Source organism: Protopterus annectens, chromosome 10.part0, assembly GCF_019279795.1.
Source record: "Protopterus annectens isolate FY-2018-M chromosome 10.part0, PAN1.0, whole genome shotgun sequence".
NCBI lineage: Eukaryota > Metazoa > Chordata > Ceratodontiformes > Protopteridae > Protopterus > Protopterus annectens.
In genome coordinates, this window is record NC_056744.1 from 681,912,803 (window position 1) to 681,984,891 (window position 72,089).

Genomic DNA, 72,089 nt, shown 5'->3' on the forward strand with positions numbered 1-72,089 from the left:
AAACCTAACTTTTATGAAGCAATAGTTTGTCAAAATTCAGTGCCCCTCCAAGTCCATAGAACACAGCAGGCTACACAGAATTGTTAACAGAAACTCTATACAAGCATGTCAATGGCTACATAAAGGATGTTGTACCTACCAAAAGTAATCCCAAAACTAACTACAAAAACAAACCACCCTAGTGGCATTCCAGATTAAACAGGTTATACAACAAAAGAAAAGAAAAATCTTGGTTAAAATTAGGATATGTAACTCCCATAATGATAAGAACTCTCATCAAAGTAAACAGGCAGCTGACAGGACTAGTCAAATCCAACAACGTCAGTTTTAAGGTCAAGATAGCCTCCCAGGCAAAAGGCAACAAAAGACAACCTAAGGCCTTCTTCAGCTATGTCAGAAACCTCAAAGGCAGCACACAGCAGTGTGCTGATCTGGCAATTATTGGTGCCACATTCACTGAGCCTGGCATTACAGCGAATCTGCTGCTGACAAATTTAGTTCCAACTTTACCCCTCACTCGTCCCCAGCCACCTACCAAGAAATAATATACCCCCTCTAACTATAAATAGAGAGTAGTTCATGGCTGCACTTGTTAAAGCCAAGAAGACAGCCTCAGTGGGCCCCATTAATATCCAGGAATGCCTCCTGAAAAGTTTAAAATATGACCTATCAAGGCCACTGGAGTAACTATTTAACTATAGTCTTAAAACAGGCGTCACCACAAGAATGAAGAACTGCAAAAGACATCCATCTTCACAATGGCAGACCATCAACAGATCCCAGAAATTACAGACCCATTAGTCTAACTAGTCTTAGATGCAAAGCCATGGAAAGAACCATCAGGGAAATGATCAACAAAGACATAAGAGAACTTCAGACACGGGATCCATCCAGTTTGGCTTTGTCAAAGGAAGGTCATGCCTACTGAACCTGTTGGACTTCCTTGAGAAGGTCACAAAGGCAATGGCTGAGGATAAAACAGTACATAATATCGACCTTGACCTGGTAAGGTATTTGATACAATACTGAACTCTGGCATTGTTAACAAACTTATGGAATTAGGCATAAACCCCTATATAACACACTGGATAGCCAGCTGGTTTACAGATAGGACTCAGAAAGTCAGGATTGGTGAGACCATCTCCTCAAAGTGGCCAGTCACCATGGAGTCCAAGGCTCTGTGCTTGGCTCACACCTCCATGGAATCTACCTCTCAGAAGTGAAGGCCAATGTTATAGGCCTCTGGCTGACTACGTTTGTAGATAATTGCAGTCAGCCACCCTTGGAAACTATATCATCAATAAAACACCCCTAAGAGTTGACCCACTAGTCAGGGATCTGGGAATACACGTAGATAGTAACTAGGACTCTGACCAATAAGTATCCAAGGTAGTAAGGAAATCCTTCTCTGTTGCTCAACTTATAAGTAAGTGCATGGCGTTTAGGTCCATGGAAGTCGCTGTACCACTAAACTCGATCCTCATCAGACCCATCATTAGTGTCCGCTATGATAAGTACCTGACCAGACACATGCAGTAACTAGGTCATCCACAGAGGATCTTCTCAAAAAGAATACAGGGCATAAACAAAATGTCCTATGTGGATCACCTCAAAGCCCTAGACTACTGAAAGGTGATCTATGCCTGGTATACAAGGTATCCCTGCACTCCACTCTGATGAACCTTCCGCACATCTGCAAAACAAACAGCATCAGAACTACTAGATCTAAATACCTACATTTTGCTTGCAATGTTAATAGGACATGCTAAATAGACAGATATGTATGTCAGAGAATTCCCATTCTCTGGAACAGGCTCTCCATTCATGTGAAACAAGGCCCCTATCTCTAACTATTTAAGCATAACTTGGACCATTGGATGGGAAATCAAAAATTTATCCCTGATATGGCAACCACATCTCTAATGGACTGAGGCAGTCAATAAATCATGTTGTAACCAACAATCACCCCTATATAAATGTCTAAAACATTTAACTTCTGGGACACATTTTGGTTGCATAGTTAGGCTCACTGTTCTGTGAATGAGAGGGCAAGGATTCCAAATTCTTAGTGTAAATGTATCTCTCACAAATTGAGCTTGAGTGGTTTAGGAATAGTGGGTTGTCAGTCTACATGAAGCAGTTGTCTCAGGATACCCATGTCAATCAGGCTGGCAGGAGAAATGGAGGAGAACTTACCATCCATTATACTTGGTGCAGATATGCTTAATTTAATGAGGAAGGATGTGGTTTAATTGGGGACTTAATGCTAGATCTATACTATTGGGGCTCTCAAGGGGTACTAGACTATTAGGGATTAGGAGAGTTCAGTTAAAGTGGCAAATGCTGCAGAAAGCCCAGCTGAGGTGCTCTCCAAGCAGCTAAACACAATTTAAAGGGCTCCTCAGCTGGAGCATGGGCAGCTTCTAAGGAAAAATAAATCTACTTTAGCTTTTTCATCTATAACCGTCAATGGTTACCTCCACTGTGCAGTGCTGTGTGAAGGTGCGCTTGGCACAGATGCCTCGGATTGCTAGGTGAAGAGAGTAGAGCAGTGGCGGGTCACCAAACACTGTGTAGCTGTGTTAAAACAGGCAAAAACCCATGCAAATGTTGGGCTTATGCAGCAACCGTGAGAACCCTTTTTTAAAACAAGTTAAGCAATTTTCAAACAAGCTGGCCAATAGAAATGCTCAATTCTGAGCCTTATTCCAACAATCTCCAACTCAGATGGGTCCTTTGCTGCAATCTTCTGCCACAATGGTGCAGGGGGCCCTCTTAATGTAAGATGGCTGGTTTTAGTGCTCAGATAATGCCAAACAGTCTAGATTCAGCTAATCTGAATCTTGCCTATGCTATAAAATATACAAGTACTAGAAAATACAGAGTGCAGGAAAACAGTCTCAAACAGCAAACAGTTGAAACAGTGAAAGAGCAAAACAGTTTAAATGGCTAAAACAGTTAAAAGTATATGGCAATTCAGTAATACACAGTTTAAAAGTGCAGTACAGGGAATAAAAATACTTATTTTGCTGCAGATTTCAAAGGATGCCTTGGATTTCATTTGGATTCAATCCAGAGATCAGAGAGAGCACACCAGTCCCTGTGCAGCTACTGTAAATATGTATGATTCTAATAATTAACATGGAGACAGGGAGGGCTATAGCCTCTGATGATATTTTTAGGAACTCAGCTGGTAACCTCTCATCAGACAAGGTGGCTGGTTTGAGTTTTAGTAGGTATTTTTATTGTTAAGGTGGGAACACTATCAAATTTAAAGAGCATCTTGGTGGTGGTATGGAGTTGTAAAATAGTAAGGGGTAATGAGGAGTTTTGCTTGGTTAGTGCCAAGACAGAGTTTACAAAGTGGGGGTTGAACTGCGTTGTTGTTTTACCTGGGTAGCTAGCTGTTGTTGTTGGGGGGAGAGGGATTGTGGTCTGTCCATGTTGAGCAATGACTTTAATCACTGCCAGAAAAGTCTAGGGTTATTTTGATGAAAATTGTCTATGTCAGTAAAACTTGCTTTCTTGTCACTAAGTATCTGCTTTTTTATGAGTTTCTTGAGATGCATATCAATTTGAATGGTTGTTTGGGTTTTATTTTTTGTGTATGTCTTCCAGGCACAGTCTCTTTTTGTCAATATTTGCCTAGTAGTCTTTGTTTGCCAGGGTGTTGGGATGGATATAACTCTTTTATTTCAGAGTGAGGATTTTTTTGATGGTATAGTAAGCAAGATATGGTTAAAGTGAGTAACTGCTTCATCTAGCTGTAAAGCTTTTAGGCATTTCTAATTATATTGCTTTAGGATTGTTGGAAAGAGATTGGGGTTGAAATTATACAAGGTTTAGACTTGTTTATTTACTTGTCTCTGAATGTTTAGTCACTATCTAATAGCATAGGTGGGTAGATGGTCAGTATTGCTATCTGGTAAAGTTCCTGTCACTGATGTTGTAAGGCTAGTTTATAAGAATCCAGCCAGTGTGTTTCTTTTTACTTGTTTTTGTGTGTGTGTGTGTGTGTGTGTGTGTGTGTGTGTGTGTGTGTGTGTGTGTGTGTGTGTGTGTGTGTGTGTGTGTGTGTGTGTGTGTGTGTCCTGGTAGTAACATTTATTAGTTGTGAGCACCTATATAAGTTTAGGTCAGATACAGTATTGGTTATTTGTTTCCAATCAATGTTTACATCACCTAAGATTATAGTCCCTTTATTGGTATTGTTGTATATCCACTGTAGAAATTTGTTAATTGTAGCTGGATTATTTCCTGGAGGGACATATGTCCTATTAGGCAGATGGAGTTTCTATTATTGACTTTGAGGTGGGTAATAAGAATTTCAACATTTTGAAATTTTAGGGTATTTTGAGTCTCTTGGATTAGTTCTTGGCTGCTCTTTTTTATTTAAATCATAACTTAAACAGTGACACTGGAAACACACATTAATATAAAAGAAAACAGCACATATTTAGCTTTTTCATGCTGTACATATATCTCCTTTTTAACAATTGTGATTCATTTTGACATTACATACATTGTTCAGTTCATTCCTCCCATTCAGCCTTACTTCTCCTGTACATTCTACTGCCTGCATTATTCCCACAGATTCCATTTACTTCTATGTAATTTGCTCTTTCCTTTTTCTAAGGATCTGACCTCAGTTTCCTTAATTTCATTTATAGTCTTCGGTATTTCAGTTACAGCTGGTTTAAGTTTTGATTTCTATGTTTGAGCAATTGTTTTTTGGCCACCAGTAGCATTAAACTAAGTAAGGCCTTATTGTGGGTTTAAATGTTCACATCACATATAGAAGATTAAGACTGGGTCTCTGATCCTAACCATGATAATATATGTTTGAGACAAGGATCCTAAGAAATTCATCTCGTGAGTGAAGCTCAAGAGGTGAATTTTGACATCCATGTCAAGAACACATAAGAACACCAAAAAAATCACTTTAGGAGCCTGTGAACATAAACCAACTGAAAACAAAAATAGCTCATTTTGCAACAAAGGACCCCAAGCTGCATTAGCGTAAAAAAATTTTTAATCTTCGCTTTCATACAAACAGTCAGAAAAATCTGATCAAACAATACAACTGGTTTATATATATTAATCAAGTAACTATAGTTAAAAACAATCAGCAATTTTAACCCTTTAGTTTCCTTCTTGCTAAAAAACATTTTATGTTAACATGTTCATTCAAACCAGGGGGAACTTCAGCACACAAACGTATTTGCCAACACACTTCTCGAGTTTCAATTTCATTTCTGAAGTTACCCCCTCTTCTGTCTATTGTTACTTTTTCAAGAACTTAATAAAATTCTTACATACTTTTGAGTGCTTGAAAAGTGCATTGTTTACATCCTTATTCTTAACAGCCCTTACATGTTCTTGAATCCTGTCTCTCAGCTTTCTTGTAGTCATACCTACATAGAATGAATCACAGGCTGAGCACAGGGCAAGATAAACCACTCTAAAATTAATACAACTATGCCTTTCCTTAAAATCTATGTTGTAATTTAAATGGGACAAAATCACAAAAGCACCTTCGTGTATGAATCTACAGCTGGAACAACCATTACACTTGTATGTCCCTTTGTTTTTACTACTAAAAGCAATGGGAATTCTAGTATCTGATTTTTTAAGCATTTGTTTAATACTACATGTTTTAATGCTAACAAATTGTGGTTTATTTCCCAAAGCCTGACTTAACTCTCTATGACTGTTAATAATCCATCAGTTTTGTGTTATAATATTCATGATGTTACGTGTCTACTGACATTTCCAAACAGCACTGAGGAAAATCACTGAAAATACCAACTTCATTTAATTTGCTAGGTACTCCATTCTTTAAAATAGGTGGAAACAGAGTCTTCCTTTTGCTGGAGACTTCAATGGCAGCCTGATGTAATGGTTCTATAGGGTATCCCTTTTCCACAAATAATTAAGTAATAAACTTCAATTCTGTTTGGAAGAGAGACCTGCGGATTCTGCAAGCCCTGCACAGCATTCAGGACTAGTGCAGGAGCTCCAGCAGGAACTATGTCTGCTGTGCAATCCAGGAATACCCTGTAGGGGCGTGCGCGATCGCTCCTGCACTAGTCCTGCACGGATTCAGCCCCTGTATGCAAATTACCCCATTTGCAGGAGAAATCCATGCAAATGAAGTGAATTTGCGATCCAGGAAACTGGAAACCAGCTGTGCAGGACTAGTGTATTCTGCAGAAATGTACTCCGCCACTAACGGAGTACATTTCTGCAAATTACAAAATGGAACCATGACAGCTCCAAATAAAGGGTGGATATCATGTATAAAGCATGCCAATAGCCAACTATAAGGCCATTGGCATGGAAAACGCTTGGAAAAGAAAAATCAACTTTTATCTTTTTTTAGCAGATCTCGGCAGTTTAATCGTAAGGCAGCAGCGCTCAAATAGGATCGGGGGGGGGTAAGAAAAAAATACCTTAAATAAGCATTCTAACCAAAATCACTATTCTGCCACTATACTCACTGGCAGACAGAAGACAACATGGCCAGGGAATAGCAGTTGCTAAGGGTGGAGGCTCAGTGTGGGACATGTAACTATGCATTAGCAGGCAATCCTATGCAAATGAGGGGAATGATAGTGAATCCCAGATTTCCCCTGCATGCTAGGCAGCTCCCAATAGTGTAAGAGCAGGAATAGCTTGGTGCAGGCCTAGGAGTTAGCTGACATCATGGGGGGGTGTCAGGCATACTGTAAGAGGACTGGATCCCTGTGTAGGCTTAAGAATACAAGTTACAGGTACCTTCCAAAGGCCAACTGGGATTATGATGGGGATCTCACAGGCATCAGCATCCAGGGTACTCCACCAGTTCCTGGATGCCATGTCAGCACATGCCAGTGATCACGTATATTTCCCCAACACCCATGAGGTGTTGGCCAGCAATATGCAACTGTTCCACCAAATAGCGAAATACCCTGAGGTAGTGGGTGCTATAGACTGCACGGCACGCACATATGCATCAAAGCACCACCCGGTGAGCGGGGTAGGGTCTACATCAAATGCAAGGGCTGCCCCTCCATTAACTGCCAAGTTGTGTGCGATACTCAGGGCATAATAATGAATGTGTGTGCTGTCTGCCCTGGAAGCTATCACGATTCCCACATCTGACATCTGGCACAGCTGTACCAGAGATTTGTTGGTGGGGACATCCCTTAAGGTCACCTAGTGGGGGATACCGGTTACGCACTGGAGCCGTGGCTGATGACACCCATCAGAAATGCACACACCCAAACAAGAACTCCATAATGAGGCACATGCACAGACCAGACTTATAATAGAGTGTGTGTTTGAGATGCTCAAGTCACGGCTCCGGTGTCTGGACACATCTGGTGGAGCCTTGCAGTACTCATCAGCTACATGTACCCAAATTGTCATCATATGTGTCACGCTACACAATATGATCCTGTGGAAACAGCTGCAACAGGAACAGCATGGGGCAGGGCCACACAGCCCACCCACCATTGGCAAGGCCTGCAGAAGCACAGAGTGACTCAGAGGAGGAACAACCTGAGCCTGCCCCAGTAGGCAGAAGGAGGCATGCTCAGTATGCCCTGGCCTTGTCAAAGAGGCAACACATAGCATATACACTGACACAGGAGGGACCCAGGGAATGACACCTCTCTATGCCTCTCACATACAGCAAAAGGGATGCGAAACATGACACTACCTGTGCTCAACCATGTGTAGGGAGTGTACTATGTGCATCTGACATAGGCAGCCCAGCAGCACCACCCTCAGTACTGGGACACCCACAAGGTAAGTCACTCAACCTACCAATTACCGAATAGAGTAGAATGCATTGTTAATTTTATCTATGGTATGGATGTGAGCATGCAAGGGAATCAGTTGGCTGAATGGTATGCCAGCAGATAGTAGACACCTATAGTGGCACCATGAGATCTGTAACATATACTGGTGTCACCATAGTAGCCAATACTACACAGGGTGACAAAACCCACTGCAGGAAATGTGCTGGGCCACATGTGTGTCCATATGACTCACACATGCAAGTCAGGGTGGTTCATATATCCAACAACAGTCTCAGCCAGCAGGACAGGTGTAAACAAACACAAACAAAGGCTGTGCTATGGCCTCTGAATGATGCCTATGCGTAACCTCCCCCCCAGGCTTACACAGACAGACTACTGCAGGTCAGGCAGTGGGATGTTAGTTCTGAAGGGTAGGAAGTCAGAAACTAATATGTAGGCCAATCAAAGCTAAGACCTGTAGTACACTGATATGCTTCTAGTCAGCATTATAGGTTAGAATACAGAATGAAATGGAGTACCTGATATACCAGTACAGGCATAGCAAATGTGTACAAGTGTCAGGTGTGCCTCTCCCATCCTATGTAGAAATGTAGGAACAGTCAGGTGTGCCCCCAATCCTGTGTAGAAATGTAGTAACAGTCAGGTGTGCCCCCCAATCCTGTGAAGAAATGTAGAAACAGTTAGGTGTGCCCCCCAGTCCTGTGTAGAATTGTAGAAACAGCCAGGTGTGCCCCCCCAATCCTGTGAACAAATGTAGAAATAGTCAGGGTTCCCCCCAATCCTGCGAAGAAATGTAGAAATAGGCAAGCATGCCCCCCCCCCCCAATACTGTGTAGAAATGTAGTAACAGTCAGGTGTGCCCTTTCCCAACCACTGTGTAGAAATCTAGAAACAGACAGGTGTGCCCCCTCCCCCAGTCCTGTGTAGGAATGTGGAAACAGTCAGGTGTGCTCCCGCCAACCCAACATAGAAATGTAGTAACAGCCAAGTGTGCCCCCCCAAACCTATTTAGAAATGTAGTAAAAGTCTGGTGTGCCCCCCAATCCGATGCACACACACATCATAACAGTCAGGTGTGCCCCCACAACCCTATGTAGAAATGTAGTAACATATATGTGTAGGTATAATAACAGTGGAGCACAGATCACCAGAGGTGGCCAAGGTAGCAGGATAGGTTGTAGCACTTGCACAATATGCAGGTATGTGTGTGTTGGGTTGATGTGTGTTTCATATTGTGTGAGAGTGGTCAGTATGTATGCATGTTGAGGAAAGACCTGGTGGCCATTGCCCACTACTGCTGATGACAGGGATAAGTCCTCAAAACTGCAGTGCCAAAGACAATTCCCAACAGTATAACACATGCTAGCAGTAAGCCATTGTAAATGTATGGTGGTAATATGTGTCACCATCTGAAAGATTGACATGGCATGGCTGTTGGGCTAGATATACAAGCAGTACACAGGGGAAAGTACCCCATTCATACAATATATATTGTGTCTCTGTGAAATGGAGACACCCTTGGAATTGTACATACAGGTATGCATCACATTATCTGGTCCTGTAGTAGGGGATACCAGTGTTGTCTGCCCGAACAAGTGCAAAAAACAAAGGAGGTAGGACTGATGTATTGGGAAACAGGTGATGTACCTGCACATGCCAGCATAATTGGAATGCTCCATGCATATCTGTGTGTCAGATATAAGTAGTGTCCATAGCACACATGCACCCAGCTCACGCAAACACCACCCACAGGTACCTCTCTGGTAATATCCCTGCTGTGGAGAATGGATACAATATGACCCCACCTGTATATGGCAATAGTGAAGGAATGCAGCATGCAGTGCAAGTGTCCCATGCAGGTGTGTACCTAGTTGTAGCTAACAAACTGCCAGCATCCATACCACCTGATCAAGACTGATAGAAGGTATTGGCATGAACACCTAGCACACCTACCCTGTCACCCCAGGGGAATATACTATATGGTGGTCTGAGACTGTAGGACTGACAGAATGCAATGGCCTTCCACATCTGGTCTGCAGCAACACCTAGTGGTCCACAGGCCTCTGCCAAAGGCCTGTGTCTCACACTACTGGAAATGCATGTTATGTCATGGATAGCCAAATAACAACATAACACACTCCACATAAGCCATATGCAAGGCCATGGGGACAAACCACAGTAACAAGTGCACCATGTCCCACTGCATGAACTGTGGACCAACACCAACACACAGCTGTGATGGGGTGATAACCTTAGGGAAAGTATCAGAGAATGTATGCAAAATGTATGGAAGAGGATAGAATAACAGAGGGGGGGGGGTGGGAGCATGTGCAGCAGGGAATGTGCAAGGTCCGACATAAAGCTGTGTGCACACACTATCCCTGGCTGCAAATACATAAATGGGTGGATACATACCTGAACATACACCACAATAGGTTTAATGTCCTGACTCATGGCCCCTGCCTCTGGGTAACCTGTGCGAATCTGTACAGCTGTGAGGTATTGCCACAGCAAGATAAGACCATATTGTCATGTTGATGGATGTACACGTATGAGATCCTCTGCCAGCACTGTAGTAAGGTGCTGAACCGAATACATAGACCCAGCAGCAAGTGTCTGCAACTCCCCCTCCAAAATGGCATAACTTACTATGAATATGTAGGCATCTGCCCACAATACTGGAGATAGCTGCAGTCACCCTTGTCCCTCAAGACATCACTGTGAACAAGAATGTCCATATGACAGAACATGAGGACAGAAAACATCACAGTGTATAACAGTACATATGCCTGAATATCTCTGCTAACAGCAGTACCATGCAACCGAAGCAGCACAGACACAATCACCTACAGTACACATTATCCCCTGCACAGTTTGCCCCCATATTGAAAAATGATCGATGGATATCCTGCAGAAACAGTTTGCTACCTGTAGGACTGTTTCTACATTCCTACACAATTCCAAGGGTGTCTCCATTTCACAGTGATGCAATATATATTGTATGTCTGGGGTACTTTCCCCTGAGTACAACACAAAGGTCTGCACTGGAGTACAAACTACCTGGAATCGATCCACACATTCTTGTATGTATTTGTGTGTGTTTCTATGTCTGTGTAGGGAGCAATGCTTTTTATGCTAGTCACACTCACTACAATTCAAATGCCCTACTTTGGCAATCCGGCTGATGTCATTCACTGTGAAATACAACTTTGGGGAAGGTGTACTCCAGTAATCTCTGTGACATGACCTATAACTGCATAGTGCTGTAGTGTAATAAACTAGTCAGGTAGGAGTTCTAATCCCAGACATGGCAGGTGTGTGTGTGTGTGTGTGTGTGTGTGTGTGTGTGTGTGTGTGTGTGTGTGTGTGTGTGGGTGTGTACATGTGTTTGCCATTCATATCCTGTGTGGAGGTGACTGTGAGTGTATAACAACTGGACTCATTTGGGAGCGGGTTTTGCAAATTTCTTATATGGTGGCCCTAGTATATGTCACAATGTCCACCATACAAGGATAACAGATGTGAAATAGCTGAGAGGCTGGGGTGCAAATCCATGCCCCTACATGTGACATCAAGGCCAGGTAAACAAAGTTAGCAACCATGTATTACCCAGAGAACACTCTCAACCCATGTCTCATACACGCACACTTGCCTAGGCAACAAACGCTATGTTGGTAGTACCCTGCATATTGTCCACTAATGGTAACCACAGTGTGATTGCAGTGGGCTACAGAGGGCATGGCACCCTGTCCATCAGTCCAATAGGCACGTACATGCAGACAGTGCACCTTCCCTATGTTCTCCACTGGACACCTGTAACACCTGTGGTGCCATCAAATGTGACCCACAAAGGGCATACCATGCCTGAAACACATGCCCTGTATGGACAGATGCCACAGACACCAGGGTATACCTGTATCATGCTATCAATGTAGGAGGAGGGTCAACCTGCTGTCCATTAAAAGTTCCCGCCACATGAGGCCTGGACTGGCACATCTGATGATAATCTGTGTACACAACATGAGCCAGATACCCCAGGTACAGTTCCACATGTCACTGTACATGCATGTGGGAGGTGTGCACATCCCTGACACCATCCATGTCATGGACTAAGGAACACATACATGACAAGCAATGCACAGCAATGGCCACACGCAATAGTTACCCAGGTGACTGGATGGTGAATACAATACCTACCTTTCTGGGCAAATCCAGACACTACAGCCCTGAGCCACACTGCAGACCATTGTTATGTGGCCTGATGCCATGGTATACCCATCAACTAGTATTGTATAGCCATCTAGCACAGTCGACCACTACACAACCATGAAGCAATGCACCCATGCATGTCAGTACTGGCACCCTGTGTCTGTGTGTGTGGTGTATGATGCCTATGACCACATTCCCACTCACTACAACCCCCACTGGCATACCGAAGCATGCTGTCTGATGTCAGACACCTCCACATACCCTTTGCCCATACAACCTCCGTATAACCCCTGTGGTGCATGTGATACATGCACAGTACTGTGTTGTGGCAATCTAACTAGTGATGAGTATTCCTGACCTTGACAAGTGTGTCAATGTGTGTGGGTCTCTGTGAGAGTGTGGCTGTGTTGCCACTGACACCTGTTCATGCGGACAGGCACGTGTACTACACCTACCGTATATCACTTTTGCAGATGTCACTCATCATCACTTATATGTTTGCAGGGCTCCTCAAAATGTAACCTATGTGCTGCATCAATAACTGCATAGATATGTGATACCAATACATAGTCAGTCAGGGGTTTGATACCTTGTACTGGTAGGTGTGTGACACAAACATGCTTAAGTTTTACTCTCCCACCCCTCACTGACTTATCTTTGCTTCTGTCTGCCTCTCTCACAACCTCTCTGGTGGATGTGGAGACTTACACCTGCTTTGCTTAGGCAGCAGCATTTGTATTGTAAGTGATGCTCATGATCAGCTGATGGCCTCTGCATGAATTGCAGCCCTTCTCTAGCTGATTGCATGTGAAACAGCTGTGGTAACATTCCCATAGCCAATTGCATGGAAACACACTCCAATATCTAGGAAAATCATGTTGGTGTTGGGCCTTTTCATTCCCTGTGAGCAGGATATGTTGTTTGGCAAACAGCATCACAAATGGATTGGGGATTTACCTCTAACAACATACACTGTGGAAACAGGCCAACACACAGGAGGGGGATGTGCCTGACTTGACTACAAATTGTAAGTGCTGCTGTACTGCATTTGGAGTAATGTTGGTTTAACAGGGTGTGTGTCAATATGGCTATCCTACATATTTTAATACCTGTCACGTCAGTGCTATGTATATGAGGAAACCCCCATCTATAGAGTCATCTGCAGACTGGGCAGTGTGTGGTGCCTTTTGTTTCTTGTGTTACCCGCAGAGCACCTATCTGTGAACTGCAGAAAATAGTGCGAGGATTGTAGTCAGTAGATGGTGTTAGCCATGAGAGTTACTGACTTCATATCCCTCATAGGAAATATGTTGCAACAAACCCTGTTACAACAGTAAATGTATGCGGTTATCACAGAAACATGTCAATATTGGCCCTGTGTTTGTGCCTACAGCCACAACTCTGTCAACCTTTGCACATATGTCATGCAGTGCATATGTGCTGTACATCATACTTATTGACATATCTGATAACAAGCCAGTGAGATATCAGACTGCTACACATGTTATTTAAAGTAGGGGTGACATTTGATTACATAACCTGGACATTCTGTGGTTCTGTGTACAGTACTGAGGTCTGTGTACTTATGGTGACTGTCAACAGTGTGTGTATTGTTAATATGTACCTTGCCTGTGTACAGACTGCGGTAGATGTCATTGTTCTTGGTCCTGATCTATCTGATGTTACATGCTGCTCCACTGTATGTTACCCTATCGGCTTACATATTTGTAGGGACAAACACACACATATCCCACACCACAGACAGGCAAGGGACCACACTGTGTAGTGGCTCAGTAAATGTAGGGTTAGTGTGTGAGTGGCACATATGAGGATGGTGTTGAAAAGATAGTCCATATACTGTAATATTACATTAGCTTACCATATGTGGCCATGGCTGTGTTCACATTGGTTGTGGTTATGCACTTTCACACAGGTGTCTGTTACTCTGTGCTGTGACATGCCTGTAGAGCCTGCTATATATGCAGGTACATGTGTATTCCCCCATAAGAAATCTAGGGCAGTATTGACCCAGTCTGCCTGTAGCCTGCACAGTGCTTTGTTGCATGCCTAGCAGCTTAGTGTACTTACCAGTGAGATGTCATGTCCAGATACTTGCCAGATGTACTGCTGCCATGCCACCATAATAGTCATGTATGTCAGAAAAGCAGTGGTATGCTGTACATATGTATGTCAATAACTAGTGATAGTATGTGGCTAAGGCACCTCTGTACCAGCGGTTATTATGTGTCAAGAGAGACAGGGGTGTGTGAATGCATAACCTATGGGGGCAAACGTATACCAGTAGTTACATGATATACCCATCTACATGGCTGTTAACATCCACATTGTCAGGCTTGGGCCACATGTCTTGCATTAAGGCATTCTGTGTATACCTCTGGAATGTCCAGAGTGTGTCAGACTGTCCACATATATTGGCCATATCTCTACTGTAGTCCACAGGAGCATTACTGTGCTAGCAGTGGTATTGTACTATGATGTCCTTAGGATGTCTGTCAGTAGTCAATGGCGCACATGTTAAAAGCAGATGTGACCTCCCACACACACCATGTCTGTGAAGACAATCCCTATTACAGTAGCAATAGTCTACAAATATACCTGCAATACATACCTGACATCCCCTTGCACTAAGAGGTTGGGACAAGTGGGGCTGAGGTCGGACTCCACTCAATGTTCAGGACATATGGTGGACATATATGTATATATAATTATTCATATATCTATATGGATATACACACATATACATATTGGCATACATAGATGGGTATGTATATGTATATTATATATATATATATATATATATATATATATATATATATATATATATTTACACACACACACACACACACACACACACACACACACATAGAAACACTCAAATATATACATATACAGAGCAATATATGTCTACACATATACAGATAGAGCTACATCTGCACATATATGTATGGATATCTACATATATATATATTGACAGTAGTAGGTATATCAGAATAGATATGTATACACATATAGTTATATATATCTACATATATACCAATATAACTAGGCATATCTGTACACATAGGATCTGCATACATATACAGCTATATAGCTATATATACATATATGTATATATACATATATGTATGTGTGTATATATATGTATATATATATATATATATATATATATATATATATATATATATATATATATATATATATATAGGTCTACTTCAGAAGATTGACAGACCATTTGATCGACATTCATTTGGTTGACAGCTCATTTGGTTGACAACCAGTATTCAAGGCACTTAACAGGGATTTGCCCCCGTCCACAATGTTGTGTGACCCTGGAGTTGATATATATAGTTAGGAGGGGTGTGACTGAGGGGTGTGGTAGCAAAGCCCCCCACCTATTTTCGTTTAAAAGCATGAAAATACAAGAAAAACTACACATTTTAAAGGAAAATAGGTGGGGGGCTTCACTGTGCCCCCCACAATCCCATAACTATATATATCAACTCCAGGGTCGCACAACATTGGGGGGGGGGGCAATTCCCTGTTAAGTGCCTTGAATATTGTTGTTGACCAAATATGCTGTCGACCAAATGAATGTCGATCAAATGGTCTGTTGATCTTCTGAAGTAGACCCATATATATATATATATATATATATATATATATATATATATATATATATATATATATATATATATGTGTGTATATATATATATATATATATATATATATATATATGAATACATACATACATATATACATGCATATATCTATATATATATACATATATATATATATATATATATATATATATATATATATATATATATATATATATATATATATATATATATGTATATATAGGTTCATAGGTTGATACTAGGCTATCTGCCCTAGGGCATTTATAAGCCTAGCCAGAGTGTGTTTGGCTTTCGCCACCCTTTTAGATTAGTTGACTGTGCCTCTGTACAGTAGGTCACAGAAGGTAGCCCTTTTAAGGTTAGTTTACTGTACCTCTGTCAAGCAGGAACACAGAAGAGATCCCAGGAGTAAACTTACAATCTCCCATCCGCTCGTCAAGATTTCTCTTGAAGAGGGTCAGTGAGGGGATCTGCCTAACATGGATTGGGATTTTGTTCCAGAGTGAGGGGAGCCTCTAGGATATGAATCTGTCCCTCCAGCATGTCCTATTTATTTCTGTGCTGAGGTTCAAGTCCTTGGAGTGCGTAGCTCTAAGGGATTTGTATTTCCTGAGGTGAAGCATGTCCATTAATTCTGGGTTGGACATGGCTTTACATGTCAGACACAGATAGCCCCTGAGTAGGTGGTACGCAGCTGAGTAGGGCTGGAGTTTCTTTAGCCAAACTACATAGGGCATCTGTTTGAGTCCCTTAATCCTCTTGGTGAGGTACTTTTGGGGTCTTTCCAGTTGCTGCAGGTGTCAGGTAAGGTACATCCCAAATGGGGCATTATATTCAATTATGGGGTTGATAAGTGATGAGTAGAGGGGCACAATGACCTCTCTTGATCTAGATGTGAACCCTTTCCTGATAAGGTGGGCTATATAGAAGGTCTTTCTAACCACATTTGGCAACGTGATTATCAAAGGAAAGATTGCTATCTACTTGGGTCCCCAAGTCCCTAATTACTTCTTCTGTACTTAATGGATTACCACCTATGTGGTCATTTGTGGGCACTTTGTTTTTCCCAAAGGGGATGACTATGCACTTTTTGGCATTTAGCTTTAGGCCATGGCTCTGGCACCAGTTATCCGTCTCTGTGAGACTCTTTTGGAGGATGCTTGTGTCAGCCGGAGAGACGATTATGGCACCCAGTTTGCAGTCATCTGCAAACTTGGTCAGCCATAGTCCACCCGTGTTAGCCTGTACTTCAGAGAAATATATACCGAACAAGAGCGGTCCCAGGACTGAGCCTTGTGGGACGCCACTTGTAACTGGTTTAGAGTCTGACATGGCACCTGCTATTCTGACCATGTGGGTTCTTTCCCTGAGCCAGTTTGCAACCCATCTTGTGACATATGGGTTGATATTTAAGCTGGTGAGCTTATTTATAATGCCCAAGTGGGGTATTGTTAACCAAAAGCAGCACAACATTGCGGGTCCACAGAAAGATTTTATTATCACCAAGACAAAAGGTTGAGTGCTTTCATCAAATAAATTTACTTCATCAGAACAAGCATCAATACAAACATTAAAGTTTAAATAACAAACAGTTTCAATTCATTGGTCCAAAAATAGCCAATAAAATACTTGAAATATTGCTCCTCATGAATAAATAAATAAACACCATGGTATGCATATGAATAATTAATCGGATAAAAAACTATTACGTTTCCACAGAAGGACTTCTCTACTGAAAATGCAAAACAGTGTGTTGTATGTATTTACAAGACAATGTATGTTAATATATATACACACACACGAAAATTGTATGAATTAAAGTTTAAAAATAAAAAAGAGAGAATTTTAAAATTCGAATTGAAATTAAAATACTATGTAAATACCAGGGGACCAATCTATTGAATCAAATCAATTCCACCCTTTCTTTCAATATAGGCATTATAGAGATATATTCATTAATGCCTGGTGGGTAGTCAGCAGCTAGTCTTAACTGCCACATCAACTCTTTTTTATATAGTGTATTTTGCCAATCACCCCCTCTTACATCTACTGCAACAAAATCAAGAATGCCAAACTTAAAACATTTAAAGTTCTTACACATAGTAATATGTTTATATAGTGCATTAGTATTCTTTTCATTCTTGATGTCATACAGATGTTCGTATATCCTATTTTTCAACTTCCTCTCAGTCTTCCCAACATAGAAAGACGGACAGGCATTACATTTGGCAATATACACAAGTTTGCTGGAACTACAATTTCCATTTTTTAATAAAATAACACTCTTCGTCTGATTCTCAATAATTATTTTGATGTCCAACAATATATACGGACAATAATGGCATCTCCCACAAGGCTTACTACCAGCTGGATTTCCCTTCCTATTATTTAAAAATGTATTAGTTTCTACCAAAGATTTAATATTGGACTCTACTTTAGTAGAAAAGGTAGGTTCAGCACCCAAAATACGCATTATTTAGGGATTAGTTCTAAAAACATTCCAATTTCTTACCAAAATTGCTTTTACCTGAGAATACAAGGGGCTGAATTGAACTACACAAGCTTGTTGAAAATTTGTACTACTTGAAGCAATCTCTCCCTTAAGTGAGGTACCAGATACATCCCCAATTACACCCAATAAAGGTATGTAAATGGTACCCCATTTTCCCAACACTTCATCAAGTATGGGATCAATGAGGTGACCTGGGTACCCTCTCTCAAGGAACATAACCCTTAAGTTCTTAAACTCAGATACCACATCATCCTTCATAGTGGTCATTCTGGCTATTCGAACCGCCTGACCCTTTATAATACTCCTTTTTTGATGTATCAGATGATGGCTAGTGTAGTGTAAGTATGCATTGCAAAAAGTGTTTTTTCTGTAGATTTTGGAATGAAACCTGTTTTCTTTTTTAAAAAGCTTTACATCAAGAAAATTGATTTCCAGCTGGTGAAACTGGAAAGTAAACTTCAAATAATTTGTAGTTTTGTTTCTATATTCCACAAATTGTGGAATTTCCTCCACATTTCCCTTCCACACAATAAATATGTCATCCAAAAATCTACCATAATATGCAATGCATGAAGAAAATTTTGTATTACTTTGAAGAATATATTTTTGTTCCCATCCCAAAAGGACCATATTGGCATATAGGGGGGAACAAGCAGCACCAATAGCAACTCCTTTTAATTGCTTGAAATATTCATCCCTCCAAAAAATGTAATTGTTCTCCAAAATCAAACTCATTAATTCACTTAAGAGTGCTACTTCTTCAGATTTTAGGGATGAATAAGCAAAAAGAACTTCTTCAAAAAGACCTACACCTTCTAATTTAGGAATACACGAAAAAAGATCTTGTACATCAATAGTAAGAAACCAAGAATCAGCTGACCATAAATTCTGCTTCAATTGACCTAAAAAATCCCACAAATCTTTTAATAAATGTGGAAATTTATTGATAATGTATTTTAATTTTTTGTCCACATACACCACCAGGTTATGGGTCTTGGAACCTGTGGCTGCAACTATAGGTCTAAATGGTGGTTTCTTTATATCTTTATGTACTTTAGGAATCCCGAAAAACGCAGGAATTTTTGGATGTTTATTAAGTAAAAAATTATATTCCTCATTAGAAATTCTTTGATCCAATAAATATTCATACAAATAACTATCCAGCCTACGATAGGAAATGTTGATCTCGTTTTTCAAACATGAACAATAATTATCTTCTTGAAATAAAATATGTTGCATATCATTGTTGTAATCTTCGGTGCTGTAGATGACCACACCACACCCTTTGTCGGGTGTCATAATTCTTACACCTTTATTCTGCCTAATAGTCTCCAACAGATTTTTTTCTTCGGATGATAAGTTGTTAAACACTTTATTCCCCCCCCCCCCAAGTCCTATATAAATCTTCTTTTACTAATTTTTCATATGTCTGGATCAAAGGATGTAGAGGTGGCTTGAACGTGCTACTTCTCTTCAAACTATCATTAAATCCACTTTGTTTAGGTTTATCCGAAAAAATAAGATTCAAGTTTAACTTTCTCAAATATAATTGGAAATCTACCATAACTGAAGCTATATCAGGAACATGGGTGGGAACAAATTTAAACCCCTTCGAAAATAGGGAAAATAGTTCCCTAGTAATAGGAAAATTGGAATAATTATATATATTAAAACCATTTAAACTATATTTAATGTTGTCAAAACACTGTATCTGTCTTATTTTGTTCACCATTTCTTGTAATTGTAGTCCTAATTCACTACTCTGCTGTAAGTCTTGTTCATCCCTTGTCTGAATCTGGCTATTATTTCTGAGCGTCGGGGCATTTGAAAATCCTGATTATCGATAAAACATTCAGATTCAATACCAGGAATCTCATTGTACATTTCAACATTCATACTAGTGGTAGATGGCATTCTATCCTCTATGCCAACAGTCCTATATTCCTGCTCCTGTTCTATATAAAATACCAGCTTCTCAGTAGGATATACTTTGTGCTGTTTATACTACTTAGTATCCCTCTCCATTTTCTTAAGTTTTTCTTGAAAATATTGTTACATTTTTGATCTACCCTATTAATTACTTTATAATACAAATTATCATATTGTGGAAATAATAAATCAGTATTAATTTTCTCATTTAACAACTGGTGCCAGAGCCATGGCCTCAAGCTAAACGCCAAAAAGTGTATAGTCATCCCCTTTGGCAAAAACAAAGTGCCCACAAATTACCACATAGGTGGTAATCCATTAAGTGCAGAAGAAGTCATTAGGGACCTGGGGACCCAAGTTGATAGCAATCTCTCATTTGACAACCACGTGGCCAAAGTGGTTAGAAAAACATTTTATATAGCCCACCTAATCATGAAGGGATTCACATCTAGATTAGGGGAGGTCATCGTGCCTCTTTACTCATTCCCTCATCAGGCCCATAATCGAGTATAATGCCCCTTTTGGGATGTACCTTACCAAATACCTGCAGCAACTGGAAAGACCCCAAAAGTACCTCACCAAGAGGATCAAAGGGCTCAAACAGATGCCATATGCTGCCCGGTTAAAGAAACTTCAGCTCTACTCAGTGGCATACCGCCTGCTCAGAGGTGACCTGTGCCTGATGTATAAGGCCATGTCCAAACCGGAATTAAGGGACATGCTGCACCTCAAAAAATCCAAATCCCATCGAGCTACATGCTCGAGAGACTTGAACCTCAGCACTGAAATAAATAGGACATGCTGGAGGGACAGATTCATAACCCAGAGGCTCCCTTCACTATGGAATAAAATCCCAGTCCAGGTTAGGCAGAGTCCCTCATTGACTCTCTTCAAGAGGAATCTTGATGAGTGGATGGGAGATCATAGGTTTACCCCAGGTATCACTTCTGTGTCACTGTTAGACAGAGGCACAGTATACTAACCTCGAAAAAGGGCATAGCAAAATTAATTTAAAATGGGTGGCGAAAGCCAAACATACTCTGGCTAGGCTTATAAATGCCCTAGGGCAGATAGCCTAGTATGAACCTATGAACCTATGAACCTATGAATATATATAATTATTCCAATTTTCCTATTACTAGGGAACTATTTTCCCTATTTTCAAAGGGGTTTAAATTTGTTCCCACCCATGTTCCTGATATAGCTTCAGTTATGGTAGATTTCCAATTATATTTGAGAAAGTTAAACTTGAATCTTATTTTTTCGGATAAACCTAAACAAAGTGGATTTAATGATAGTTTGAAGAGAAGTAGCACGTTCAATCCACCTCTACATCCTTTGATCCAGACATATGAAAAATTAGTAAAAGAAGATTTATATAGGACTTGGGGGGAAAAAAAAGAAAGTGTTTAACAACTTAACCCCTGAAGAAAAAAATCTGTTGGAGACTATTAGGCAGAATAAAGGTGTAAGAATTATGACACCCGACAAAGGGGGTGGTGTGGTCATCTACAGCACCGAAGATTACAACAATGATATACAACATATTTTATTTCAAGAAGATAGTTATTGTTCATGTTCGAAAAATGAGATCAACATTTCCTATCGTAGGCTGGAGAGTTATTTGTATGAATATTTATTGGATCAAAGAATTTCCAAGGAGGAATATAATTTTTTACTTAATAAACATCCAAAAATTCCTGCTTTTTCCGGGATTCCTAAAGTACATAAAGATATAAAGAAACCACCATTTAGACCTATAGTTGCAGCCACAGGTTCTAAGACCCATAAACTGGCGGTGTATGTGGACAAAAAATTAAAATACATTATCAATAAATTTCCACATTTATTAAAAGATTCGTGGGATTTTTTAGGTCATTTGAAGCAGAATTTATGGTCAGCTGATTCTTGGTTTCTTATAATTGATGTACAAGATCTTTTTTTCGTGTATTCCTAAATTGGAAGGTGTAGGTCTTTTTGAAGAAGTTCTTTTTGCGTATTCATCCCTAAAATCTGAAGAAGTAGCACACTTAAGTGAATTAATGAGTTTGATTTTGGAGAACAATTACATTTTTTGGGGGGGGTGAATATTTCAAGCAATTAAAAGGAGTTGCTATGGGTGCTGCTTGTGCCCCCCTATATGCCAATTTGGTCCTTTTGGGATGGGAACAAAAATATATTCTTCAAAGTAATACAAAATTTTCTTCATGCATTGCATATTATGGTAGATTTTTGGACAATATTTTTATTGTGTGGAAGGGAAATGTGGAGGAAATTCTACAATTTGTGGAATATATAAACAAAACTACAAATTATTTGAAGTTTAATTTCCAGTTTCACCAGCTGGAAATCAATTTTCTTGATGTAAAGATTTTTAAAAAAGAAAACAGGTTTCATTCCAAAATCTACAGAAAAAACACTTTTTGCAATGCATACTTACACTACACTAGCCATCATCCAATACATCAAAAAAGGAGTATTATAAAGGGTCAGGCAGTTCGAATAGCCAGAATGACCACTATGAAGGATGATGTGGTATCTTAGTTTAAGAACTAAGGGTTATGTTCCTTGAGAGAGGGTACCCGGGTCACCTCATTGATCCCATACTTGATGAAGTGTTGGGAAAATGGGGTACCATTTACATACCTTTATTGGGTGTAATTGGGGATGTATCCGGCACCTCACTTAAGGGAGAGATTGCTTCAAGTAGTACAAATTTTGTGTAGTTCAATTCAGCCCCTTGTATTCTCAGGTAAAAGCAATTTTGGTAAGAAAGTGGAATGTTTTTAGAACTAATCCTGAAATAATGCATATTTTGGGTGCTGAACCTACCTTTTCTACTAAAGTAGGGTCCAATATTAAATCTTTGGTAAAAACTAATACATTTTTAAATAATAGGAAGGGAAATCCAGCTGGTAGTAAGCCTTGTGAGAGATGCCATTATTGTCCGTATATATTGTTGGACAACAAAATAATTATTGAGAATCAGACAAAGAGTGTTAATTTATTAATACATATACAAATATAGTTCCAGCAAACTTGTGTATATTGCCAAATGTAACGCCTGTCCGTCTTTCTATGTTGGGAAGACTGAGAGGAAGTTGAAAAATAGGATATACGAACATCTGTATGACATCAAGAATGAAAAGAATACTAATGCACTATATAAACATATTACTATGTGTAAGAACTTTAAATGTTTTAAGTTTGGCATTCTTGATTTTGTTGCAGTAGATGTAAGAGGGGGTGATTGGCAAAATACACTATATAAAAAATAGTTGATGTGGCAGTTAAGACTAGCTGCTGACTACCCACCAGGCATTAACAAATTTATCTCTATAATGCCTATATTGAAAGAAAGGGTGGAATTGATTTGATTCAATAGATTGGTCCCCCGGTATTTACATAGTATTTTAATTTCAATTCGAATTTTAAAATTTTCTCTTTTTTTATTTTTAAACTTTAATTCATACAATTTTCGTGTGTGTGTATATATATTAATATTCATTGTCTTGTAAATACATACAACACACTGTTTTGCATTTTCAGTAGAGAAGTCCTTCTGTGAAAACTTAAATAATTTTTTATCTGATTAATTATTCATATGCATACCATGGTGTTTATTTATTTATTCATGAAGAACAATATTTCAAGTATTTTATTGGCTATTTTTGGACCAATGAATTTAAACTGTTTGTTATTTAAACTTTAATGTTTGTATTGATGATTGTTCTGATTAAGTCAATTTATTTGATGAAAGCGCTCAATCTTTTGTCTTGGTGATAATAAAATCTTTCTGTGGACCCACAACGTTGTGCTGCTTTTGGTTAACTGATCTGCTTTGAGCACATTGTGCACGATTTGTGCGGACAAGAGGGGTATTGTGTCGAAGGCTTTTGCGAGGTCCAGGTAGGCTGTGTGGACTACCTTCCCTTCATCTATGGCTTTGGTAACTGTTTCAAAGAAGTCAACCAGGTTCAAGAGTCAAGATTTGCCCTTAACAAAGCCAAATTGGGTAGGATCCAGTGTCTGGAGGTCCCCAATGTCTTTGTTTATGATTTCCATGATGATACACTGCATAGCTTTCCAGACCAGGCTAGTCAGGCTTATAGGGTGATAGTTTCCAGGGTCCGCTGTGGCACCACCTTTGCGAAGTGGGACCACTGTTGCTGTACACCATTCCTTGGGTACATATCCTGTAGTAAAGCTGAGATTGAACAGTGACTTTATATGAAGGTTTAGTTCTTCTTGGAGCTCGTGTAAGATGCAGCCCGGGGCACCATTGGTCCCATTAATGCTGTGTTTTTTGCTTTGGAGAGGGCAGCTCTCACCTGTGCATCTGTGATCTCAGGAAGGCTACACTCTGTTGGGATAGACATTTGCTCTTTTGGGGGGAAGGGGGGGGAGTTTGCACTGAACCTTTCTGCCAGGATGTTGGCAATGTCTGTGGGTTCAGTGTATTTTTTGTCATTTTGCACTAACTTAGAGCATATCTGGGAGTTGCCTCCCAGGTTCCTGACATAACTAAAGAAGGCCTTGTGATTATCTTTAGAGTCTTGTGCAATTTTTCTTTCGAAGCTGGCCTTAGATGATTTTATAAGGGATTGTAGTTTCTTGCTAGTACTGATCAGAGACGCCTTCCCTTTTTGGGATTTTGCTCTATCATGTAGTAGCTTTCTCCTTCTGTTGTATCGCTTATTTATGGCGGGGTCCACCAGACAGGTTTCCTGCCTTTGGAGGAGTGAGTCTTTGTTTTATTTGGGATAGCATGCTCCATGCATTCCTGTAGGTGTCCATAGAATGCTTTTGTAAAGGATTCTGCATTTTGGGCCATATTTTCCACTGGCCTGGGGGCTTTGAAGGATTCCAGCTCGGTTTTGAGAAGTGTGAAGTTTGATTTTAAGAAGTTCTTCACCGTGATTTCCTTGGCTGGGGGTGGGGATGGAATATGGATGTCCAGTGAGATTAGTTTATGGTCTGATCTTACCAATGAGAGGTATACCTCTGGTGATGACCAGATCCAATATGTTTTCCCCTCTTGTGGGAGTGGTGACCAGTTGTTCCATAGCATTTGAGTTTATAAATTCTAGCAACTGTTGGGCGAGGGTGTTTGGGCTTGAGTAGTTTTCCCAATCAATGTTTGGGTAGTTGAAGTCACCCAATATAATGGTGTTTGGAGAGACCTTCATATTCTCCAGTGTTCTCAGTAAAGCCGAGTGGGGTTCTTGTGTTTGGGAGGGTGGTCTGTAGCAGGCTACAAACTGAAAGGCAGTTTTGACCACTGTTAGTTGCACATGGATGGTCTCCGATGCTTCGTGCAGTGTCACTAACCTGGAAGTGTGGCTATCTTTGATAAATATGGATACTCCCCCTCCTTTTGTGGTTCGGTCTGAGTTTTGGGACCGAAAAGCATGGTATGAAATATAACCTGTTAGTGCTGGGGTGCTCTCGGGAGCCTTGAACCAGGTTTCTGTTACTGCACAGATATCGATATTCTCCATACTGAGGAGAGTCTCGAGTGCGTGCATTTTGAGGTTTAGACTTCTGGCATTGAGCAGTATTACCCTTAGTTTTTTTTTCTTTGTGTTGTCTATGGGTGGGTTTGTCTTTTGAGCCTTGCCTAAAAAAGGCATTATGGGGGATGCAAGAGCCTTTGCCAGTATTCAAAAACCCAGGGGTGACAGGTGCAAGCCATCCTTAGCGAAGCAACGTGGCTTGTCGAGCATGTCATTCATATATATATATATATATATATATATATATATATATATATATATATATATATATTTATCTATATCTATATATATATATATATATATATATATATATATATATATATATATATACATATATATATATATATATATATATATATATATATATTTATACACACACACATATATATATATATATATATATATATATATATATATACGTATATATACATATATATATATATATATATATATATATATATATATATATATGTGTGTGTGTGTGTGTGTGTGTGTATGTGTGTGTGTGTGTGTGTGTGTGTGTGTATACGTACATGCATAGATATGTACACATGGCCATATAAATATAAATATATATATATATATATATATATATATATATATATATATATATATATATATATATATATATGTGTGTGTGTGTTGCACTATACAGATGTGTATACATACATATGTATGAGTATACATGTGTATGTACATGTAGACATATATCAACCTTTTATATGTATATAACCATATTCCTGCCATGTGTAAACCTCACGGTTGTGTATATCCTCCCGGATGTATCTCACTGTATATATCTGCTATGTGCACATTATGATAAAACAACATATGTGATGCAACAGTCATATTAATAACAAGAACTACACAATTTTGGAAGTAAAGGTAATTGTTCAATACTACTTAATATGTGTATTGACAGCTATATTTGTAAAACAACAGCTATTTTCACATTGGTCATGGCATAGTGGTTAAGTGTTGTAACTGCAGTGTACAGGGTCCTGGGTTCAAGACCTGCAAGGGCTGTTCATTTTGTTGCTGGGCAGAACAAGGGCTGTCGGATACAGCATGGCTAAGTCAGTTTTGAACAGCTTTAACTGGGTTTGCGTGAAGCTAAGTGGTGCTAAGCTATGGGTAAATGTACGCGCGCTTACACAGTGTAGGCTTCGCTTACCAGTGTGCAAAGGAGCTTAGCTGTTATATTGGACCAATGTTGATGCCTGCTAAGCATGGCTTAGCCCTGATAACCAGGTCACACCTCCCAGTCTGATAACATGGCAAGGTAATGACAACTATAATATGTAATGCCATGTACAATACATGCACCTATGTCCTGTCATTACAGTAGCAAGGGGTGCGAGTGTCATGTGTGGGACACAGATGTATATGAGGCCTGTACAGTACTGTTATCCATGTGAATGTGTTACATACAGGGGTAGTAGCCCAGGGTACTTGCTGTCACACTGACATGTAGTGTGTCATGGCAGTATTACTGTTGACAGTGCTTACCCATTGTAGTACTGACAACAGGCACAACTGCTTTTTGGTGGATTATTTGTGTTTCTGTGCCTGCTCCATGGCTGAGGCAGCGGAGGATTCCTTACTAAACATGACTTTGCATCCTACACCCAGTTCTGACGGATGCAACATCAACAGTTTGTTGGTTACAACTCTTATCGACATACAGAACTCATTGAAGTTCTTAGTAGCAAGAGCATCTGACAAGGAACGTTTGGTTAACGTTTCCAGTCCTGTTGAACCTTTCCGAGAAATGGAGACTGTTATAGAACTAAACAACGTTCCTATTTGTGGTAAAGTTTCAAGTACCAACAAATCAGCTTTTTATTGTCGGGGTGACTTACCGAGCTACAAGAACACTGAACATTTTTTTAAACCTGTCGACAACCCTTTTTGCAACTTTGACAAACCTTGTCAAGGTTTAAACAGCGAGGAATTTAATCGTAAGCGTGACAGCCTACTGAAATTGCTGAAAAGGTACAGGTCTCTAGAACTGGAGAATTGTTATTTTTTAACGTGTATTGAACTAAAAATTGTGCCTAAAGGACTCAGGTTCTTTAAGTGCCCGAACAGCGTTTCTATTGGGCAGCCTGTGTTTGATAATTTGGTTTGTTTTTTTAATGAGGCTGGTTTAAGGTTTTTGAAGCTACTTGTTGACAATAATGTAGACAAAATGAGTTTTCTAAGGAATGACATTATTACGAACCAATCCTTTTTTAAAAGGAAGTTGTCCGATAACTCTTTTGAAAATTTTTTTCAACAATTAACCAACGAGGTTGAGCAGCATTCTACTGATATCATTAATCGAAAACAATCCAAATTACTGAGGGACATTTCTTCTTATGAAAGTAAAACTGCCTACAATGAGTTTGTTGGTTTTAATAGAAGGAACTATAACCCGGTGCAACACTCTGACAATTCAGGCAAGCGTGCACATGGTATCGGTGTTTCTGCTACTACAGCTGACAACAGGTTACACTTTCATTCTGAGGAGATTATTTCAAATCCGACACAACTGATCAGTACTAACAATTCACCTAATGGTGAGGCTTGTGTTACTGAGGGTGAACCTGCTGATACTGACTTTGGTGACAAGAAAACTGAAAGTTCTGTTCGTTGTGACAGTGATAATTCAGTCGGAACAAAAACCAGTACCAGTTCTAATGTTAATTCTTCTTTTTTTCCCAAGAAGAACTACCCTTCCAAAACGAACATTTTAACCAGGAGTCGCACGTTTCTAGGGTCCAACTCTTCAGGAGAGGAGACTTGATTAACGACTTTGAACATTTTAGTATTATTAACTTGAGTGGTCATGTTTTCTCTGATTCTGAATTAAGGGTATTGCGTTATGGTTTAAACTTTGTTCCAACAAGTAGAGCTAATTCCAGCAAAACCATAGTAGATATTAAGAAGTATACCAGAAAGTTAAATTTGGTATATTTAATGCATGGTATTCCTGCAACTAATAAAGTTCTAACCAAACCCTCCTACTACACTCCTAAATTACAACATACCATTAGAGTGTTTGAAGAGTTATGTATTCAAGATGTCACTCACTTGTTAGAACACAATCGAAACATCACCTATAACTTAGAGATTGAAGAGAAGAGAGCATTACATCATTTACAGGCCCTAAACAGTGAATTTAGGTACATGAAAAGTGACAAGGGTGGCAACATTGTAATAATGAAACAAGATACTTACACTACTAAAATGTTAGAGATTTTAAATAATCGTGATGAATATGAAGTCATTTCCTTTTTTGATATCCAATGGAGCCAGCGGTCAATTCATTCTCTTCTTTATGATGCCCTGATGTCAGGTGACATTACTCCAGAGGTTTATGAATTTTGTGTGGTAGAAAACCCCAGGATTGGTGTTATTTTTGGTATACCCAAAACCCACAAAAGTTTAGAGGACCCTCCCTTTAGGCCAATAGTTTCATCGCCCCACTCTATTACTGAGGGGGTTTCTTTAATTATTGACGCTGTACTTGGACCTATTTTACATCATCATGATTCTTTTATTAACGATTCTTGGGATTTCTTAATGAAATTCAGTGGTTACATTCAGAAAGGTTCTTTTGACCCTAATAGGCACATTGTTTTCACAATGGACGTTGTATCATTATATACATGTATCCCTCACCATGAGGGAGTTGAAGCTGTTAGAAGTTTTTTGAGCAACAACAACACCGGTTTTACTAACAATGCTATTGCCACCATTTGTAGTTTTTTGGAATTTATTTTGCACAACCATTTCTTTTTATTTGGTAAGACTTATTACAGACAAAAGCGGGGTGTAGCTATGGGTTCTCCAGCTGCTCCGGCTTACGCCAACATTGTTATGGCTTGGTGGGAGCATGAATTCATTCCATTGCTTACCCAGAAATTTAATGTTTTATTTTACTGTAGGTTTATTGATGACTTGTTTTTCGTCATTGAAGGCAATTCTGAAACAGTGGATGCCTTCACCTCTGAAGTCAATACCCTTTCTAGTTACTTAAAGTTTGTTAAGGGGGTTGTTGGTTTAAAAGTTTACTTTTTGGACATCTGTTTGAAATGGGATTACACCGACAACAGGTTTCACAGTAGTATTTTTCGAAAGGAGACTTTCACTAATGGATACCTGCATTTTTCCAGCAACCACCCAAGACATGTTATTAAAAACATTCCCAGAGGTCAGTTCATCAGAGCTTGTCGAATGACCTCAAAAGAATCTGATTTGACAGTGGAGTTTAAGTTCATCACCTCCTTATTTTTGGACAGGGGGAACGACCAATCATTATTGGTTGAGACCAGTGTTGATGTTTTAAACAGACGGAGCAAGCAGTATCCAGCACTGCTTGATCATCCGAACAGTTTGAAACACCACGGTAACACCAACATTACCAAGGGGGGTGATTTGAACACCAATTTGATTTGCTCTATTGATATGAGTGCTGATTGCCATCAGATACAAAATTTAGTTAGGAAGAACTGGATGGTCATTAAGGGAAATCTTGACTTATCTAAAGTTATAGGTGATCAACCTTTTTTTGTGTCAAGAAACAATTCCAGTTTAAAAAGAATTTTGGAATTTAATCCTGGTCACAGTAGTAACATTACTACTACTAAGAAAGGAATGCAATGTTGCAACCATTGCAACATGTGTAGGTTCATTTCTGTGGGACCCTATATCACCATAGAATCTCATCACAGAACTTTAACAGTACCTAATTGTGTAAGTTGTGACACCAAAGGTGTTGTTTACATTGGTTTATGCAGTACTTGTCCAGCATTTTATGTTGGGATGACTAGTAGGTGTCTGAGGACCCGTATCAGAGAATATATTTTGGTTTTTGGATTATTCCAAGTTTGCCTCGCATTGCTGCATTTGTCGTGGTGCCTTTTGTTTACCTAATGACAACTATAATATGTAATGCCCATGTACAATACATGCACCTATGTCCTGTCATTACAGTAGCAAGGGGTGCGAGTGTCATGTGTGGGACACAGATGTATATGAGGCCTGTACAGTACTGTTATCCATGTGAATGTGTTACATACAGGGGTAGTAGCCCAGGGTACTTGCTGTCACACTGACATGTAGTGTGTCATGGCAGTATTACTGTTGACAGTGCTTACCCATTGTAGTACTGACAACAGGCACAACTGCAGGTATAACTGGACACTGAGGCCTCCTTCTTGTATCCCTGGTGTGTGAGTTGTGTCACAGTATATACCCCTTACTGGATAATGATCCGACATGTGGAATGTAACTGTAGACTACCGTCTGTACAGCACATGTTAGTGAGGGCTTCTGACATGTAGTTATGGCATACATATTGTTGTCAAAGTCTATCTGTCAACACACTCATCCGACTGCATAGCTACTTGCCAAGCTGATGACTGTCAGTTTCTGTACAGATGTGCAGATGGCAGGTATCCAGCTGGGATATGTACAGGCAACCTAAGCTTGATTGACACTGACATGTCTGCCCAACCATGTAAGAACTGGCACATATAGGTGATGTCACCCTGTATGCACCACATACCAGGGGTACCTCCACTACACTACCTCAGTCAACAGAACATGCTTGGATGCAGGTCTCCATCACAGACCCTAACCATGTGTTGTAATGCATATTGCATAAATGTCAACTTGATCACCTCAGTGTCCATGTGCAGGAGGCACCTGATGGATTGGCTGATGCATGTGATTCTCACTCTGAGGGTCACCACAGTAGTGTCTGTCAATAGATTGCCTGCTGCCACTTGGCAGGTGGCAGGATACCTCTGTACACACACCCCCTACACAACCCATCTCTCCTTGGACAATAGCTAGGTACACAGCTATGACCACCTGCAGCAATGCACCCCTGTACTGACACATGTGTATGTGTGCATGACAGAGTATAGCAGTGTCTGTGTGTTAGCACACCTGTGCTTGGGAATTCCATGATGGTCTTTACAACCAAGGCAACACCCATTGCCATAGTCGGTTGTGGCTGTTGCTGTATGGGACATTACATGTACCCTGTTAAGCTCCTCCCCATACCAGCTACATGAGCCTTGCAGTACCAGCACAACAGTGCTGTGCAAATGGGCTGATAGGCATGGGATACCCATTGTGTTCTGGCATGTGTGTGTAGTTGTGCATGAACGTATATCTGTAGGGTACAGCATTCTGAGGCCACATACTCCTATTACAACACCCATTGCCACACAGTAGTACAGATAGTGTTGTTGCTGCCCATAGGTGAGGCATGACAATGTATATTATGGGTTATAACGCAGTCACGGCAAATGTGTGATGGTGGGTATGGCAGAGTGTCATCATGGGTTTCAGGGAGTACAATATCCACTGGAGGATGTGGGTGCCGTGTACACTGTCATTACACCAAGAAACACCCGGTATATGTCCCATGTATCACGTTATAGTTACCACTGTCACCATCAAACATACAGGTAACTGATACCACAATCCAGGCCAGTTATCCATGTGCTGTGTGCAACCTACCTGTAACACATTGGACACATGGGCAAGTTAGTTAGCAGCGATAGGCCCTGGTATATTGGATGTGTATCTGCCTGTTATGTGTCTGTTAATGCGTATATGAAGGTATGTCACACTACATATTGTCCATATACACCCATTACATTACCCATTAGCATACTGTACATGTCTGGGGATGTTTTGCATGTAACATATAACCTGAGGCACACCTCACCCTAAACACTGTGTGGTGTGTGCAATGTAAGCTACACACTTCAGTATCATTACATAGCTAGGCAGGGGTCTAGTCCCAGTGTTGCCAAGTAACAGTGTGCATGTATGTGGATGGGTCTACATCAGGTTGCAGGGTATACATGCCTCAACAGGTCACCAGTCCATGTGGCACAGGCAATAACCATTTTAGTAATATGTGACATGTGTTCAACTGTACCCCAGATATAGCACAGCCATCGTGTCAACACAGTGCCATACCCCATTGTGGAATATGACTGTAGACCATCCTCATGCTGACACATGTACACCTACAACACAAATGGATAACATTGTAGGGTCTGCAATCAACCAGTGTTACTAACAGCTATAATGCATAATTGGTGGAAGGCTACAATACCTGACATATATGCATTACACTTCACTCCTTACAACCTGTTACACTGCAGTACTGTGGTACATTGTAATACAGTCACCATGTGCATCAGCGACATATTAGCCTGTCCCTGCATTGATGGTATGGATGACAGGGATGTGGCACAGGTATCATCATATGCACAGGGCATCCTTTTGCTGACACATGTACACCTACAACACAAATGGATAGCATTATAGAGACCACACTCAACCAGTGTTACTAACAGCTATAATGCATCATTTCTGGATGGCTACACTACTTGTCATATATGCATTACACTTTACTGTTTGCAACATGTTACACTGCAGTACTGTGGTACACTGTAGTACAGTCACCATGTGCATCAGAACCATATTAGACTGTCCCTGCATTGATAGTATCGATGACAGGGATGTGGCACAGGTATCATCATATGCACAGGGTGTAATGTTGGTTTGCCAGAGCCTGAGGGTGGGCCATACATTTGACACCATGTGTGTGGGTGAGGGGTGTACTTTGGTGAGCTGGGCATGGTGCTGTGGTGTGTGTAGGTATGGGGTTGCCCTAGGAGTGTTTGTATAGTGAGTGTATGCATGCATACAGTTCTGTCATGTGGCTGCCCTACACAGGTATTTGTGCACAGCTGCAGACCATAACTGGCAGGGTGTGCAGTTCACTGCCTATGGCCATGGACATGTGGACTGTGCCTGCCAGGGGTTCCATGGGCACATCCAGGTACAGGCCTCGATGTGCTACTCTCCCTGCTGATGACAAATGTCTGCTGGTACCAGGCCCCTCCTGGGACTGGCCAGGATCATGTGCACATGGCCTGCTGTGGTGTGGTGTGGACAGCACCCCCCTACACTGCTGGGGCTTGTACTGCCACTACGGGAGCCCCTTGCTGTCCTAGCATGTCCATGTTGACAGCCAACTGTTGGTTTTGCTGGCCTACATCCACATGGCTGTCAGTGGACCCCACCACATGTTTAAGCATGGACACACCACGGATGATGAAAGCCATCATCTCACCATGCCATCAATCCATGAGCTTGGTATAAGCATGGATGGCACCAGACAGTTCAGGATGTTGTCGCTTACAGATGTGAGAGCAGCCCTCTACAGCCTCAGGCCCTGTCTGATATAATGTTCCATATGTGCCTAAACCACCATGACAGCCTGAAACATGCGCCTGCTGGTACCAGCTATGTCACCTCTGCCAGGAGCGTGATGTCCAGTGGCCCTACCACTAGCACCTTCGGACATCTGCCTATGTGGTGCCCTGCCGGACATCTGGCTATGCCTGCGGTGACCAGACACATTATGCATGGTTACCACACTTTCCTGTGCACTGCCACCAAACGCCAGCTGTCCCTTTACTATGGCACTGGTGATGGGGTATGTATAGGCACTGAAACTGTGTGCGGGGTTGGGGTGGCTAAAAGGGGGATGTCAAATGATGGTGCAGTGTTGGCCCCTGACAACCCCACCTATGCCTCAACAGTACTATCATCATCTTCGGTGTCTGTATGGATACCAACATCAGATTGCATGCAGGAGGGACCCTGACCCACCTTGCCACCTGTGGGGGAAAACACTAAATGCACTTTAAAACCTGTATAGCATTGCCTAACAGCACACACACAAACAAACACACACATACACACACACACACACACACACACACACACACACACACACACACACACACACACACACACACACACACACACACACACACACACACACACACACACACACACACACACACACACACACACACACACACACACACACACACACACACCTCCATAATACCTACCTGTCTGTGGCTTTACAGACAGTCCCACTTATATGTCCATGTGGTACCCCATCCTGCATCACACTTGTTAACATACACACATTGATACCGCTCATTAATATATCAGTCCTCTAAATGCCTACAAAAGCAGTCACAACACAAGATCTGTTACTACATTACCTGCCTGACCTGTGTGTAGTGGTTTTAGATGGCGTCACTGCTGTCATTCAGTAGTCACCCTGTGTATGTCCGGACATCATGAGCATGGCCATTATATGTGTGGGCTACTATGTTCTATCAATAATATCACCACTAGTTTGTCATGTGTATGTAATGCTCAGTACATGCCAGATATGCTGTTCATTCAGCCTATCATGTGGCAACTTTAATATTTGGATACACTTCCTGGTGTTGACTAGTACTTCCCCAATGCATCTGTAGTGCTGCATACGTGGGTTGTAGGTGACCTCTCTGCTGAATGCGATATTAAAAGTGTACCTGGTGCCTACCTTCCCTCTCGATGCCTTTTCTATGCTACAGACCATATTATACTATCAGCTATCCTGTGATTACACACATGACAAGTATTCCTGGTGTGTAATATGGCAGTCCATGTACATGGACTGCATGATCCCAGAGGGAGGTACTGCTGTATGAACACTCCACAATCACACATGTGCATGCATGGCCAGCCACACAAACACACACACATACACACAAGCGTCCTACATGCATCAACCTCCCTCCACTTCACCAGAGTGACCCTACAGACAAACTAACTACGCACGCACACACACACACACACACACACACACACACACACACACACACACACACACACACACACTGACACACACAGGGGAGGTTGCACAATGATAGTACACACAGTCCTCCTATTACTCCTCTGTCAACATGCATAACATATGGTACCCGACAGCATGCAGTGCAGCTATAGTCAATCCATGCTAGCAACAGTATACATGTGTGTAATGCATGTGATGTGTCACTAGGTGAAGCCCCTTCCCCTGGATACCACTGCGCCCATACACACAGTATTTCTGTGCACCTGTTCTGCACCCTGCGATTTACTGTGCACCACATCTCACAGGTGTACAGCCCATTGCTGAATGTGTACTACTGTGTCAGTTATGTCAGCTTTAATGCTCACAGCCCCTATGTTTTCCAGCAACACATACCTGGCATGATATGTGGACATGTCATTTGTGAATGCCTGATGTCTGATGCACAGCTCTCAACAACAGTGGACCATGTATGACCCATCCAATACTCTTACACTGACAACCATCAGAGCATACCATGGCTGTGGGGGTGTACACACCCTTATTGATATGACACACCTAACATTGATCTGCCATGGGAACACATCACCACATATCATAGCAATACATGAGCCCAATATGTGACATATGTCCTGTACTTTAACATGCAGTGTCTACAGAATGTGTTATGTGTGCAGATGCTGACCACGATGCATCACACCATGTGGGCATATGTGTCAACACCCTTATCATGATGGTTCGTTACACCTCTTGTTGTGTATACTACAGCAGTCGCTACTCCTGGCAGGGGTATACCAGCGTGGGCCATCTCCATTTGCCAGTGTATGTTCAGTCTGCCCTACACATGTCTCCCTATTCTGTGTGATTGCAAGGTCTACTCATGTGCACATCCCTTGGTGTTCACACACTGCCATCATTATTGCTGTGGGGGTAGGGTTATGGCTGCCAGAGGTCCTGAACCTGACTATGCACAGATAGAGCCATTCTTAGCATCCTTAGGATCCCTGCTGCAGTTCACTGGTGTATTATGCTGACACCCCTCCTCCCTCCTTCAGCCTTTTTGCAGATGCATGACAAGTAAGCTCTACACACGTGTGTCACTTTGCAGTGTCCCATACACTGAACACTACATGTTACAGCCTAGTCCCAGCTGATAATGTGGACCACTGTAATGCCTTATGCCATAGTGTATCTCTGAAGCAGTTGCCATTGTCCTACAGGTATATACACTGGTGTTGCACTGTATATCGGTGTTGCTCCAAACATGTCCCTACTGTAGGCCATGTCTCCCACCTTTATGTTACTCCCTGTGGACATATTCTGTAATGACAGGATGTTAGTTATCATCCAGGTGTCTGACATACCCTTCCAATACCCTATCATGGTCACCCCTGTGATGCCGTGCATTTCACAGCAACAATACATGCACATGTATAGCATGCATTCTGGGTAGGTGTGTTAGATGTTTGCATGACATATACCACAGCCATTACATGCCCAGTGTATTAGCAAGCATCTACATAAACCATACTCACCAGCTACAGGCTGCTGCCTTCATGGTATCCCAGAGAGACCTACATAAGAGGGTGAGAGATGCAAAGTCAGTGGCCACAACTATGGCACTGCTACAGGGTGGGTGCAGCATTACAATACATCAACAGTACATTTACACAATACTACCGCATATGGACATCTGTTTATCACTACTATGCAACAACAAAATATATCTATGACATGTCAGATATGCATGATCTACCTGTACCGATGTGGACGTATATGCAACAGTGGTCTATGGACGTGCCCTGTGGCCTTACCTGCACACTGCTCAGCCAGTGTGTGGGTGGCACCCACCTCCACAAAGGTGTCTGGTGGATGGTTTGTGGATGGATGGGCAGGTGCCATGAGGCTGGCCAGGAGCTCCTCCCAACGTGTCAGGGGGATGGATAGCATGCCTCCCATGGTGAGGTGATCCACCCAGACTGCAGCAGCGCACCAACAGACATTGTGAAGCAGGTCAGAACAATGATGCCAGACATGCTCATAACTGTGATTGTGCAGTCTGATATCATTGACTCTGTGAACTAGGTCATTCCAGAGGGTGGTCCACTCCTACTGATCATGGGCAGCCCAGCCAAACAAGGTTGCATAGTGATGAATTAGCCCATCCAGCAGGATGTCATTTTCTGCTGCTGAGTAGGCTGGCAGCCTTGCATGAAACATTGTGCCTGAAATACATAAAGATGGACACAGGTGTGAGCAGTTCATGCAGCAAGATTACCACAGTTTTTAATACACATCACTGTAACCCCCCCACCATATCAGTGACAACAAACCATGCACACATCTCAATAGGTATGGCTACAGCATACCTACAAGTGGGGCAGATATTGTACTGTACCGCACTTTGTGCAATGTGTTTGTAGCCATGTTCCCTGTGTGGACACTATCATTGCTGGTCTGTTACAGACTATTCACCTGCATGCCATTGTCAGGGCCACAATGGTTCCATATATGCCTGTGATGTGACTGCTATGTGTGTGTGCTGTACATCTGACATACTGTGTTATTGTGGTTATCTATGCATGCTGTTGGACATGTCCTGGGATTGTGTAGACTATTACTACCAACATATGTTCTATAACAGTGGCACAATAGCATGTATATGTACTATTGGCCAGCAGAACCACTTCTCCAAACTCATCTGCCCATGTTACCCTGCCACATCACATGTGTGTTTCACTCTGGGGCCTCCTCATGTACTGATCCAATAATACTGTCAGGTGGAACCAACCCAGGGGATGTTGTCCCCCCCTGGGGGCACACACAGACATTTTCCTGCACCCTGTGGTCAGGTCCATGGTCTGTTCCATAACGGGCTCCACAGACATGCGTGGGATGTGCTACATCACTCTGAGGCACCCAGTACACATTCATAGAGCCAACATGCCCCACCTGCTTGGCCTTCAGGCCAGGCACCTTCAGGACATGGACTGCTGTTTTGAGTAGCAGTGGATGGGAGGCCTGTTCCCACTGTGTCCATATTGGGGCCCATGGGGCATACACATCACAGACCACACACACCATCCAGGGTGTTTACCCAACACATATGTCACATACCACCCCTGTATGCTGTCCTCTATACCTACCAACCTTGACCACCTCCACAACTATACCTGCCATACTTCCCCATATTCCCATTCCATAATTCACAGACAAGGGCAATGTGGTCCCAACAAGGGGTTCACATGTGACATACCTGTCCATGTTGCACACACTGACAGCTGTAGATATATATGTGTATTGCTATGTGTGTATTGCTATGTGTGCTATTTCCTCACACATAGCATGTGGTAGTAATATAGGGGGCATGTATTTACATCCATATATGTTTGGGTGTGTGTTTGTATATATGTAGACATGCATATATGTATATATCTATATATGTGTAGATATATGTGATGTATATATGTTTTCATATATATGTCTACACATGGGTATCTGTATATTTGTGGACATACATGTATATATATATATATATATATATATATATATATATATATATATATATATATATATATATTTTTTTTTGTATTTATTTTTTTTAATATATTATATATGTGTACATTTGTACACATATGCATACCTATATGTGGGGTACATTCAGACATCAGGTCCACAATCTTACAACACCTTCCTGCACAGCAGCACTGTTCTGCCTTGCTGCAACACAGACAGGTGACACATATGGACACAGCCTGAGATTAGGGGGGTATTTGTAGGGCCAGATTGTAGGTAACTCTATTACGCACCTATGGCATTCCTGCATTCTACAATACAGATTAACCTGAGTATCCTGCAAGGGGTGGGCTGTGGATACCACGTGTCCATCATAATGGCATTACTTCCACCACCAGCTATTGGCCACGTAATATACATACTTCCCATTACAATACACACACTATGATGGCTTACATCTTATCAGTCAGTGCTGCTCTGCACGGTTGTGGGGTATGGCCTACTACCCACAGGGACGGACTCTATTTTCCTTAGCAGTTGTTCAGCTGAACATCATTACAACAACAACACCTCAAGGCACATATAAAGCATTCCACATCATCTATCTCATTATTATGGACCAAGTACTACAGTCAATTACATACATATATACATCACATACCTGTTCTGGGACTGCAGACTCTTCTAGAGTGTTTGGTATTTTTTTTTTTTTTCTTTCCTTATACACAATCTCTCTCTCTCTCTCTCTCTCTCTCTCTCCCTCTCACTGCCTCTCTCTAACTCTCAGTCTCTCCCCAGTAAATGGAATGAGCTGCTTTGCATAGATTGCAGCATGGAATTTGTAGGTGATGCACATGATCAGGTGATGGCCTCTGCAACAATCAGTGTCCTCCACTTGCTATCTGCATGCAGCATACTGTGTAGTACTTCCAATTGCCACTGTCATGGCAACCAGCTACTATAAATCCCTACATCATGTGGGTGTGGTCCTTTCCTCTATGATGGACATCCTTCCTGTGTGTGGGCATCAGTGTTACAGACAAAAGGAAGCAATATGTCTTACAGGAGAACCTGCACACTTAGGCAAGCTACATATTTGTAGGAGGTTCCTGAACTTCAGACAGAGTGTAAGCAGTGTTGTTGTACGCATTGTATAGCACTGGTGTCACAGGGTTTGTGTGCACATACTACTTTAACTTGGAATGCAGTCTGACTGAATAGCTCTCAACTGTGGGCCTATCCTCTTGATGTTCAGAGGTGTGCCTATTATGTTTTGTCTGTCCACCACACAGGTCTTGTGTCAGATATATCACTGGCAGTGTGTGTGTTGATTGCTATCAGTACATGGATACATCCATTTCTGTTTCTAACTTCATATTCCTGACTAAGCGTATGTTGCAGACCATCCTGTAACACCAGTGACTTGCTTCGTGTATGGCAATAGTTTTACACATATGGACCTGTGTTCCAGTCTCTGTCCTCTACCTACATACCAGGCTCTCCACATATGACATGCTGTCAGATGTTGTTCTGTAGTGGGCAGTGAGTATGTCATGCTGCCATTCCTGCCATCAGTCCATTGCTGTTGTGTCACCCACACTTACTGTGGGGTTGGGGCCATATATGTGTGGGCTTCACCTACACAATACATGTGTGCCCTTATGCACTCCAGAGGCCAGTGTATGTAACAGTGGTATATGGCCCTGCATTATTGAGTCTAGCGGGGATGCACCATAACTAACCTATGCTGTTACAACATGGGGGGGTATCAGGGGTAAGCTGCCTTAAGGTATCTGGATGTACAGTACCATACAATCCACCTTGGGTAAATGCAGGCCTACTGCCTTCTGCCATACAGACTGTTCTGTTGGTCAGTGTGATTGTGATGGTGTCAGTTATGCCTTGTTATGTAACAGATACATCCCATTGTGTCAACTGAGTTCTTTACCCCATGGAGATTGTGTACAGAGTGTAGATAGAGGCTGCTGGACTATACATCTGTATTACTTTCTGTTGATTGTTTGGTATCCTGTGGCCCAGTCTGTCTTTACTATTGTACTACTTGAAGGCCTCGGCCTGGATAGCAACATATGTAAACCTTTCCAGACTACTGTATTAGTATAACTGTTTCACAGTTGCATTACTCTGTTTATATGGATGTCAGTGTCTAAACAGCTATATGACATGGCACATACAACTGGAATAGTACACAAATAAAGCTTTCCCATGTATGCAAACCTGTGTGTGGTTTTATATCCTTCGACCTCTCTGTGGGTATATGTTACAGGCAATGATTGTCATTTGTATGGGTGGCTCATATGGTGTCCATTTGGTAAGGTGCTAACTGTAGGCATAGTGGCTGTTCCATATTGTGTGCACATTTAACATATGTATCTTCCTATACATATCTCTGTGTGTGTATGTGTAGTTACACACACACACACACATATATATATATATATATATATATATATATATATATATATATATATATATATATATATATATATATATATATATATATATATATATATATATATATATATATATATGTGTGTGTGTGTGTGTGTGTGTGTGTGTGTGTGTGTGTGTGTGTGTGTGTGTGTGTGTGTGTGTATGCATCCTAGGGATGTTGATTGCTTCCACACTGTACATTCCCTATGGGAGCCAGACTATACTGCATGATATGGTACTGATACCAGCCTGACATCATACAGGTGGGATGGAGTACTGTTAACATCTTGTGCCCATGTCATGTCAGGTCCTGGTTATGGGATCTGCAACAGTTGGTAGTGTATTGCAGGGCAGACGTGTTTGGCTGTGGGGGGATACCTATTCATACAAGATGTATGTTGCTTGTTGCCTCTCAACCCCATTAACGGTGCATGTGGACATATATGTTTTTGTTATGTTCCCATTTTTATCTACAGAAGTAGGTCTGTATATACCTATATATATATATATATATATATATATATATATATATATATATATATATATATCTGTTTACATAAAGATATATATATATATATATATATATATATATATATATATATATATATATCTGCGGTGGTGGTGCTGCGGTAGCGTTGTCGCTTCACAGTAAGACGCTGTATGGTTCGACTCTCAGCTAGAGCATCTCCTGCGTGGAGACATGCATGAATGGGCGTACCTTCATTGAAAGTTGTGCATTAAGGCTGGCAACTCGGTACATAAAAATCAAATGCCAATCATTAGCGGACCGGAGTTCCGATGTGGCAACCCCTAACCAGGAAAAGCCGAAAGACACAACAACATATATATATTTATTGCTGTGTATATATATATATACATATATATATATATATATATATATATATATATATATATATATATATATATATATATATATATATATGTATATATATATATATATGTATATATATATATATATATATATACACATATAGATCTAGACATATATATCTATAGATGTATGTATATGTATGTATGTGTGTTTTTTTATATATATATATATATATATATATATATATATATATATTTATGTGTGTGTGTGTGTGTGTGTGTATGTATATATATATATATATATATATATATATATATATATATATATATATATATATATATATATCTAAATATATAGATATGTATATATCTATTTAGATATTAATATATGTGCACACACATACATCTACATGTTTAAATAAATTTCCTGTACTGTTGAATGACTGGGCTGATGATATGCTTGTGAAAACATTAGGGTTATTTATATCTGACATGGCTTAGTGGTAAATCACTTTGACTATGGTGTGCAGGGTCTTAGGTTCAAGTCTTGCAAAAGCTGTTTATCTTGTTGCTGGGCAGGAGAAGGGCCGTTGGATACAGAGTGATTAAGGCACTTTTAAGAAGTTGTAAGTGGGTTTGCATGGAGGTAAGCACTGCTAACTTCCGGTTACAGTTTCTTATACTCAGTTACCTTCTAAATGGCTTAACTTGTGTAGGCATTGCTTACCCTCATGCAAATAAGCTTAAACCCGCCTACTGCTGCTTAAAAGTGCTTACTCCCACTTACCCCATGCTAATTTCTTTAAAAGAAAATAAAAAAGGGTTGATAGGAAAGTGGTGAAATAGGGGTACAAAGAGGGAAAGACAGTAGCGTAAATTGCTAGGTATGTGCAGGAGGGTGTAGAGAAGGTCCTTAGCTGCCCATTTCTTCTACAGCAGCAGCTGTGCATATACACTGATTTTGGGGGTGGATTTGGACACTGAAATCCCTGTGAGAGGTGTGAGGACAACATTAATATGTTGTGATGCCAATTACACCAGATTACTTGTGTCCAGTGGACGTGTGTGCAAAATGGACAGCTATGTATGAGGTAATTTTTTTGGGGGGGAACAGATTGCCCTTTCCTTTTTTTTTCAGGTGAGAGCGGGATGTTGGGGAGGGATAGTAGGTATATTTGTGAGGTAGTTTGGGTAAGTTAACAGACAAGACAAACAAGACACATACAGGGGGTATATGACACATGTGGTGGGTAAACACCTTGATGGGGAGGGGTGTTGGGAAATCGAAAGCTCATGAGCCCTCTAGTGGAAACAGTGGGACTGAGATCCCCACCCATAGGCAGTCACCACTGCACCTTCACAGCTCCAAAGGTGGCTGTGCTGGGGGCTGAATCGAAGAGCAGGGCTGACCCTCTAATCACGACATGCAGCCCTCGAGCTGGCATAGAAGATCTCCAAACTGCTGATGGAAATCTCTACGTACCACGACCTAGACCTAGCGATGGGTGACAGGTTCCCCTCGGGGGGGGGGCATCCACTGAGGCGGTTCCACCCGAAGGTGGTGCAGGACCAACATACAAGGAGGTCTAGGGTTGGGACCCAAATGTGCTGGTGCCCAATACCATGGACAGCTAAGGTGGGACAGGTGGGTCCGCTGGGACCCGCATTCCCATACTTGCTATGGTATTTATGTTGTATCAACATATGTGGGTTAGTAATAGTCAGCACATTCCAGGGTTAGGTATAACAGCCTGCATAGATATTCATAATAACCCAGACACCAGACACGGAACAGTTGCTTAACAAATGGAACATATACATATATGGGACCACAGTGGTAATAACAACTGCATGCAGGTACATTGATGGCACCATGCCACCACTGTTGGAGTATTTCAATATAGCACATGCATGGAAACAGATTTAAATAATTATCAACCAATAGGACATACGTCCCAACAGAACTGAGACGTCATTACATACCATTTGAGGTGGGTATGTAGTTTATTGTTGGAGATATGGTGAGGGGGAGAGAAAGATGTCAATGAACAACTAGTATATTCCTGTAGTCCACATTACTTTCCTAGTCAGTACTGTTATCTGTACCTTACAAGTATTACTACACTAATCTATAGCCTTAGTTTGGACAGTGATATGGCTGTTGTCATCTTTATACATTAACTGTTTTTTACCTGCAGTATACACCTCTTACCTGATATACCTGTGGGAGAAATGTTTGTTAACACTAACTGTTTCTACACATAGTCCCAGATTACAGGTTGATGTTGTGTACATAGCTGTCCATCTCTTTCTGCACAGACTCTGGCCATGTCTTGACCACATGCAGGTGAACAGGGACATATTTAGACTACTGCCCTCTTCAACCTTTAGTGACTTACTACACACTTATACAGGCTTTCCTACGCAGTTATATTATGTAGCACAGTGTGGGTGACAGTGATCAGTGATACCTTATTATTCAGAGCAACTGCAACACTCAGAATTCCATACAATACCAGAATAAACAGTACCAGTACAGTGTATCAAGCTTTTTATTTCTCAGCACAGTGTTCATGTCCAACGTACCTGTAGTTGCAATGTTTGTTAGCACTAACTGAATGTTGCCACACAAAGTACCAGATTACACATTAGTATTATGCACATAAATCTCACTCTGGTACTGTACACACTCTGATCACAGCTTGACAACATGGGGGTGTAGATAAGACATACTTGGCTTATTACTCTCATAACAGTTTCAGGAGTTGCTAGAGTGACAGGTTTGTTCTCATAGATCTGTAACAATCAGTCATATTCCCTGTTTGCTGCCTAAACATCTGGGATCATCCACAGAATTCCCAGGATGACAGGGTGACAGGCAGCAAATATGGGCCCATATGCTGGACATTCTGGTCTTATCTGTCCAGTTGTGGGGTATGATTCTGTATGCAGCCTACTTCCACTCCCAGGATTCAGACCATGGCTGTGTCTGCTACAACTTAAACACTGTCCATCAGAGTTGTGTGTGCTATATAGATATTGCTGTATATCTCCTATTTGCTTTCTGTCTTATAATTCTCCTGTGGTTTTGCATTCTAACCTTGTATTACAACACTGTTATAGAGGATTTCCTAGACAATTATATTTTGTAGGACAGTGTGGGCGACAGTGATGAGTAATACCTTATCATTCAGAGCAACTGCATCAGTCACAATGTCATACAATACCAAAGTAAACAGCACCAGTACAGAGTATCATTCTTGTATTTCTGTGCACAGTGTTGGTATCTGACAAACCTGTGGGAGAAATGTTTTTAGCACTACCTGAATGTTGCCACATACAGCACCAAATTCTACATTACTATTATGCACATATATTTCACTCTGTTACTGTACACACTCTGACCACAACCTGACAACATGGGGGTGTAAATGGGACATACGTGGATTCTTACTCTCATAAGGTTTGGGGGAGTTGCTAATGTGCCAGCTTTGTTCTCAGAGATGTGTGCCAATCAGTTGTTATTTTTGTTTGCTCCCTATACGTCTGGGATCATACCACTGATTTTTCAGGGGGACAGGTTGACAGGCAACAGATATGGGCCACTTTACTTGACATTCTGGACATAACTGTACAGTTGTGGGGTATAATTCTGTATGCAGACTACTACCACTGCCAGGATTCGAATCATGGCTGTGTGTGCTAAAAATACAACAGTTCACATCTCAGTTGCATGTGCTATTCAGATTTTGTTGTCTACATTTTCACTGTTTTCTGTCTATGTGTCTCTCAGTTGTACTAAATGGCTTCTGGGGATTACACCAATCATATACAGGCATTTTAACACATTCTATTTATGGTGCATAGTGTGGGTAACAGTGCTTAATACAACAGTACTATTACGTGATTGCAAATCTTACATTACCATATGATACCAGAGTATACACTTGCAGTCCAGTAGTTATACCTTTACTGTCAGGCTATTATGCTTTTATTTACATAAAAAACTATTTGAGACTCTTCCTGCCATATTCTCCAGTGTATGCAGTACTTGTCTTAAACAATACAGGTTTTATACAGGCAATTAATTTACTAATACTTTTAGATTTATTTCCTATGACAGTACATGCAAGAGTATTACTAACTTGCCTCGCATCAAAACCTCTCCAGCCAACTTCCATTGGCATCCTGATTCATGCCCCACTCACTTGCAGCTGTGGAGGACATAAGTGGAATATTTAACCAAACCTATCCATGATATACATGAGCTGGCAATTATTACACACATGGTAGAGGGATACACAGCTGGGACAGCACCTGCAATTCTAGCCTCTTGTATCCACTGCTCCAAGAGGTCTCCATTACACCACTTCAGGTTGGCATAGTGATGCCTGACCTGCTCACCAGTTCAGGGCATGCCAGTGGCACTGGTGAAATCACGGGCGAGATTGTCCCAGGCTTCCACCTTATATCGGGAATCCTGGTACTGGCCCTGCAGCAGTCTCTGCTCATGGTCTTTGACAAGGATTCCTGCCATGACTCTGGACTCCTGGATGCAACAGCGCTGCATTCAGAAGCGCACACTTTCTCCCCTTTCTGCCATTGTGCCTGCAAGGGGAAGCTACAACCTGTTATGAGATATATTCTCACCTGTTGGGTTTAAGTAGGGCCAATTTCCTGCACTTTTCCGTGATTGGCAGGTTTTGGAAAGGCTAGTGCTTACCTAAGGTTGGCATTGTTTAAAGGGGTATACCACTGGGCACATTGAGTTAGCTGGTCTGCACATTTCTTACACCTCCTAAGCTGGCCTGTGCAATGCTTAGACTTCACATTATATTTTCTTTTTGGCATTGATTTATTATTCATTCCATCTTATATATATGCCTGGTATCCATGATTCATGTGTACGTACACTGTATGGGGTCCTTGTGTTTTACTGGGGACTTCAACACTCTTATTACAATTACACCTCACATCTGGGCTTACTGCTGTTCTCCAGTTCACATATTTATGTTATGTAGTCTGTTATAGAACATATGACTGTATACTGACTCCTTTCACATGTTCAGTTTGATTTTACTATAGTGAGGACTTGTTTGCTGATACCTCATTTTTCTGTACTGCTGTGATGGCTTGTTGGTTAACTTCTGTGACTATAACGTATAGGGTCATGGGTTCAAGACCTGCAAGGCTGTTTATTTTGTTGCTGGGCAGAACAAGGGCCTTTGGATACAGAGTGATTAAGGCAGCACGTTTGAGCAGTTGAGAGTAAGCAATGTTTGCCTCCGGTTAAACATGCTTACAGAGAGTTAGCTTCAATATTGCTTAACCTGTGTGCATATTGTTTAACCCCATGCAAATGGGATTAAACTCGCTTACTAGTGCTTAAATATGCTTACTACTGCTTATTGGTGATTATACTTGCTTACTAGTGCTTACTCCCACTTACAATTGCACTGATTTAGACAGTAATATATAATGGTTCTTGGGAAGGTGGGGGATTTGGAAGCTGTATGGAGTTGTCATTCATTACACATTTTAACTTGCATTTGTATTCATGATTCCAGCGTACATATACTGTATGGGGCACATGTGCTTATCTGTGGACTTTGCAACATTATGACACTGACACCTCACATCTGCATTTAATAACTACTCCAGTTCACAAATATATGTTATTTAGTAGGTTATGCAACTAAAATATTGGTCCTAACATGATTTGCCATGGAAAATGGAATATGCTGCTGTGGGACTCGAACTGGGAATGCCTGCTCTGCCCACTATACTATTGCTATCCTGCTTCATTTGCATATATCTTCCTTGTTATCCTTTTGAGCCATTTAAGCAGCATCAACCGTAGCTAAGCAATGGGCAAACCCACGCACCTACAGTCAGCTTTAATCGGATTCATAATAAAAAAAGGTTTGTTTATTTGATTTGTATTTACTATTGCTGTTGTACATGTGGGGGGATGTTGCTGGGGATATGCAGATACCTATGAGAGGTCTTGCTCATTCCTTTGGCCTTTCTGCTGTTCTTCATTGTGGGGGCATATATATTCTGAAAGCTCAGCTCTCAGACATGCCCCCTGCACTCTTACTCACTCCATGTAAGATTAGGAGCTCAGGCAGCGCACCTTCATTAATATGCATGTCACGCTGCCATCCTGCCCCTAAACGGCCACTTCCATGCAGGACTAAGCTAGTCCTGCATGGAAGATTAGTAAATCTGGGGGACTATCATTACTAATCATGGGTGATGGCCTTATAAATTGCCCTCTAGGAATGTTACATTTCATATAAGTAGGATGGTTGCTAGTCCAATGTAAGCAGCTATTAGAAAAAGTTTATTTTCTAAAAATATTACTGTTAAAACTACCAGTCAAAGGATCCCAGGTAAGTTTAATATCCAAAAAATTAACTTTGTGACCTACACAACCTAATGTAAAAAACAAGAACTCAGACATACTATTTAAACTACTCATAATAGCTTCAAAATTAAATTGACCCTTTATAATAAAAAGCAGGATATCTACAAACCTGTTATAAAATAAAATGTTCCTATAACCTATAATACTTGGTAACTGTTCACATTCTCACCATCCTAGTACCAAACTTGCATATGCTGGGGCTACACTAGCCCCCATTGTAACGCCCTTATTTTGTTTATAATATTTGTCGTGAAAAAAGAAAAAATTATTGTTCAATACCATTTCTAATAAATTACAGTTAATATTTACTTGTTCAGTTGACATGTCACTATATATTTGCTTAAATAACTTCTAATACTTTCAATTCCTTCCACAGTGGGAATGGAAGTAAACAAGGAGACTATGTCCACTGTAACTAAAGTAAAGACTTCTCCATCACCTGGCATTTCCATTGCAAAATTTCTAACATTGGTCAAAAGATCCCATGACTCACGACAATATGAATTTAATTCATGAACTAACTGGTTTAAAATGGTATCTAAATAAATAGAAATACCTTCTGTAATACTGCCTCCTGCTGACACTCAGGCAAGGTCTGAAAGGGGGTGGCTATGATCTTTGTGAATTTTAGGTATCCCAAACAGGATACATATACGTGGATGTTTAGTAAAAAAATAATTGTATAAAATGACACAAATTTCTTTGTTTAGAACTATACTATCCAATACTGAATATACCTGTTTATATTTACCATGAATGTTAATTATTGTTACTTCCTGATATTCATTTTCATTCTTCAGCATTGTTTCAATACTTGTGTAGTAATCTTCCACATCTGTTATCACTAAGCCACCCCCCCTTATCAGCCTTCATAAATTTTAGATTTTTTTTGCATAACATATGTCTTTCGACATTTGATAAATTAAAATAAGGTTTGACAGTTTTTCCACTCAATAAGGACCTAATGTCCCTTTCACAAAATGCTTAAAACTGTTTGATAGTAAAATGCAATGTTGGATTATAAGTGGTAGGCCTGTTAGGGCAATACCCACTATCTGGTACTGCCACATCCTTAAAAATAAAAGCTAAATTTAACTTCCTAGTATATATTTTGAGCTGCAATATTGTCTTAGTAAGATAAGAATAGGTTATAATTGATGAGACATGATCATAACTCTTTGTAGTGCATGGCAGTATAGTGTACTACTAGTTAGAAAAAAGCCAAAGTATTTTACCAGCATTAAAGCCAGTATAGCACTTAGCAAGTGCAGTCCCATAGACAGCAAGTTAACAGAAATTGCAAGAAAAAAGTCAGGGGCAGTTTTTAAATACTGCCCTAATTTAAATAAGTTGTTTACAGACTGACACCTGTAAACTCCCACTGATATATGAGAAGAGATATTCAGGGACTGTTCAGAGTGAAGGGATGTCCTTTTCCTGATACAAGACCATAACAGTGCATAGAAGGTGTGTAACAAATGTTACACACCTCTAAGTACTGTTACAGTTGGGTCTCGCACTACAGATTTATCTTTTTTCCAATTTTGGAGCATAATCAGGGTACTCCATACACTACACTTACATTATGATACTATAAAGAAAATAATCTACTGTTTTTTATAGTTATGATTCCAAGTGTAAAAGAAACTGGTAGATTTAGCAATGCTGAAGGCAGATATGTTTAAAATTACCTTTTGGATGTATTATGCTAGGAGAGTAGATCTACCATAACTAAAAAAATTGGTTCTAGTTACTTTGGATAATATTTTAGCAACTGACAACTATCCTATAGTAAAATATTTATTGTGGTTATTAGAGATACAATAATATGTCGTAGATGGAATAATGACTTCAGATTTGGGCAAGACTAAAGAGAGCTGTTTTTTTTTTTCAGGAGCAAAGCAAATATGAATGACAAATCAGAGTTGAGTGTCAAACCACTGAAGACAACAATCTGTGAATGGTAATGCAGTTATGGGAAACAAATATTGAAGGTACTCCAGAAGCATTCAGGCAGTAGGCAAAAGTTATGTCTCTTCTTTTGAAATGTTAACATAAGAAAAGATAATCTAGGAATGATTCTAGTGATGTCCAAAAAGAGTAGTATGTTGACCTGGTGCTATTTCAGCAAAGAGTAGTGAATATGCAAAACAATACTATGGAATGATGCTGTCCAAGGGCTTATGTTAGATAGGAAGGAAACATGTAGGGATAATTGCACTTGAATTGGATTTAAGAGCATGAAGAAAGATTTAACATTTTGTAGCTTTGAAAAATTGATGGCACAATGGACTGTACATCTTAAGAGATCACTGGGTTTTGAAAAGCACTATACACTGTTGTTGTCAGTGACTAAGAGGGCTTATGACTGACTATGAGTGATACTGATTCAGTTTGTGACATAGTATAATACAGAGTATGTTCTGTCATGACTTTGCAAACATGATTTGAGGATAACGACTGTCATCATAAGATGTGATTGTGGATTATGATCTCTCAAAGCTTACCAAACAGCAGCAGCAGCAGGCATAGAGTTTGACTATCATAAATGATAACCACTTTGTTGCTGTTCTAGGGGAAAACAAACTGCAAGCCTTGAAAATGACACCCCAGAATAAGAAACATTTCAGTTTAAAATAGTATGGCAAAATAATCAGGCAAGCTTGAAGACTTCTGAATTAAATATTAACAAAATTGCAACAGATGAAGCCTAATACATTGCAAAGGAATATTCTTCTTTATGGAATCAAAAAGAAAAAGCTTGCAAATGTACAAAGCTGAAACATCACAGGATGAAGTCCTTTCATTCTAATGAACACAAAGTGTGCTGCATTAGCAATTACAAAAGCAGAATAGAGCAGCATATTATAGGAAAACAGCAGGAATACTGTAACTTAAGCATTAAAAGGAAAAAATCAAAACAAGCAAGCAAGCAAAATATAAACAATCAGACAAATAAATAAATACATAAATATCTAAATAAATAAATTGAACAAAAAAAAAAACAAATAAAAATACATAGGTTCATAGGTGAATACAAGACTCTGAAGGGACATTTTAAGCCTAGTCAATAATATGAGGTCATTATCAAAGTTTGTACCTTATGCCTATGAGGCAAACACTTAATCTATTAAGTCAAACCCACTCCCATGGTTTCAATGTGTCAATCCACAGTTTGGAACAGCAAGACATTTTAAGATGCACATATTATAGCAATAACCCACGCCTGGGTTGACATCTCCGTTGCTTATTGTAAAACTGTCTCGCTATGTTAAACTCATTTAACATAGCGAGACACTAAAAAAAGCAACGGAGATCTTGCTTTCTCCGTTGCTTTTTTTTAAACACTGTCTCGCTATGTTAAATGGTTTTAACATAGCGAGACAGTTTTAAAATAAGCAACGGACATCTCCGTTGCTTATTTTAAAGCTGTCTCGCTATGTTAAACCCATTTAACATAGCGAGACAGTGTTTAAAAAAAAACGAGTTATACTAATGGAAAAAAGTCCGGGCGACCGGACCTTTTTCCATTAGTATAACTCGATTTACAACGGGCACGCTGGCCAATCAGCGTGCACATTTTGGGGGGATCATGGTATAATAAAAACTAATTGCCACTGCTGTACATAGGGTACACTGTTTAGTTTACTGTCGAAATCTGGAAGTGCCTTCAGTCAAATGATGCTACATCAAAGTAAAATTTCAAAAGGGCTAAACATCGAATGTGAACATAGTGAACTGGCATCATCGAACATTGAACCACACATGTAATTCAATGGCCACATTTCCATAACAGTTAATATCAAACCTTCAATATTAACACGGTTCAAAAGGAGGCAAAAAGTTGTTTTTATTCTCAACATTCTGGTTCAGTGACATGACCATTCGGCGGAAGGCACTTCTAGTTTTTGACAGTAAACCAACTGTTCATGTACTTTCTCCTGTGACATCTTTGAACATGTGACTCTGAAAGTGCTAAAATACCATTTTAAAAGACATAACATTGTATCTAATGTGCAAGGACTGTGAAAAGAAGAAGCTGTTTATAACAGACGGTAGGTGCACCCCACTGAAATTTATCAGTATTGTAACATCAGGAGTATGTACTAATTCTTACTTAGTCTGAGTTTCAAACACCATTTGTCTCCACAACTGTCAATGAACAGCAAATGTCAGACTTTTTATATGCATTTTTAAATAACAAATTGAAAAATTAATGTGAAGCCTAATTTGTGTTATTGCAGGAAACTATGATGACTTAAAACTCTATTAGATGTGTTAGTGCAAAAAATTAAAAAAATATAATAATAATGTAAATATTTAATGCTTCCAGATTTCTAATAATATTAAGCTATCTTACATTATTATTTTGCTGGAAATTGAGTTTCTAAAGCTGTATCCTACAGCTTATTCAAAATTATGTTGGTAACTTAATGAAAATCATGCTGATAAGGTGCCTTTCAAATCCAGGTTGCACATAACACGTACACAATAAAAGAGTTCTGCATAGAGTGGGGACACCACCTCCTAAACACACAGACATAGAAAACACGCATTTTCCACAAATGAACCAGTTCCCATTTATTTAAACCCTCACAAAACACACACACACATGCACAGACACAACATTTTACAATATATTATTTTATATTAGTATCTTGCTCTTACAGTTTGAAAAGTTCAGCGACACGTCATTACAGAAAGTCACTTTAGATCTGCTGTGTTTCAGTCCAAAACATCATCTGTCCCCATTTCCCAGCTTTTTACAAATAATACCATGACACTTGTAGTCATTACAACCAGTTTATTTTCCAAACATCACAATTTATCACAACAGAAATAAACATTTTGTTATTATTATCATGCCATAAACAATTCCTTTATATCCTAATAATGCAAATGCCTGGACAGCTCTGTCAAGCCAGGCAGCATAGCAGATGGCCCACTCTGGTCAGGGCTATCTTCTAAGAAATATAAGTGACATACTCAGACTGTCCCTCCAGTCAAACTGACAGCAGACCAGATGCAATGTTTAAAGATGACTAGCTACCACCTTTTTGGATCTTGAAGTGGCCCAGGAAAGAAAAGGGGGAAATAAAAAAGTGAGAAGGTTGCAAAGCAACCACCCACTAGGTTGAAACACAACCTGATCTCCCCATCTTTCTTGGCTATAAGAAAATAAGAACTATACTAATTTATACAATAAAGGTTCATTCTTATGCATAAACATGCACACTGCTTGGACAGATCAATCAGCGTGGTAATTGTAAATCGAATATATATCAATGTAAAATAGTCCAGCAGTTCAAATATTTTTGAGCAGTTAGAATTTTCATTGATAAATGCTTGATTACATGCTCTTAGCATATTTTATGAAGGATACCAGAAAATGAGGAAAAAACAGAAATGTTTTACCTGTCAGTTGTCCACAGATTTGCAAAAAGTCTCTGATTTTCCTTGTGTTTCTGCTGTCCCTCCTATTTTTTTTTTTTTTTGAAGTGCACAAGATATTTCTCTTGTCACAGCTTCATTCTTACTTTTCAATAAAATAGAAGGAATGTAACCCAGCAACAAAGATATAAAAAAATACAACAAGAGTGTTACAGTGGCCCTGTCTTCCCCATTTTCCTGTTTGTACTGAATGAATGTACTGTGCAAGCATGCAGATGTGCCATTTGAAAGTGCAGGATATCCACTTTCAATACAGAAGGCAGACGAACACCAAAGTTTCCTTACACAATTGCATTATTTAAGAAAAATAATTTATTTCTTAGATAATTTTATTGAATGATAGCAATAATCCACTCCTGTGTGTGGGTATATCAGGATATACCCAGGGTTGCTTTTGTTTTATCACAACTGGTACCATAAAATGCATGGATAGCCTCTCCAAATTACTTTCCATGAATAAGGCTCTATACCAAGATGTAAACTTCATAATGAACTGCTGTCCTGTTGGCAGCATGTGACACAAAAGGAATGGCCTAGCGCAAAACCCCTAAGGTAACTTGCAACCAAGCAAAGAGAAAACAATGAATCCCACAAAGGTTACATTCAAATTATCTAATGTAGTTCAAAAAGAAATCTATCCATCCTTCTTATAAGCCCTAGTGATCTTGTCTTCTTAGCTAGGTCAGTGTCTCTTTTTATACAGAAAAACCACAAAGAATTACCATTGTCTAATACATTCTGACTAGCTAATGCCTCATGTCAAAAAAAAAACTACTTAAACAAGAGGTAAAACAAACAGGGCAGACTAGGATATTTAGGAATATATGAAAAATAACTCTGTAATTCCAGCCCGACTGATCAGTCTTGGATCATTGTACCCAAGCTAAAATAGCATTCTGAACTAACAGCAACTGTGAACACCTTAAGAAACTCAGGAATTCAATGATGAAAAATTCACCTGCATATATATTTGTGTAAAAAGTGTGGCCCAAATGGTTTACATGTGATAATATTTTGCTTTTGCATGGGAACCTCATAACAAAATATCTAAGAAAGATTTTATGACTAGGTGGTAAGTATCTATTGAACCCTTTAATCTGGTGTAGCCCTTTGCTACTGTGCCAACCAACCAGTGTTTAGTAACATCTAGAAGGCTAACAACTTATTCCATCAAAGAAAGAACTGCTGACTGTATCAGTGATGCTAAGTGACTCTTTTATAACCCAGTATAGTGCTAAATAATGTGGCAACTGCTCCTTTTCCAGTTTAGAAAGATTCTTATAAAAAAACAGTGAAAGACTAATGGCAGACATAATGAATTTGTCCATGACTTCTCGAGTCTACCATTCCCCCACAATCATAAAATCAGACAACATACTGTTTGGGGGTTCTGTACTCCAAGCATAACTATAAAGCCATGATGAAATTTTGACAAATGACACTCATCACTTTACAGTCCAAGGCTGTGGCCATGTCAAAATAATACTAGCCCTCAACTCACATGCCTTGGATGTGCTAGTCCTGCTCCTTTAAGTAATAACTGAAAAGCTGATTCCCTATCTAATTCAAACAGACAGCTATCCTAGAATTTCCAAATGGCTTTTATGGCATCATCCAGGGAACGCATTCTACCTTGATGTGGGGGGGGGTCAGAGCTGCCTATGATGTGGTAACACAGTCTCAACGTAGCTCTAGTCATGAGAAAGTTTTAAAATCTACAATGAGGTGCTGAAAAGTTGTAAACCTAAACAAAAAAAGAATGATGTAGAACCATGAAATTTACAAGTTATTCAACATATTTTCCCTAAAGTTCAACACATGTGGCACATCGTGTCTGAAGTTTCTGTAACCCTGCCAAAAAAGTCTGAAGTCTGGTAACTGAAATACAGCACCGCTGCTGCAATCACCTCCAAATCACTTGAAAATTGCTGCCCTTTCAAACTCTTTTTAAGGTTTGGAAACAGGAAATATTCAGATGAAGCCAGATCTGGTGAGTAGGGTGGATGATCTATGCACTCAAACTCCAATTTTGTCAAAACATCCATGGTTTTGCCAGCCTTGTGAAGAGGTACATTGTCTTGCAAAAAGAGAACTCCTTTCTGCAACTTCACTCTCCTTTTGCTTTCAATGTCTGCTTTAATTGGCACAACAAGTTACAGTAGTATTCCGCATTAACTGTTTGGCCCCTTGGAAGATAGTCAGTCATTGCAATACCTTCCTGATCCCAAAACACTATGACCATCACCTTTCCTGTCGACTTTTGGGACTTAAAGTTCTTTGGCCTTGGTGAACCTGAGTGCTACCATTGCATAGACTGTTGTTTTGTCTCAGGTTCATAGTGGTGTAACCATGTTTCATCAACAGTAACTAGTTGTTCCAAAACGTTGGCACCAGCTTGATGAAAATACTGCAAAATCAACTTGGAAGCATCCACGTGATGTCTTTTCTCATTGGCATTCAAACATGTGCGCACCCACTTGGATGAAAGCTTCTGCATACCCAGCTTCTCATGGATTATAAACTCAACACATTCCCTGGATATCTAGAGTGTCTCAGCAATTGTTTTAGCTGATATTCGCCAATCTACCAAAATCAGGTCATGGACATGATCAACAATTTCAGGAGTTGACACCATTTGAGGCTTCCCAGACCTTGCTGCATTTTCAGTCTCAAAATCTCTATGCTAAAAATTTTCACAACACTTCTTCACAGTTGAATTAGAATGACACTTGTCACTCAATGTTTGCATCATATATACATGGATTTCCTTTGGAATTTTCTTCTGCAGGAATAAGAACTCCATGATATCTTGGAGTGCCACACTTCAAAATTCCATAGTTTTCGTTGACATGGTTCAGTCAACGATCTGAAACAATGTCAAAACACAGCATTATGATTCTGCAAACTGGCACTTTACAAGATGAAATAACCCTATTTTCAGCTACAGAGGCATAATAATGCTCAGAATTTAGAAAGTTGTCTGGGTTTAGAACTTTTCAGCGCCCCCTCATAGTAACCACAACAACAAGTAGGTGGCAAATAGCAGAGTGGAAAAAGGCTCCTAAAACTTCAAAGCAGTTAAGAAAACTGTGTTTAATAAATCATGTAGTAAAATCCAAACTATAACTTGTGCTAAGCACTTTTGTCCTGAAAGGACTTCATCAGATCATGAGTTTTGTTACAGAGCCACAGTTTAAATACTAAATTTGACTAATCAAAATATGTTGTAAAAAATCCAAAAACCTAAAAGCAATTAAATGTTAAATATTAAAGCAATTAAATGTTAAAACACATCAAAAATGTTTTAAAGTATTTGAAATGTTTGTAATAAATATATAAAACAAAATTACAAATTGATAGATATCAGTCTCAAAGCATTATTTAAAGATACATGTTCATTTAAACCTGGTTTCATAGTGGCATTCAAACGTAGCTACCAAATTAATTCCCTGTATTCCAACAAGACCTTCCAATCTCAACCCTTAGGATTAGCAACTACTTTGTCAAAAACTACAAATTTAAATTTGACATTTGAATTACCAGGACACGTGTCATTGTGTTTGTATAGTGCATTACAAGTACTTTCATTTTGCTTGGGTGTATCATGCGAATGTTCATAAATTCTCTTTTTTAATGGACATTCAGTTTTTCCAACATAGAATCTCCTACAATCTTGACAAATACTAATGTACACAGCACCCTTAGTGGAACAGTTGGCTGATATAGTAGTTAACAATCTATTGCCTTTGTACATTATAGGGAAAGCGTCACCATTCAACGTTGAACTACAGGAATTACAAAACCACATTTCCATGTACCAGATCTTTTAGTGTTTCCTACTTTACTTCCACTGTCAGAGCAACACTCAAAATTGTCCTTCAATTTGAAATCCCTCTTGAACACAAAGGTGGGTTGCTCCCCAATACTATCCAGCAAGCTCACATCCTGAGCCAAAATATTTCAGTTCCTATAGATAACATACTTGATCAAAGATGAATTGTTATTTTATTTTAACACCACAGCAGTGTTATATCTATTCTTCAATGAGCCATGGTTGTTAGGTCAGGTCTAGGTGTATCAGTAGGTGGACCAGTACCTAATATCGGGCTGAATCTGGTAGGTCTGCCTAGGGTAACATTGAATCTAATTTTGTTTATTAGGTGTTCAAGGTATTCACTTTGTTTAAACATCATACAGTGTGCAGTTCCTTTTCAAAGAGTATATTGTCAGAGACCATTTAGGATATTGTTATTGTTTGGCTCCTAACCAAGTTTTGTTTCAATTTACCAGTGCCGACTGGTGACTTCAAATCAAAGTAGGAGACAGTTGAATGGGTGGGGGTAACAGGAAGGGGTGTGACAAACTAGACAGGGGCAGAGCTATGCTCAAAACCTCAAAAACTGGGACATTAATTAAATACACTGCCCTGGGTGCCAAACTATCATTATGAGAGTCCAATCAAGAAAAAATGATGTGTAGAAGAAAAAAAATATTTCAATGCATTGGCTACATGACAGGTTACTTCATATTTAGGTGGAAACAAAAAGGTTGTGAGGCCTGAAAAAATAAATTACTTTTTAAATACATTACTGGAATACCAGTCAAAATCAAGTATAAAAAAACAAGCAGCACACAACTCAAACCACTTCTCCTTGCACTGCATTTCTAATTAGAATTTATATTCAGCTTTATAAAAGTACCAAGTAACATGCTAAAAGTAGCAATCTCTGTGATACCCCCACTTGTAAAAATGTTTCTTATCCAAAAAAGACCTGCTGTCTGATAACAACTATCTACTTGTTTCATGGGGAAAATGTGATCAAAGTAAAAAAATGAACAACAAACAAGAAACAAGCTCAAGATAAATTGCTTAAAGGATTACTGCACAGGTTATGGACCACACATGATAGATTGGCATTTTGTTTAGTTTACAGTTAAAGCCTGCAAAGATGACTGCAAGTCTCCAGCAAATGTAATGACCTTCTGAAAATACTGTAATCCTGTCCTTTATTACAAATACAGTTATATACATTTCAATACCCAAGGCTTATATGTTATCTAGTTATGTAAATATTCTCTGTATGGCAGCAACAAAAGGCTTTCAATGTTGTTAATTCTTTAACAGTATGCTTATTAAAGCTTATTTACATCTTACAGTCCCAGACAAGCTTACTTGATGGTCATTAAAGCATTGCTACATAAACACAAAGCAGCAGACACTGCAACAACATGCATTTTCTAAATAATAAGCATAAATCAACAGTATAAAATATGACAAAAAGCCAGAACATTCTGCAAAATCAAAGACAGATGAAAAGCCACTGCAGTACTTGTGTTTACCTTGGATGGGGGGATACTCTTCACACTTACACTGCATAACTGCTCCTTACCTTGCTTGGGCACATCCAGAGTCACTACATGGAGGAGTGGGGTGCAAAATATACATCACAATTTGAACTGTCTCTGGCTGATTGTGATGGCCCTTGCACATTTTTCATACCTGTTAACCTCAGAGCAAGAAATTTGGACAAAGCCATGAATAGAAGTGGGACAAAGTCCCAAAAATAAGGACAATTTTTAAATATTGCTCTTATAAATGTAGAAAGATAATAGAACAGTAGGTCTTGCATTAGTATGCATTTTCGGAAGGGTATGCAATCTGAAACTCAAATGTCTGTCATTATTTTCTAACTTAAATCGTTAATGATTTGCCACTAATTTGCCAGAAAACCACAATTTTATGAAAAAATTACCAAAAATGTAATGCAAAAATATGAAATAGACACACAATACAGCTGGGAACCTGTCAAAGAAGGGACACTATTTTAATATTAGTACTGTTAAGTTGAGCAGCTGACAAAATAAGAGAATCTGCATGCATTTCTGAAATAAAAGTAATCTATAACTCTGATCATTACAATTATTTATCAGTTGTAAACCCTCCACATTTTCTTCCAAAATTGCCATTTTGCAGAGGGATTCTTAGGGGGAGAGCAACATTTTGAGCCAAAGCTGGGGACAGTTGAGTGGTGTGGATATACCTAACTCTATAAAGTAATTTATTTGTGCATGCCTCTCAACCTCTTAATGCAGGAAATCTGGACAAGGCCAAATATATTGGGGGAATATAGAGACATTACTAAAAATTGTTCTTGCATAAACTTAGTTGACAGCATTAACAGATCTTGCTTTAGCATGCATTTGTCTGAAGGGAATGAAGCTTGAAACTCAATATCTGTCATTATTTAGTGACTTAATTCCTAAATGATTTGCCAGAAAACCACAAATTTTATGAGGAATGACCAAAAATAAAAAGCTAAAATCTATTAATTCTGTGAAAATCTGGACAGGGGGAGGTATAGTTCAGCCAGGGCTGTTTTTGAGGTTTGCCGCCACCCCCCCCCCACAAAATCATGGTCAAATGGGGCTACCCCCTGCAGCCATTCCAATGTCCCATTACTTGGCTATTTCACCCCATTTACCATAAACAATGTAATGTGCATACTACTTTACTTCAGCAATGATTTGGTTTCATTTAAAATCTTTATTTTACATTTACAGCACAAACACTAATAGACATCTGCTAAACAAAGCAATCCAGTCTCTCAATGAAACTAGACTTAGCATTAAAACTTTTCTGCCCTTGAAACTCACATTCATTGAAACAGCATTGAAACCCACATTCAAAGAAAATACATCTGGCCTGTGGCAGATAAAGATTAACTATGGGCTGTTTTCAAATCATAGACCCCTTGCACACGAAACATACATGTATTCTTTGATGCACCTTCCTGATTGTATTAAATTATATTCCTTGTATAATACAGTATATGTGTTAGAAGGGATTTTAAATTTATTGTTTTGAACATTTTTCCAGTAAACAATGAAACAAAATGCATTCATGAATAATGACAAAACTGCCCAATTCAGAACATTTCCATCATAAAAGTCTACTCAAACTTGTACAATCCACCAGTATCAGTAAATATGCACAATCTCTGCAGAAGTAATAGCTATCTAAATAATTCCACATTAAATAGATCTGTAACTAATTAAGAGGTTGCTGCTAGAAAACAACTTTATATTTCATTGTTTCATCTACAAATAAAGTGCCTGTTGCCCATGAGGAATAAATTACCCATGTTATATAAAAAATGCTAAGCTAGTAATATTGCAATAGAGAATGGATAGCAAACTGATAACACGTTGATGATTACTAGGTGTCTCTGCCAAAAAGGACATTCTCAGGACTGCAGCATCCACCCCCTTAAAAACTGCAACACAGTACAGTATCAACAATGCATCTATATACTTTGTGAATAGAACCCACAGCCTTCTACATTGAAAGTAAGTACACTACCCGTTGTGCTATTAATAACACAAGTAGACACACCATAAGCAGCACTAAACTTCTCTTCCCCTGAAGATCTTAGCTCCTTGTAAAATCCACTCTGTGAAGATTGGAGGAAGATGGGTGAAGGCTGCCAGCCTAGTCAAATATAATTTGATACATAATTCTATCAACTGTATATAAAAATGTAAAATACAGGCTTGTGTTTTTAAATGAAAGAAAACACTGTAAAATGTGAACTTCAAGATTGCTGCAACATTGCCATCTGCTGTAAGGAAAACCAAGCTAAGCATTTCAAATGTGTCTTTTGAAGCTAAAAAGATCTTATGAATCTCTTTGATGTTTACAAGTCGGCTCCAGTGGGTCTGGATGAAGCTTTCCTGCCCATTGTTTTAAGATTAAAGTTAAGGGCCTTTTAGTAGCTGATGATTATATTAAGCTGGTGATGGCAGTAATTACTACCGTATAGTCTGGGAAAAGAAGCACAGCTGGAGAATCTGTGTCAGCTTTTCCCAGGAGTGTCTGTGAAATTGTATAAATACTTATCTCAATGTGTGGGTGTGTGTCAGCTACCTGGGCAGGGACACAAAGCACTGGTTGGACTGAGAGGGTATGGAGGTTAGCTAGCCAGTTAAGCTGAGATCTGGACCCTATAGCTGTGCCAGTGGGGAATTTTATTGGGGACCTGGTGAGCAAGGGAGAAACCAGCCCCAGACTGACTGTGATCTCTGTGTGCACTTAAGGAAAATTGTAATTTACTGTGTGTATTAGTGATCCATTCCTATTCTAGGAGACAAATTCCCTGGTGCTAGTGGTGAGGATTGAGGCTCCTTGATTGCTGGGCCAGGGCACGATCATCACATATTGGTGGCAGTGGTTGGGATATCCTATCACATATTGGTTTGATGTGGTGGGATCCGCATCACATATTGATACTTGGCAAACACTAATTGGCTTGTAGTGGTGTGGGTAGAGCAAATTCCTGTAGCTTATGTACAGTGATCTCTAAAACTGTTTTGTACTCTTAAACAGCCATGCAGTATATGCTCAGAGTTAGGATCACAATTGTTTTCTTTCTTTTGTTAGCTTAATGATAGTCAGGGTGAGCAAGCAGCATGTCAGCAGAGGAGTATGGAAAGCTGACAAGGAGCCAGCTGGCGGAGATGTGTCAGGCTGGGGACTGGTGCATGGAAACCTGACTAAGTCAGACCTGATTGCAGCCTTGGTTACAGCTGCATTAGAAAACACCAGCCTGGAGTACAATCAGACTGACAGTGGAGATACAATATCCTCAGACAACGGACAACTTAACCTTTCTGCAGTGGACTTAAAAATCCAGCTGGAGCTAAAGAGACTTGAGCTGGAGGCCAGGCGTATGGAACTAGATGCAGCTGAGAAAATGGCAAGCTGAGGAAAATGGATGGCAGAGGAGGCATGAAAGGGAAATGCTGACTCTTCGCCAGAGTCATGGAGATAATGGGGAAGGGAGTAACCGGACCCCAGAAGCACAAACGGTCAGTAAATTTCTTCCACAGTTTAAAGAGGGGAATAATTTTGATAGCTTCATTCATATGTTTGAGCGGGTATGTAAACAGTATGAAGTTGACCAAGGGCTCTGGGTACGGTTTCTGACCCCCTTACTCCATGGTAAAGCTGTAACATTTTTAGCAAAAATGCATGACACTGACTGTTTTGATTATACTGCTATAAAAAGACACTTGAAATGTTTTAAGCTAACGCCTGAAATGTATAGGAAAAAGTTTCTTGAGCATAGACGAAAGGCAGATGAAAATGTATATAAATATGTTGCTGAACTGAGCACTTATTTTCATAGCTGGGTGAGTGGATGTCAGGTCACCACTTTTAAAGGGCTGGCAGACCTTTTGGTAACGGAGCAAGTCCTTAGCACTTTGCCTGAGGACATGAGGATCTGGTTAGCTGATAGACAGTGTGCTACTTAAGAGGAGTTGGGGAAGAAGGGAGACCTATACCTAGCAAACAGGGCAGCCCTGCACAGTAAAGGGACCCCAGTACTGCTCATGGGACAAAAGGAACCCAGGGTGGGCAGCACAGACTGCCCCAACAGAATCCGCCAGTAGCAGGGGAAGCCACTAGTCCAGGTGTACATCCAGGAGCTAGGGTTGAATGTTTTGAATGCAACCAGTGGACCCATGTGGCATACAGGTGTCCATGGAGGCAAGGTGGGGAACAAAAGATGAATGAGCCAGTAAGTGGGAAAGACAAAATGCCAACAGTGGGTTGTCTTGAGACAACAGGAATATAGAACTACCATCCTGCAGATGTCCTGAAAGGGAAGGATTTGGATGAGGCAGTACTATGTACTTATGCAGTTACATGCAGTGAGGCTAGGAGACAAGCATGTGGGTCTGGTAGCCTGGCGGCAACCCAGATAAACTGCATACTTGCAGCCAGGACTGCTTAGGTGGTTACTTCAGGGAGTGAGCTACGCTGTAGCAGTGAGACTGAATGTGAGCCACAGCTGCTTGTGGGTACTGATGTTCCCTTGGACAGCGTAAATGCAAAGGTAGAGTAGAGTAGTAGTACCCAGGCTGACAGTGAGGCACCGCTGTCAGAGAATGCCAGTCTTTCTGTGGAAGGGGAGCTGGGAAGGGTTACAAGGAGAGAGCTGAGACAGGCTCAGCTCTCAGACCCTACATTGCAAGGCCTGAGGTAGGTAGGTAGCTAGGGGGACACTTGATTCTCAAGGAAAGGGGGAATCTGTATACTGGAACAAAGGGTTACTGTACAGATAGTGGACCCCTGAGGGAGGGCTAGAAGGTGAGAGAGTACAGCAGTTGGTAGTGCCTAGAGCTTACCATCTGGCGCTTCTAGCCATAGCCCATAATATTCCCTTTGCAGGTCATATGGGCATAAAACATACAAAGAGGCATATTATGCAAAACTTCTATTGGCCTGGAATTTCCAGAGATGTAACAGGGTACTGCAGGACCTATGAGCAGTGCCAAAAGGTAGGCAAAGCAAGAGAGAAGGTAAGAGCTCCTTTGATGACTTGGCCTGTGATTGAGGAGCCATTTCAGAGGGTAGCTATGGATATTGTGGGTTCGAGTACCCCAACTTCCACAGGGAAAAAGTATATCCTAGTGATTGTAGATTATGCTACACGATACCCTGAGGCAGTGGCTTTGTCCTCCATTTAGGCCGAGAAGGTGGCAAATGCTTTGCTAGAGATTTTCAGCAGGGTAGGTTTCCCAAAGGAAATACTGTCTGACAGAGGTGCCAATTTTATGTCAGACCTGCTGGCTTGTCTGTGGAAGTCCTGGGGGATGAAGCACATGAAGACCACCCCCTACCATCTCCAGACTAATGGTCTTGTTGAGAGGTTAAACTCTACAATCAAGTCCATGCTACGGGCATTTGCAGATCAGTTTAAGAGGGAGTGGGACAGATATTTGCCCCATCTGTTGTTTGCTTACAGAGAGGTTCCTCAGGAATCCACAGGTTTTTCACCCTTTGAGTTGGTGTATGGGCATAGGGTGAGGGGACCTCTAGATTTAATTTGAGATGAGTGGGAAGGTGCGTGTGAGTCTCACAAGGAGTCTGTTATGGCATATGTCCTGAACCTCAGGACAAGGCTGAGAGAACTCATGGGCCTGGCCTAGGAAAACTTGGCAGAAGCCAAACAACAGAAAAAGGTGTGGTATGACAGGAATGCTTGAGCTAGAGTGTATGCTATAGGGCAGCAGGTGATGTTTCTCATTCCTGTCAGGCACAACAAGTTGCAAGCAGCTTGGGAGGGACCCTACAAGGTTGTAAGAAAGGTAAGTGATGTTAACTACATGGTGGAACTGCTAGGCAGAAGGCAGGGGCACAAACTGTACCATGTTAACCTGTTGAAACCTTACCGTGATAGGGAGACCCTTGTGTTGAGCATTTGCAGTGGATTGCAGGAGGAGTCTGAGAGAGATCTTGTGACTGATCTCCTCAGTGAGGCTCGGGCTGACCCCTTGGTGGAAGGGGTAGCAATGTCCCAGCAGCTATCTCCTACCCAGGTTTGAGAAATCTGAGCAATGTTGCAGAAGTTTGGGGGCATGTTTACCGAGAAACCAGGGAGCACCCACCTGGTGCAGCACCAGGTGGATACAGGACCCCAAAGGCCTATCAGGCAGGCCCCCTATAGGGTGCCTGAGAGAGTCAAACAGACTCTGAGGGAAGAGGTACAGGAGATGTTGGAACTAGGGGTGATTCAGGAGTCCAACAGTCCATGGGCCTCCCCAGTGGTACTGGTGCCAAAGAAGGATGGCAGCACCAGGTTCTGTTTGGATTACAGGAAATTAAATAGTCACACAGAGGCAGATGCTTACATCATGCCTAGGACAGATGAAGCCCTAGAGCAGCTGGGTGGGGCTAAGTATCTCACAACCATTGATCTTACCAAGGGTTGCTGGCAGGTGCCTTTGACTCCCAGTGCTAGAGAGAAGTCAGCCTTTGTGACTCCTTTTGGCTTGTATGAGTTCACAAAGATGCCTTTTCGGATGAAAAATGCCACAGCGACTTTCCAGAGGCTGGTAGATCACATCTTAGCAGGACCGGGAGGGTTTGCCCTTGCTTACATGGATGATATTGCTATCTACAGTCATTCCTGGCAAGATCACCTTCAGCATGTAAGGGAGGTGCTGGGCAGACTACAGAGGGCAGGGTTGACCGTTAAGCCGAGCAACTGTCAGGTGGGTATGGCAGAGGTCTCCTAACTAGGACATAGAGTGGAGAGTGGTAAGATAAGGCCAGAACCTGCCAAAGTGGAAGCCATTCAGGCATGGCCTGCACCTGTTACCAAAAAGCAGGTGAGGGCATTCTTAGGGACAGCAGACTACTACAGAAAGTTTGTTCCCAATTATAGTACCATAGCTGCTCCCCTCACAGACCTGACAAGAAAGAACAGGCCAGATAAGGTAGTGTGGATCCCAGCATGTGAGCAGGCATTTCAGAAGCTTAAGGAAGCTTTTGGAGGACCCCCTGTGTTAGCCAGTCCAGACTATAGAAAATAATTTGTTGTGCAGGTGGATGCTTCAGACTATGGGGTGGGGGTTGTACTTAGCCAGATTTCTTCAGAGGGAGAAGAGCACCCAGTGGTTTATCTCAGTCATAGGCTCCAACCCAGGGAGGAATGCTATGCAGTGGTAGAAAAGGAATGTCTAGCCATAGTGTGGGCACTACAAAATCTTCAGCCTTATCTGTATGGAAAAAAAAATTCACAGTGATGACAGATCACAACTCTCTAACATGGTTAAACAGAACCAGTCAGCAACATGCCAAGTTGCTAAGATGGAGTCTGGGGTTGCAAGCAGATGATGTGTCAGTGCAGCACCACAGTGCGAGTAGCAATGCCAATGCAGGTGGGCTCTCAAGACAGGGAATGGGGTGAGGTACACCCAGATAGTCCTGACACTCTCAAGCAATGCTTCTCAAGAGGCACTTGCATTTCACACTTGCACACACTGCTCTAATAGTAAGCACTTCTGTTTTTAGTTTTAGGAATTGAGCATTTTTTTAACAAGAAACAGTCTGTATAACATACAAGATTGAAATATTCCAATGGATTACTTGGTAGAAAAAAGGTTCACCATACTGAAGGACAACAGCTAAAGTGGCAATGTAGAGCTGTATGTTACTAAAAAAGACTACTGTATAATTAAAGGTAATAATCCTGTTCAACAGATGCTCAAGAACTTGGGTTTGATCCTTTCATTCCTGTCAACCTCTTAACAAAATTAATCTGGACAAAGCTAAAAATAATGGTGGGACAAAGGGCCAAAAATAGGGACACATTTTAATTATTGGTCTTCTGATCTTAGAAAGTTGCTAAAATAACAGGTTTTGTGTTTGCATGCATTATCTGAAGGATATGAAGTCTAAAACTCAAATGTCTGTCATTATTTAGTGACTTCAGTCCTGAATGATCTGCTAGAAAACACAAATTTAAGAGGAACACACCCAATGTATTAGGCAAAAATCTGGAAATTTTGCAAAAATCTGGGCAGTTAAGGATGCAACCAGAGCAGTTTACTGATGTTGTGCAGCACACAATGTTGTAAATGCACATTAAGACTGCACTATATAAAAATAAAAGCTTAGCACCCACTGTCTTGCCTAGCAGCCAACAAACCTATAAATATTAAGTTCATATCCATACAGCATTAAAAAGAGAGATTCAGTAACTTCTCTTAAATTGAACACATTCATGTAACTATTTAAAGAACTCAATTTTAAAACTTATTTTGGCTGGACCAAAATTCATAAGAAAAGAAACTAGTCTAAACTAGATTCAGATATATTCTGTAAAAGCCATACAAATATTCTTTCTGCTCCTGCCAGAAAGGAGTTTAAAGCAACTTTTCAAAAAAAATTCAGTGAATTACAGCAGGAGTGAGTACGGTAGTAAAAGAGAGAGAGAAAGAGGAAGACAGACATAGGGGAGGCTAAAGCTTCAAAATATTTACAAAGTTTGCTGGTAAAATGGCAGAGTTGTGCATTAAACTGTACTTCTAATTTGAATGGTGAATACCCATTATTACATTAGGCCCTTCTGATGTGAAACAACCCATAACCTTCATAAGTGATGCTCTGGTGTAAGTCAGTCTCCATGTATGTGCCAGAAACAGTAAGACAAGTCATTTTGTGCAGCTCAACAGGGAAATGTTAAAAGCTATTTTGGACAATACCATAAAGCAGGCATCAAGTGTCAGCAGAGTGTGAAAACAAAAGAATATTTGTCAATTTTATTATGTCAACAGAGAAATGTTAAAAAGCCATGGGAGCACTGAATGTGACAGTGTTCATACTGAATGAATATATGAACAGCTCAGCGGTGGAATAATACGTTAGAATGAATAAATCTTCCATGTGCACCTGAGTAAATGTATGCCTTCATTCACAGACCAAAATGTCAAGTTTCCTGGTGCTGACATCAGGGTCCTGTTTGTCTGCAGCTCCACTCGTGTTTCCCGGTCAATAAATTAGCCAAAATAAATCCCCAAAATGTCAAGTTTCCTGAAATAAACTTCCATTCAAACAAGAGTGGCAGCTATTGTTTGTCGGTGCCACAATGCCACCCATGCATGCACTGCTCTGCTCATTCGTCCTCTTCCAGTCTGAGGCATCTGTAGCCTGCTGCCTTCTTTCTGAATCCAGACTGGTTAAACAGCAGTCCAGATTCAAGTTTTCCCAAGCATCATTCCGGGACTTTTGGTTACAGTTGGGGATATGGTTTACAGCTGGGGGAGTGGGGCTGCAGTCCTGCAGTCCAATATCACGAGCCGCCACTGCCATTTACTAGGATGACAGTCGTGGTAATATAAATAAGAGCTGGAAAATGTGGGCTTCCTGTAAATGTTGGACGTAAAATCGTTATTAGACTTAAAAATAGTTACATCCAAGTAGTTCATCTGCTCCAAGGAAATGGTGTAATTAAACTTCAAAAATTCTATGGCGTTATTAATAAATTCAAAAAAGCTTAAAAGTTTTCCTTTGTATCTATCCAAAAATGCAAATACCATCCAAAATCTAAAATAACTATTCCAACATTCAGACAAATTACAAGCAAAAACAAATTCATTTTCCCAATTCCAGATTACCATGCTGGCAAAAATGGGGGCACAATCTGCCCCCATAGCCACACCTTTCAGTTGTTTAAAATATTCTCCTTCAAAGTACAGAAAATTTTTGTTCAGTACTATTTCCATCAAGTCTACCATTAGGTTATCCTTTCTCTGGTCCACAAAATCACAGAACAGAAGGGTCTCCCTAAACCATACAAGTCCAACGTCATGTGGGATACTTCCAAAAACATGTATGACGTCAACAACTGTCACTTGTAATGTTTCTCAGGAAGTTCCGCAAATGTTTTAATACATGGGAAAAAAAAATCTAAAAACATTTCAACATTTTGTCTAAGAACACAGCAACTGGGTGGGTTTTTGATCCATGAGCTGAAACAATGGGTCTAAGTGGAGGGTTATAGATGTCTTTGTGCATCTTAGGAATACCAAAGATAGAAGGAAATCTAGACTTGGCCATATACATAAAATTGTATTTTTTCAATGACAACGTATCTTGCATAAAGGCCTTGTGTAGATATACATCTATCCTTTAATAGGCTATATGTATCTCATTCAGGGAAACAACATGATATTTTCTATTATTATGTAGTAAATTCAACATTTTTCCTGAATAAATAACATTATCCATAACTACTGTTCCCTCACCTTTATCCAGTTTCATAATTCTAACAGATCTTTCCTGGGAAAGATTCCCAAACAAATTAAACTCACATTTCTTTAAATTAAAAAAAAACTTACTCGGTGGATGATTAAACATTTCATGTATTTCATTCTCACAAGTTTTTTTGTAAACAATCAAAGCCATGTGTAAATGTGGGCTGTATGTAGTAGGAATAAGTAAATCTCTTTCAGCTATGGAATTAAATGAATAATTTTCACAGAACATGTGAGTTAAATTAAATTTCCTCACAGAAAACTTTAAATCTAAAAGAACATCCATGACATCACCTCCACAGTGGGGAACAAGAGTAAACCCCTTTTTTAAATAAATCAAAGTATAGCTCAGAAATAACCATCCCACTATAGTTGAAAATGTTGTAATCTTATAATGTATGTGCTATGTCATCGAGTTACTATTAATTTGGGAACAGCTTTTGTTAGTTCTGAAATCCCCTCCTTTCCCCCCATCCTCTGGACCCTTTCTGGTTCCTGAATTTGTACCTCTTGTACTAGGGGGATCTCACTTCCTGAGAATTTCCAACACTATGAGGAGAAAGTCTCTCCAATCTTCTCAGGGGTGGGAGTTCGTCCAAAGCTAAAAAAGTATCCCAATTAACAATGATTTAATTGTTGAAACTATAACCATTAGCATTACCAGAATTAACATTAAACATATCTTCATACACTATGCCTGCTGAATTATTAGGTGGTGAATAGTTAGATTTAATTGGACATGGATAAGCCATATCCTTCTCATATTCCCTGGCATCCTTATCTTATTTTTGAGTTTCCTCTGCACAACAATATCCACATATTTGTCATCCTTAACAAAAACATCTTGTTATTTCGAAACATTAAAGTTGAATAGCAAATCTTTTTTCAGATTTTCATCTATCACTGTAAGTTCCTGAATTAAAGAATTGATCTTAAACCGATTGCCCTTCATTTACAGTTCAGCAAGTTCAAGTCCATAACTGTCAAACAGGTTAACCAAGTCAGAATATAAACCAGAGTTCAAGTCCAAACCATTTGGACGTTTTAAAATCTCTTTTAATAAGGCTCAGCAATGCTGAAGTAAACCCGAAGGGATTGTAAACCTATTCTAATGCAAGCAGTACTGAAAAATGTATTTTACTGTCCACATTCTCTTTAATTTGGCCTAAAACCTGGGTGAAGCAGCAATGGTGCATAGAATGAACATGGTGGGCCCATCACAAACACCTGCATTGAACTTCAAAGCAAAATCACACCAACTTATTGATCTGGTTATAAGGGTACTAAATGATACTTCCAACTTAAAGGATGAACTGACAAACCACAGGACATTGTTGGGTTAATATAAATCATCCATACAGCTTAAGGAAAGTACTTTGAGACAGCATGCAGACTAGATGCAACAGCATCATTGATGCCTAGATGAACTCAGACCTGGCCTGCAAACAATCTGGGACAAAGTGGACAATTTGGAAAATCACTCCAAACATAATAACTTAATGTTAGCAGGGTTAACAGAAGGGGTGGAAGGTGATGGCATATGCAACTTTTAGGAAATTCAGCAAAGTAAAGCACTTGACATTCTACTCCAACACAACCTTTATTAATAGGGAAAGCACACAGGGTCCAGCAACCATGGATTGGAAGGCACACTACTATGACAAAGTTCCTTAGCTACATGCCATGGTAAAGGCTAAAATTCTAAAAGTTACAAAAGAAGGTAAACCCTTTTTATTATTGGGCACAGGGTGTGACCTTTTGCTGATGATGGCTCTCAAACCAAAAAGAATTTTCATATACAAGAAGTTTTTGATATAAAAATGACATACCAACACATTTTAAGAACCTTTCCACTTTAGTAATTAAACTGCAGAAAAAAATCACACTCATTTGAAGACCCTGAAGTAGCCCAACTATTTTTACAGAAACATCTCTTAGAAGTATCTGTACCCAGTATGGCTATAACTACTATTAATGATGCTATGAACACTGACAATAATAAACTCTCAGTTGAAAGTAATAATTTTTCCTTGACAAATCAGGTATGTACCTCAGTGGGGCCTGGTAAACATGCAGCAGTGGCAATGGATGAAGGTCTTTCGCAATAATTAACTGGTAATACCCCATTACCACAGTCTCTGCAATCACAAAGCCAAGTCAATGAAATAGAAAGCTTTCAAACAAGCTAGTGGTCAGTTTGCTTTTTAAAGGACACTTACTTTCCTCCTCTAACAGATTTCACTTGCTACAAGATAATCATGATGATACTTATGGACTGCGGACTGGGCAGAAGCTGTTGAAGTGTTAGATTTGCATGAAAACTCCCTTCTTTCCCTTGATACTAGTACAATAGAAAGAAGCAAATTGAAAGGAATGGCCAGATATATTTCTAAAATTAAGGATAACAAAATGGTAATGTCAGACCCTCTGTCTGAATTATCACCAATTACTGG